Genomic DNA, 72,089 nt, shown 5'->3' on the forward strand with positions numbered 1-72,089 from the left:
TCTCTGGGTCTAGCAGGGCTGAGGATTTTTTTTTTGTATTTGTATAACACAGTGTCTGGCCTTCCCCCTGACCTGCTGGTGTATTTTTGGTCTCATTAGTAGTCAGGCAGAAGCCTTAGTGCATCCGGTGCTGGGAGTCAGGGATGAGACACACGACAGCAGAGAGAAGGAGCGGGCGAGAGGATATTAGAAGAGAGGCTTGCCTCCAAGATATGGAAGGAAGTGAGAAATGACAGGACGACGGCAAGCTTTGTATGGAGGAGCCTGGCAGGGCGGGGGGAGCCGTGAGGAGCGCGAAGTGGGTTCTCAGAAGCCCTAGAAGAGCTAAAGGTGATTAGAGGGGGATATTGATTCCTTACTCTGCCAGAGATTTAAGCAGGCATGCGAGGAATCTGCACCATGGTTGGCAAAAGGAGACCCATTGCCTCCTGTAACCAGACACTCGGGCTTTCCAGGAGCCCAGGGAGAGAACCGAGAAGAAAGGGGGCAGTGTGGTCTAGGAAAATTCAACTTGTCGCTGATTTGTGCCTGATGCTTGCTGTCCGTCAGCAGCCTCCCTTACAATCTTTTTTTCCTCTCTCTCCCTTTTTTTCTTGCCTTCTCCTTCTTCACTGAAGCCTAGGGGAGCCAGTAAAGATTAAATGTGCTTTCTCAAAGGCAGCCACTTCATGCTGCTATGTCGAAAGGGCCATTATTATTATGTTTTTAACAGTAAAAGAAAAAGGGAGAGAGGTTGAGAGAGAGAGAGAGAGAGAGAGAGAGAGAGAGAGAGAAGCTAGGTAGGAGGATGACGGACTAGCTTTTCTGAGAGGAAAAGGAAAAGGGAAGGGAGAGAAAAAGGAGAGACCCTGAACTGAACAGAGGATTGTGCCCGCGAAGAACCTACAGAGGTGAGAAAAAAAAGTTGTCTTGAAGATGGGGTGGAGGGGGGGGTGGGATGTTGAATAACCCTGTACAGAGGGAAAAGAGACATAATATAGCTGTCTTGCTCCTATGATTCTATTTTGCAAGGTGGGGGGAGGGGGCAGAGGGGCGTAGATCCTGGAACTTTAATGGTTTTTAGTTGCATATGGAAATATATACAAAATATTTAGCATTTTTCCTAAGTGCCCGAGGCCCCCTCCAGTGCCTTCCTTTGCAGGGGCTGCTTTGTCATTCTCTTTGACTAGCCATCCATCCACCTTGCTCAGGCTGGAATAAAAGAAGAAAAAGAAGGAGGAAAGGAAAGGAAACAGAAGGAAAGAAAAAAAGGGGAAGAAAAAATTTTTAAAGAGTCATCTTCCCACCCACTTCCCCTCCCTTTCGTTTCATTTTTGGAGGCGGCACTAGGAGCCATCTCCGCAGAGGAAAGCCCAGCTTCCAGGCAGACGCGGGGAAGCGACGATCTATCAGGTACAGAGCCCGTAGCTGTCTGCGAAGATGGAGGGGAATTGTGCTTCGGATTCCTCCGAAATATTGGCAAACGGCTTCAAAGGATCCGCGGCGGGAGTGGGGCGGGGGAGATGCGCCTCCCCGGCTCGCGCCCACCCCTTCCCACTCGCCTCGACCAAGTGACAGCCTGGTGCTGGCTCGGGGTGCTTTGGCCTTGGCTTCAGCCAGGCAGTTGATGCACAGGAGGCCCTTCGCAGGACTGGCAAGGTGCACGCTAAAGACAGAAGGAGGAAATTTTGAAAAGCAGCCCTGGGGAGGGTTCTCATTCTTCGAAAAACATTTTTTTTTTGAATTTTTAACCGAATATTCTCAAAATTTGATCAGCCCCATTCCCTCCCTCCACTCCCACCGAATCGCCCTTTTTGCCCCCCCTCTCTCGTCAAAGCATAAACTACAGAGTTACAGTCTCTAGATTTGGTGTATCGCTTCCTGCCCCCGCCTCCCCCTCCCTGCCCAGCTCTCAGTCCTCTATTGAAACACCTCGCCCAGGCAAGCGCCCTGCAGCTCACATTTCCCCCCCTGGCCCGGACGGTGCTACTGGAGGCTACAGCCCGACTCCGCTTCCAATGGGTGAGTTTCAAACGCTCTTCGTATGTATACTTTCCAAGCCTCCAAATCCTACTGCTTGGTCTTCTCCTTCTCGAAACCTGATTTGGATGGTTTTGCATGCGGCATGCTCGCCCAGGGGGGAAGAGATGCCTCGGATTTTCTGTACCGTCATTGGTGCTAGTTGTAAATTAAAGCTTTGACGTTTAATCTTGATTGTAGACCGTGGCTTGAAAAACGTGGGCATTTCTGAGTCTATTCATATTGTTTTCCATTTTAGTAAACTCTTTTGCCCAAAGCTTCAAAGAGTTTTCTCTGATAGACTGGCGATTGTATGTTCAGGTATGTATATGCGCCCACAGACGCTGCGTACGTTTGTATGTATCTACTATACTTACGTGGAATCCAAATTTTGTGAAGGAAGGCAGCTTAGAGAGCGAGGGAATATCCTGCCACCTGTTTGTTGTCTTTTAGTCGTGAACCTCGAACAGAAATCGCTTGTCATTCCTGTTTTGCTTTGTTTTGTCTCAAGAAAGAACAATTTAGCGCGCTCCTCTCAATCCCTGAGACCCTAACTTGTGATGTTTACCGTTTCAATCCACGGGTTAGGCTCTTGGGAGCTGCGAGCCGTGCCTTTGCATCCTGGAAATTTGGTGGAACTTTTTTTTCTCTGAAGCAAAAACAAAAGAAAAGAAAGTTTGTCTGAAGTGCTTGAGTGCACCTCTGAGGTTTTCATTGTTAGGTGGGATCAGGTGACCAGAAAAGTGGCAGCTCCTGGATTTCTGTTAAAGTAGGTATATATTGTGTGATAATAGCGTGTTGGCTGCGATGTGTACGCATGTTTATTATTGATGCCTGAGGCTTGTGGAACTCACCTACCCTGGTCTATTCCTTGAGAGCAACACGCAGTACTATCCGAGCGTAACAAGAACAGCTCAGTACCTGGTGGTTGACCTCAGAACATATCAGCTGAAGTCCCAGCATGCCCCATGCCTCCAACTTTTCAACTCAACAGTTAATCTTAAAATTGTGCCCAATTAAAATGGGCATGTGGGTAGAGTATATATTCAATGCCCACATATGTGTATCATATATGGCTGGACAGTGAACACACAGACACAAATAGGGACGAGCCAGTAGTGTGAGCTAAAATATCAGTAGGCTAAAAATTCCACTCTTGCTAGACTTACAAGAAGGATGGAATTTATGGTGTTAACAAAGATTAAATTTGTATTACTTGGCAAGACTTTAAAAAATAAAATAAAAGGAGAGGTTATAGCTTCCTTGCCTGACATCTATTTTAAAATGTTATACACAATGAGTTTAAAAGTAATAAGGATTGGAAATGTATTTTCTAAACATGTAAAAGGAAATATATATATATTTAAACATATAAAAGGAAACAGCGCACGCACACAATTATTGTATCACTTAGAAGTTATCAATACCTATTTTTTATTTAAAAATTGGAAAAGATTGATCAGGATTTATATAATCCAACGAAGTTATTTATAACACCAAACTGTACAGTTAAAATAATCTTCTCTTAAGGTAATTGTTAGTATTACCTAGTTTGCAGTTTTCTAAAAATGTAACTTTTGATACCACAAGAATCTCGGTGATTTAGATCTATCTCATAGTTAGAGAAGAGAAACAGTAACTTACCTTTTCTTTGTTGTGAAAAATTCCAGTATACAATTTCATCTAAACCATTTTAGTATTCTTGAGCCAACATTTATCTTCTATTTTTGGAAAACACCTAAGTCAACCCCGACTTCAAATGCTTTCTTCTTTTAAAGACTTTATGTCGGTTATAACCTTGTTTTATACGTTGCCGAAGGTTAAGGAAACTGTTCTTTTCCTGCTTTTCTTTTTTTAAGTGTTTATTGCCATTTTAGTCATTGACTCCAAATCGTAGTCAAGAAACCATTTTGTATCAGAAAACTGAATTGAGAAGATGAATTGTGCAACAATTGCATTGTGCTTTTTGTCGAAACGTCCTAGTAGTTGTAATGTTTAAATATTACTTTCAAGCCTTTGATAGCCTGAATATGCGTCAGAGAAAAGAGCTATTTGATTTTCAAGTTATCTTTTGGTTTCTATACAATGGATTAATGATTTTCCCCCATCTTAGCTGATGTGCATGCATAGGCATTTGGAAATTATGGAAAGGCATATATTTAACTTATGGATATATAATTACCACTTGATTCATATCAAGTATTTGCCAAACATTTGGTGCTTTTTGAGGTCAAAATATAGCTGCATCTTATTCTATGAAACTGTATGCAGGGATCAATAAAAGCATGCTGGATGTAATTCTTCTGTGATTTTTAAATGATAACAGCACAGTAATTTAATACAAGTGATACAGTTTATATTGCAAGGCACTCTTTCGGTTTTTTTTACATGTTTTCACCTGGATTGCTCATGTCCTAAGCTTGCTATCATAGGATTGATCATACAGGCATTTAGGAGTGCGTAACGACACACGAGATTTTATATTTCAGCAGGGAAGTGCTTCAGTATAAGGGCAGATTTCTCAACACCCCTTCTTCCTCACCAAGCCCATCAGTGAAGTTCAGTGAAATGAATAACATAATTGGTGGTTGGTTCAATCACTACCAGTCTAGACTAGCCCAGACGCATCAATTAGAGGGGGCTGTCTTTTAAAGGGAGAGTGCCACCGAAACAAGCAGGGCATTATTGATACTGATCTTTAAAAGTGCAAATCCAGCTTGGCAGATAAAAAAAAAAAAAATAAGGCAGGGAAATTGGGGGGGTGCATTGCGGGAAGAAAAGAGAAAGAAGTGAACTGGAGCTTTCGGACACAGAAGGACAGGAAGCTTGAGAGAAAAGAAGAGGGGTCAGGAGTGAAATGCAATGCAGCACTTCCTTGCAGCACACAGTCACAATTCAGTTCACAGGGCACACTGGTTCACGGTAGTTTTAACTAGATTCCCCCCCGCCCCACCTTTTTTTTCATTCCTTTTTTGCCTCTGTTTCCAAAGGAGTGCCAGCTTAAAACCCATGCAGTTGGAAATTTAACAGCTCTAGGAAGCTCTAGAGAGAATGAAGCCGAGAGTAAGATGAACCAGCCAAAACTCCTTTTGCAACATTTTTCCCCAAAAGAAAAACACAGAAGATGTTTATTTTTCAAGTCTCTAATTCAACCTTAAAAAAAAAAAAATCAACTGTACAAGTGAACAGGACTCATTTTAAACCCAGCACCTGGGAACTAATTTTATGGGCAAGACACCTTTAGGTAAACAGCTTATAGTCTTCTGTTGAATACAGTAAAATTATGAAGAATGTAACAAAAGGCTTTAGTAATTTGGTGGTTGGTTTTCCCTTTTTTCTTTTTCTTTTCTTTTTTTTTTTTTTTTTTTGGATGTATAAGGCACAGATGATTTAGAAAGCGTTAGGAGCACATCAAGCCCCAGGGAAAGAAAATGTTTGATTGGTATTAATTAAAACACTGCTAATATATTCTAATAAAATCAAATTTAACATTCTAAACTAATCCGCTTGGTATGTCAAAGGAAAAGAAAAGTATTATCTTATTGGCATCTCTGCAATCCAAATGCATTTGCTCATTCAGCAGAATTAATTTTTATCACCAGTCTGTTTAATCTCCTCACAGATTTAGCCAAACTTATTCTTTCAAACTAAAAAGGATCAGGGTAGGGGATCCATAAAGGCATTCGGAAGACTAGCGACTGTATTTAGTACCGGCTTTATTTTATGATTTTCTCTCTTCATTCGCTGTAGTGGGGGGTGTGGAGGAGAATGGTGAGTCTGCAGCGAGAGTGATGAATGGTTAATTCTCCCTCTTTCTCTCCTGCCTACCGAGTTATTTAGGAATTCCAGTTGCCAAATTATGTGAGTGGCGTTTATTTACAGGAGTGATGTTGGTCTGTTGATTAATACCTCACTTATTTCTAATTTCAGAATCCTATTGTTTACAAATTCCTAATGAAAAAAAGGATCTTAAACCAGAGACCAATTTGCCTTTTCTCAATTATTTTCAACTGTAGGCCTCCTAAGAGAAAGTGGGAGGTGAATGTAAAATTTTTGTCACTAAGAACTGAGTTCTTTGTTTCCTTTTTAAGTCAAAATTTCTACAGAAAAATTCATACTTTTATGAAACGGCGAGTTTTACGCTCTTTACTGTTAAACTCTCACAATGGATAAAATTGTCCCAAAATGACATCATAGCCAAAATGTTTCTCCTCTCATTAGTCTCCCATGACTATGATATCATATGTAAATATGTTCCTCACACACAAAATGAATGGGCCATGAATATCAAGGACCACATTTGTATATTTCAAAAAAAAAACAAAAAACAAAAAAGAGGAATTCTGCACACTCTCAAGGAGATGTAAAACCACTGACTCAACCACTGATGATACTGCCTCTTGCTCCACTGCCTTTTCCAGTTCTTGGATGTAAAAGAGCAATCGCAGTTCGGTTTCACATGTATTGTTCTATAATCCAGGCAATAAATGCTAATTAGTAATGCTCAAGGATCCGACCATTCAGAGTAATTATCATAATTTACTTCTTCCTTGTTAAAGACATTCCTTGCTGATTAAAAAAAAAAAAATTAAGTCGTTGTTTTACCACTGCACTGCAGTGGAAATACACTGGAGAGGTGTTCAAGGTATAGGAATATCGCTCTGACTGCATTTGAAGTCACCGACATGTGCCTCTTAGCTTATTCCAAATGGAATTGCAACTTGATTTTGAAAAAGAAATTCATGTAAATGCACAAAGTTTTGCATGTGCACCAGGAATGTATGATTGTATTTTACAAACCCCAAGGCTCCTCCTTCCCCGCCCACCCCCTTTTCTAAAACCACTTACTGAGCAGAACAAAGGAAACTGCTAACTATAGAGGCATCATTAAATATGAACAGCAACAGCGTGATAAAGTATGTGATATGACAACATATTTCATTGCACAAAAGTGCAGATAATTAAATAATTCAATAGTAACCCTGGTTAATTAGCAGAAAGTTCTTTAAGGAGGAATCAAGAAAATGGATCCAATCAACTTGAATAATATGCTCCATTCTCCAAGATCACAAATATGTATTTGGTTATTTGATGATTGATTGATTGATACAGAAAGATGAGGACAAAAGCCTATTCTTCAAAACGGAGCTTTGACCTGGTGTCGTCTTTAGGACAAATTAGTCATATGTTTTAACAGAGCAGAATTGAATGTAGGGCAGTCTCTGTTTTCAGTCCAAGGTATAATCTGCCATTCTCTTGCACACTTCTCTTTTAGCAGTTGATCTAAAAAATCATCAGTCCCTTAGCTTTTCATGTCATTGCCTCAGAATATGTATGGAGCCTTCCCCACATTTTCTAATGAGGCTCTTGTTTAAGTATTTTTCTTATTGCTTGAAGCAAATAAGGATCCTCTGCACAGAAGGAACAGAATAAATAACCATATGCTGAACATTATCTTTGGTGGACCCCTCCCCTCTTGCTTTATCCATCAAGGTAATATTCCCAATGTTCATTGTTCATTGGTCCTTTAAGGAAGAGCTTCAGCTTTTACATGAGGGCTGTAAGCACATTAGAGGAATAATTCCCTTTGGATACTCTACAGAAGGAGCCACCTGCAAAATGTTGATGCTGTTATTGAAATCTCAAGTGGAATCAGCTTTCAAAAAATTAGATATTAGATACATCCGATATAATTTGCAATGTGTAATTATACTAATGTGCATATAGTTGTGTGTTGCTTTACACGTTGCCTACTTGAGATTTTTTTTCCCCCCCTTGGGCATTTCTCCTCATTTGAAATGGCTCCTGAGTAGAATGTTTTTAAAGTCAGCTTTTATTTTTTTTAACTCCTTGTTAATTAATATAAGAAGCAAAGAACTCTGTGTTCTCATGCAAGCATGCATGTGTCTGACCTAGATGTTGGAAACTAAGGATTACTAAAAGGGTCATCATTGTGGAGACTTGCATTATGCGTAAAATATTTGCTGCCCTTTACTGATTTAGTCTTCATCTCGACTTTGGCAACTTGAAGTAATGGAGAATGTTAGAACAGTAAATCGAATTCGTAAGATATCTATTTCCTTTATTAGAATAGTGAGATAAAATGCCAGGGAAATGGCCTTAGGCAGAGATAACAATCTTAATTTAATCAAAGTAATCAAAATCGTAACAATAACAAACAACTTGTTTTCTGTTTTTCCTCCACTTTTCGTGGCACATGATGAATAAGTGAAACTCTGCCTCAGGTCATTTATGCACTCATATCACTTTCCCTTTTGGTGTCTCAATATGGTGTCTCCTGGACTGGAGACTCCACCACACCAAGGAGCTGACCCTGAAGATCTAGCCATTAAGGCACGATCCAGGCAGAGCAACAGTGAGGGGATTGGTCAGCCTGGCACTTGGCACTTGCTGTGTGCTCAGTGGGTGGAGATGCTTCTGATATTAATTTGGAGAATCATCCCCATCAGATCACAGAGGGACCTCAAGCAAGGCAATGCCAGGGTCCCAATTTATGCTTATACGTTCAGGAGACAAAGAGGATTCCAAGGGAGGCTCATGTTAAGATGATACAAGATATAACTCATTCCAATTAAGTAGTCACAGGCCCCAAAGAAAGCTGATTTGTTAAACTTTTGACTCATAATAGACACCTGGAGTATGGTGCTTTGCATGTTTATACTATTTATTCCTCAAAATTCATTTTGCTGACGGGGTCCAGAGACATTATGCATGGGCTATATCTCTGCAACACCAAAACAATACGTTGATTTACTTTTCATCTGCTGATGTATGCAAGAGCTTTGCATTATTAGCTACCCAAAGGAGTCACACAAGAATTTTGTGACACGTCCTTCCTTGTTGCAATGGCATTTTAGTTGATGCACAAATGAGTCTCTTACACATGTATCAAAAGCTTAGCACCCCACCCTCCCATTCTATGTTCACAAAATAATAAATTCTAAAATCTGTAAGATGTATATTTAGGTACTCATCCAGGATCAGTTTTGCATGCTTGATCAGAACAGAAAAATATCTATTAACAATATTTAACAGTAGGGTATTTTACCGGTTTTCGGAAACATATATATATATTATACCTGCCATCTAGAAAGAGAACCAACATTTTCAATGTGTCCAAAGCGTTTAGTGCAGAAAGAGGGGTGTGTGGTAGTAAATCCCTTTTGATGTACCTAACTCATTATGCGTCTTCATTGTGCTAGCATAATGAAGAAGCTGACAGTAAAGGCTTTAGTTAATTTCAGGTCCACCTGCAAAGTATACTGCATTCATAACAACTTTTGTAGAATGAAAGAAACATTAATACAGCTCTTCCCAAATATTGTTGTCTGTAAAATAAGTGGGTTGGATTAGTTGGTCTCTAAACTCTTCTCCGGCAGGGAATTTTTGAAGCGATTCTTACAGAGGTATAAGAACAATTTCAGGACCCTTGAATCCGCAGTCTATTTGCACCAACAGCTGCCCTTTAAAGTTATATTTGATCCCACCTCCAGGCGCTGTACTTACTAACGTATTTTGCCTTGATGCTAAAACAGTGAAGACTGAAGTTTCAGGAAGGGCAGGGACAGAAAAGAGGAACAGGCGAAGAATGAGAAAAGCTACACAGTGGGAGAAGGAATTTCTTGATCTGAGATCTAAGCCCATTTCCTTCAACATTAACATAGAAGAAACCCAGAGGAGCACCTGCCTTTCTATTTTAAGACCATATTCTTTAGTCCTTCTGCCTTCATTAATTGCCTGCAGTATCCTCTGGTTTTTTTCCATTGGGTTGACATCTTTGAGTTTCAGTTTCCCCTTTCTACTTGATGCATTTATATCATGTTAATATCCCCTTCAAAAGCCTACAGTTGTTACACCCTTCCCAAATTAAACCTTAACGTGTTCAAAACCTCCTGAAAATTGCCCCGCCCATTTTCTCAAACCATGCATAACCTCTTCTTGGATAAAGGGAGCCCGCTCTTCCAGGCTTCCAGGTCTTTGAATACGCTCTCACCCAAGCTTTTCCTCTCTGCATGCTCTGCCTCTCCACCTCTTCTACATTTCAGAAACCTTTCTTTTCTTTCTCGCTTTCTCTTCCTCCCTCCTCCTTCATCCTTTCTCTGTCTCTCCCCTCCCCTTCTCCCTTCCTTCCTTCTCTCCCTCTTTCTTTTTCTCCTTTCCTTCCTCCCTCTCTCCCTTGTTCCCTCCCCTTCCTTCCTCCCTTTCTCCCTCCCTCCTTCCTTCCTCCCTCTCTCCCTCCCTCTCTTCCTCTTTCCCTCCCTCCCTTTTGTGGTTCCTTTCATTCTTTTTTTCAGGGGTCACCATGTGTCATCCTCTGAGCCAGGCACTAGAAATACAAAGACACATACAAGGAATTGACATCGACTCCTAACCATTCTAGTGACTCCTTTCACTCCTACATTGCTGAGCACTGATGTGCCCTTACTTATTTTATTTTGCATGTAGTCTTTAGATTTAGTTGAATGTGTCCTTAATGTCCTGTGTTCTTTTGTTGTTTTCCTCCGTGTCCTATTTCAGTAAGTTGCCTGTTGGATAAACCTGAAGTTATTCTTACGGAGCGCACTCTCCCAGAGCGAGGATCGTGGTGCTCTCACACACTCTCAAGCAATCCTGTTGCTTGACTGATTCCTGAACAAGACGAACAATGAGCAAGCTCCGTTTTTCTGGTGATGCAGCATTTCACTCATAGTTAGAAATAGCATGGCTCTCAAAGTATCATAACATTCCTCTATTTGTATTAAAGAGTCAATGTGATAACCTTCTGTGATGTGTTCTGTTATTTTTTTAGTCGTGTTGATGTCCTTTCAGCTGGTCCTATAGTCCCCCCTCCTCAGGAATGTCTCCCCAGTGAAAGGACACAGCCCACAGAGACTGCTGTCCTGATGGACGCTCAAGCCGACTGTGAAGTTGAAACAAAGAAAGCGATCACCTGAAGACACCTCTCCTGCCAAGTGACACACCCACATGCTGCAGCTTCAGCCAATAGAATCTCAGAACAAGAAGAAGGCAAGCTTTTCAAGAAACAGAAACACTTAAGAATGACGTCTAGATTTCGAAGGAGCCAAGGACTTTTCCCTTCATCATGTGTATTCCTGTTTGTATGTAAATTCTGTGTGACATTCATTTTTTAAAAACTTTTTTTCTAGTATGAATGAATATGCTTATTAATGCACCAATTTTTAAAATAGAAAGTTGTTCATGCCAGAAGTAAATTGAATGTTAGCCACACACCGAGTTTGACCTTCAGAGTGACTTAAGGAATATAAAGTTCTTTTGAAATAACGAAATAGTGGGAGGCAATCCAAAGGATAAAATAATGGTGAGAACTCAGACTGTGGCATAGAAATACAAGATCCCGCTGACGCCAACCAACCAACCAACCATTCTTTTTATCAGGCAAGCTAGGTTCTGTGAGATGTGGTCAGTGCCTCTAAAGAGTTTAAATCTAGTGAGGCAGGGGCACATAAACTTTTGAAAAGATAAGTGACAAATCAGGTCAACTGATAAGAGCAAAACCAAAACAAAGCCAAAGATGTAAACAAGGAGCTCAGGGGTCACCTTAAGCTGGGCAAACTGGTCTGTTTAGGGAAGAAAGTTCCCAAAGGAGGAAAATACAAGATGAATCTTAAAGGCTGTTAAAGATTTCGATAAGTGGAAAGGAGGGAGAAAATAGAGGGCTTTAGGTGGATGCAATATTGTGAGAGAAGTGAGAGAGGAAAGCATCTACGTGGTGGTTTTAGGGAATTACAAATATACATGTCTTCTGCACTGCATCCCAGACTTTCAGTGCCAATGTATAGATATATATACGGTGAAGACTTTGCACACACACACTTCCCCCCTTCCTCCCTAGGGGTAGCCTAGAATTATAATCATATTTCTTCCATTAAAGCAACGGATAGGAAGATTTGTGATTTTTCTCTTAGCCTAGTAACAATGGATATTGATCGAGTTCTCACTACATGTTAAGCATTTTCTATGTTAACTCTCTTAAGCCTCACGACAACCTTGCCAAATAGATGTTGGTTTTTATTCCCATTTTACACAAAGAAAACTGACTTTTAATGAGGTTAAGTAACTTGCCCAACTGCCGCATACAGAGTTCACAATCAGAATTGCGATTGCAGAGCTCATGATCTAACGCGCTAAGTCACAATGTTGCTACCAACGTTGTAATATTACCGCTTGTATATTCCTCGATATTTTTCTGTGGTAAATAAATAGCTATTTCCTTTGATTAGCTTCTCAAATTTTTCAGTTTTCTGGTTAGACTCGCATGATGGAAGGTATTTTCATGAAAGAAATAGAAAAAAATTGGGGCAATAGAGTCTATCAGCATTTTAGACCTTTTTTTGGGAGGGGGCCAGACTCTGACGAAACTGTTCACTTCGGTCAGCATGAAATCTCAACTACTTGAGAATAAAAATAGGAGGTGGGCAGAGCTTAAAGGTCCTTTTCTACAGATGTGATAAATCCATAAAGTTAGAGTGACTTACGGAAGATCACACGTTGAAGTGTAGCAGACCTCGGTCCGGAAACCATGCCGCCCTCAGAGGCTCTTGAACTTCTCCACCCTGTCTAAATGAAGTGTGAGCTTAAATTTGATCAGTGAAAACATTCTATCTGGGTGATCAGGGAGCATTGTACCTAGTAGATTGCTTCAATTTTGCACCTCTTTGGCTTCTCACCTCAATGTGAAAATTAGCTAGCTACAAACTGACATCTTTAGTTCCAGAAACTGTCAATGGTCCATCCACAAAGAACACACAATGGCCCAAGTTACGTGTGCAACGGCTTCAATGATATTCTTAAGTTATTTGGCATTCTTAGTTCACCTAAACAAACCAGATCTTCTAGTGAGCATTTTCTTAACCAGTTTTATGGACAGTATATATTTGTAAGAGCTTCTGCATGAATATTTAAACACGACTGTTTCAATAGTCCTTATGTTTTTTGAAAATATCAATGGTTATTTGCGATTTTAATTGTTACTAGCTCAAGAATACTTCAGCCATAAAAAACTAGAACTGAGGAAACCTCACTCTTCTTTACCAGCCCCTTTGCCTTCAGTTGGCATTTAGTAATGATTAATAAAGTGTTCAGGGGCTTCCCTGGTGGCGCAGTGGTTGACAGTCTGCCTGCCGATGCAGGGGACACGGGTTCGTGCCCCGGTCCGGGAAGATCCCACATGCCGCGGAGCGGCTGGGCCCGTGAGCCATGGCCGCTGAGCCTGCGCGTCCGGAGCCTCTGCTCCTCAACGGGAGAGGCCACAAAAGTGAGAGGCCCGCGTACTGCAAAAAAAAAGTGATCAGCTGGAGAACACAGAAGTTCAAAACGTAATTTTGTCTTGAAGGCGTCAGTTAATCTGTGTCTACTTAAGGGCGAGCATCTAGGTGTCTGGAAGGACCTGAATATTTGACTGCTGTAAACTTGCGCTTAGATATCTGGCATTGTCACACTTAGACCTCCTGGTGGCTCAGGTCGTCCTGTTTTCAAAATGATGGTCATTGGCCATATCTCACACAGTTCTCATTAAGTGAACTCATAAATAAACAGGTTTTTTTTTTAAAGTGTAGCCAAGCACAAAATGTGACTTTGTTGACATTTTATGAGACTTTGTCATATGTCCCCTGAACCCCCAATAAAAGCAGTGATGCATCAACTGTGAACTCGTGTTGATTTCTTGGAAGAGTATGCTCTCATAATTTGGGTGTTTTCACTAGTGTGTATCAAAGCTAGTTTCAGGATCTGTGAGGAGCAAATGATCTGATATGGTGGGAAAATTTCAATTTAGAGGCAATTTCTAAATGATCCCATGTTGCCTTTAATAAACAGCACTATCATTTACTCAAGTCGGAAACCAAGGTGTGATCCTTGTCTTTCCTCTTTCCACCTGTCATGGCCAATCAGGTAAATCTTTTTGGTTTTTCCTTCTTTCTGTCTTTAAATGTGTCTACTTCTCCCCATCCTCCAACTATTTAAGACAACGCTCATATCACCTGGACTCCTGCCTCGTGCCTCCAGTTTCTCCCTTCCACACTGCTAAGTGGCACCCAGGGAAATCTGTCTAAAGCACAAATACGATCATATCATTCCACAGTTTCAAACTTTCCACTGGCTTCCCATTGCCCTTTAAATAGCATTACATCTAAAACCCTTCCTATCCTGTTTCCTGGCCCCGACATTCCTCTCCGGACTCATCAAGTATCCCTGCTTTTGCAGGTTCTCACCGTACATCTTTGCCATTTCTTATCTTCTGAGTTTTCTCACACACCTACTCCTGCTTGGTACTCTACCACCCCTTCCAGACTCCATCTGTTGTCCTTCATGTCTCGTCCTAGAGGGCATTTCCTCTTGGAAGTCTTCACCCCAACCACCCACTACCCCTAAGACTAGCTCCTTCACCTGGGTGCTTTCATAGCACTCTGTGCTTACTTCATATTAGTGCTTATCACCCAGATGATGAGAATTTATGTGACAGTCTCCTCCATTTGAATATGAGATTCTACAGCTGCGTTGTACTGTAGCGTAACCACTCACCATATATGACTACTACAATTTAAATTAATATTGAGTAAAATTTTAAATTCAGTTTCTCAGGTGCACTGGCTACATCTCAAGTGCTCAGTAGCTACCTGTGTCTAGTGGCACAGATATGGAACAATTCCATCCTTGAGAAAGTTCTGTTAGATAGTACTGTTCTAAAAGACAAGTACTGTGTTTTGTTTGTCATTTTATCCCCTAAAATTGCAGCCTTTCTTATCTCGAGTTTGTCATCTGAACCACAGAGCAAAACAATTATTTCAGTGACTGTTTTTTCAATTTTCCCAACGATGATATATAACTAAAATTGTATGCATAGGAAGGAAATTACTTAATTACATGTAAAGATACCCAGGTTTAATTAAGAATTAAGGTTTAATTCTAGCATAAAGTCCTCATTGAGAAGGTCTACGATAGCTTACCGCAGTGTTTGGCACAATGTGAGTACTTCCTAAACATCAGCTGAATGAATGAATGACATCTGGATACTCAGATATCTTGTTTTATTTATTCTCACCTAGATGTGTGGAGTCATGTAGGAGATATGTCTTTAGATCCCCAGGAGCCTCTTCTCTAGAGGATATGGAGATAGATGATTTCCTTACATCCATCCCAAGGATAATTGAATTGTCACTGCAACTGGGTTGCCCATTATTTTACTTGCCTTCCTTGTTTTCATTGGCAACCAAAAGTAGAGAATTGAGATCTTATTCAGTAAATAAGAGCAAAGTGAAAATGATCAAAGTAGATACCAGATTTGATAAACCCTATTTTTTTAGGGGTTGGCCAAAGTTCACTGAAAATGTTAATGATTTCCTGAGCACCTACTATATTTTTGGTAGACACTTCGTTAGGTCCTGAAGATACAGGAGGGAATCAAGACGCACACAGTTCTTGAGTTCGTAGTGAGACAACGTTAATGTCATTATTTCAGGTCCTCTCCCTGCATTGTGGCCAAAGCAGGAGTTCTCAACCTTGACAGCACATTGCTACCACCACGTGGGCTTAAAAACATAGTGATAACCTGGGTCTTTCCTCAAAAGACTTCGATTTAATTGGTGGGGGGTGTAGCCTGGGAATTGGGATTTTTTATAAAGCTCCCTGGGTGGTTGGAAGATGCAACCTAAGTTGGACACGTAACCTATGGACACATAATCTTCGAGTGAGTGCAAAACTCATGAGCTTTTGGTATCGATGATGGATCGCATATTGGGGACAAAAAGAGAACCTTTAAATCATCTGTCTCACATCCTCATTTTACTCTTTATTCCTCAGAATATAAACTCCTACTGAAGAGTCAATGAGCTGTCCGGGTCAAAGGGCCAGTTCATGACTCAGATAAGACTTGACCCCAGCTTTCTGACTCTAACATGACCTTTTTGCTACTCTAAGCTGCCTCCAGGAAATGGAAGATACAATTATCTCCAAGAGGCAACCAGCATCCACCACAGCAATAATATTTTAAAGCAATAATTGAATTTGGACCAATTTTAATCCCATGTACTCAAAATTTTCTGCTAATCAAATGTGAGCACTATAGATTCATTTTGTTCGAGTGCAACTTCTTTTTTGAAAAATATACATTATATACATATATATGTGAATACTTATATATGTAATGTGTGTGTGTGGTGTGTGTGTGTATAATGAGGTAGAGTTCAGTTTCCCAGGAGCCCTCACCACATTCTTACAAATTCAAAAATCAATATACGTATGTTAAACTCCACACATAACTAGGAAGGACATTTTGCTTTTAAACTTGAACTACTCAAGAGCAGAAATGGTAGTGGGAGGAGAAATAAGAGTGCATTGTGCTCCCACATTCTCTGTCCCCACCCACCCTATTACGTGACATTCCATTCACTTTAACATTTTACATACAGGTAAAAGTTGCCAGTCTGTCCCCATGAAAAAAGTTGACTTTGAAAAATAACTACTATTAAAGAAAAAGTTACTTCTTTTAGCTACCCCCCACCCCCATTTTTAGATTCTTCTCATAGATCAAGAGAATTCAGGAGCCGTACATTATCTAGTCCATTCTTCTTTGTCCATATAAGATCATGTAGTGAAAATGTGCCTTTCCATTTTTGAAGGCATCAAAATAAAACTAATGTCCATATACTTCCTTCGAGACATGTTTCAGTGTTTGAGAGCCTACACAGTTGGGAAATTCTGTTTTATTTTGATCCCAAATCCCTCACGCTGTAGTTTAATCCCATTTTCTCTTGTTCCCTGTGGAGAGAAAGAACAGCTGGTCTCCATTCTCTCTAAACCCAATCCCTTCAAGTCCTTAAAGACACCTACCTCCCAGCCTTCTCTTTTCTAGAATAAATAATAACAGTCCCCATCAGGAAAATATCTCTCTTGGATCGTGCATATTCACTTCCAGCCGTATCACATATCACGTATCACGTATTCATGTTCATCGCATAATGTTCATAAGTAAAACAGGCCAAGGCCAAGAGCAAAAACAAGCAAATGCATCATTGTTTTCATGAATGAAGTTTCAGATCCAATAATAGATGCTGAATACATAGTTGTGAATGGTAACCTTCCAATAATTATGTGCCAAAATTATCATAATTTCTTTTAGAAAGTATTGGCAATCTGTTGCTTTTGGAGAGGGGAATTAAAAATTCAGTGATTAGGTTTCAATTTCCTTTATGCAAGTTCTCCCCATGCCCTGCAATGGAATATTCCATTCAGCATTCCACAGCAGGAGCCACCATTGCTTTGACAAAAATAGATACAGTATTGGAACATTCAGTCAATGGAGTAAAATCCAATTGTCTGAACATTCTTTTCTGCTTTATCATTTACATTTTAATAAATCCCAGAATATGTCAAGCTGTATCGAGTTGTACCAAGTGTAGCTAATAGCATGCAGTTACCAGATGCAGAGGAAATCATTCAGGCAAATCCTGCAATGCATCACATTTGGTTTGTATATATTTTTAGGTTTCTACATTTTAAACAGGGGTACTCTTAAAAAATAGCTATTTAGCAAAATCTTTGCTATTATCAACATTCTGTTAGTATATTCAGTTTTCATAAAGGAAGCAGTGGGGAGGGGGTGCTGTATTTAATTGATCTAGGAATGCTGACATCTGCTAACCCCAAGGATGACACTATATAGCTAGTAAAATGTGGAATGTTAAATTGTCCTCTTATGCCTATTTCTTTGCCAGTTTATTGTCTCTCCATTCAGGAGGCTTAGATGGTCACATTTTAAAGTCATTTGACATTCCATGATGCCAAGATTCCAGGCAAATCAGTCCTGAAAAAGACTGTGTGTGTGTGTGTGTGTGTGTGTGTGTGTGTGTGTGTGTGTGTGTGTGTGATTATTATTAACCTATTTGCATAACTTACCTCCTGCATAGATTGACCACCTACTGTTGTAACATTTGAGAGATTTGTTGTCCTGGTTTGACAGAGCCCACTGAATTTTCACAGTGTGACAGAGATGTAATGATGGAGTGAGTCTCAGCATGTTGGGGGTCCCTAAGTGGTAGGTATGTGCCTGGAGAGGAAGATTTTTCAAGGACAAGACTATTCAGATTAGTCTCTACTAGTAAAAATCAAACAGAACATGAGGCTTAAACTTAGCTCTGCTTATATCCTTTATACCTAATTACCAAATTATTTGTTAGCCCATAAGAAAATTCTCACTTTAGACTTCTCCCCAAAGACCAGGGTTATTTCTTGACATCAGGTATGTCTGATTAGTGTTAAACTTGTAAATAGACTGAAGGACTAAAAAGAATCATTTGGTTTTTGCTCTTGCTTAGAGCAGTGTAAATGTTTACCATGGAGTTTGTGGGTAGCATACCACTATCACTACGTAGGGTCAAGTACTGTGCTAAGGAAAGTGATGTCATAGCTTATAGTAGTGGGATGGAGAAAACCAAAATGCACTGGCATTGTAGTGCACAAGTGAGGTCATCAGCATTTCTTGATTCCTAGAGTTTTCTCTTACTCTGCCCATAGTATGATAACTGGTAGATTTAATGGAAAAGTATGACCTAGCCCATGGTAGAATGATCACAATATCCTGAAGACCTCTAGAGAAGGACCCTTTACAACTTCCCCATTCACTTAGAATATGATCAAACACTTGCTCTTATAAAGTCCTGCCATGATTACAGAATAATTCTTTATAGTTTTGATGGCACTCAATGAACTTGAATTAATCAACTAATAATCTCAATCAACATCAGGGAGAATTTTAGGAGGAATATCAGATGGTGAAGGTCCAAAGACATGGTTGAAAGTTTAATTTTTGTGAATCAAACGTTCTGTGTTCTAGATCTAACACTACTGATAATTATTTCCTTTAAAATTTCTGGAGTTGAGTTAGTTCTTCTGTAAAATGAGGAACGTGGTAGTCAATGTGTTGTTACTTCACAAAGATATGGAAATAACGATAAAATGTTTCAGGAAGCCTCTTACTGCTTTTAATATTTTCTCCTTTTCTTTAACTTTGGACATTTCAATTGTAATGTGTCTTGGTGTGATTATCTTTAGGTTCATCTTATTTGGAACTCTCTGTGCTTCCTGAATCTGGATGTCTGTTTACTTCTCCAGTTTAGGGAACTTTTCAGCCATTATTTCTTCAACAAGATTTCTCTCCCTTTCTCTCTCTCTTCTCCTTCTGGGATTCCAGTAATGCAAATATTACTTCATTTTATGTTGTCCCATAAACCCCTTAAGCTATCTTCACTTTTTAACTTTTTGTTTTCTTTTTGCTGTTATGATTGGGTGAGTTCTGCTGCCTTGTCTTCTAGTTGATTGATCCTTTATTGTGATATGTCTAGTCTGGTTTTGCACTCCTCTAGTATATTTTTCAGTTTAGTTATTGCCTCTTTCAGCTCTGTGACCTCTGTTTGGTACTCTTTTCTATTTTCCATGTCTCTCTGGAAGTTCTCACTGTGTTCATCCACTTTTCTCCCCAGTTTGATAAGCATTTTTATGACCATTACTTATAATTCTTTATCAGGTAAATTACTTATCTCCATTTTATTAATTTTTCCTGAGGTTTTATCTTGTTCTTTCATTTGGAACATATTCCTCTGTTTCTTCGTTTTTCTTGGCATTCTGTGTTCATTTCTATACAGATGAAACAACCACCTCTCCCAGTCTTGGAGGAGTGGCCTTGTGTAGGAGATGAACCTTGTTGTTCAACCCTGCCCCAGTTCTATCGTCTCTCAAATCCTTGTGCTTGTCCAAGCAGCCTATTATACTTTTAATAGTTCGCAGTAGTTGAAGATGTGCCAAGACCTGTCAGTGTCCCTAAGGGGAGGATCTCGGCGCCCAGATCTGGCTGGAAGCCAAACCCTCATACATCAGCTTTTAAAAGTATGCAAATATATACAGTCCTGTCAGACCACAGGTGTAATTCCTACGGACCAGTGCTTTGGTGGTGTCTCCTGGGTGACAGTCACAAAAATTGGGGCTACAGACAAGTTTACAGGTGTATCTTGGTGATATTATGGGTTTGGTTCCAGACCACTCACAATAAAGGGGGTCACGTGATTTTTTTGTTTTTTGGTTTCTCAGAGCATATAAAAGTTGTGTTTGCACTATGCTGTAGTCTATTAAGTGTTCCATAGCATTATGTCTAAAAAAAAATACATATATATATATATACATACCTTAATTAAAAGATGATGCTGTTGGGAAAATGGCACTGATAAACTTGCTCAGCTCAGCGTTGCCACAAACCTTCACTTTGTAAAAAAACATAGTATCTATGAAGTGCAATAAAGCAAAGTGCAATAAAACAAGGTATGCCTGTGTAAGCTCTTTTCTGGGAGACACAAGTGAGCTAGACCAAGGCAGAGAGGGAGAGCACCAAGATGATGTCCTCAGCCTGTGTTCCTTGAGATCCTTGAGAACAGCTTTGTGTCCATCAGAAATGTGCCAAACATGAAGTCTGCCCCTCAGGCAAAAGCTCAAGGACAAGCAAAGAGGCCTCCTTCACAGAAAGACTTGGGGGTGCACCTCAGTCTGCTGTCTTCACAGTGCCCTGGGCATGGCAGCCTGCCAAGAACCATCTCTCCAATTGCCACAGTCCTGTGAGACCCAGGAACGCAAGTCCCACTGGCCACCAGAGCCTGGTGATCAAGATTACATATCATTGCCTTAACTACCCAAGTAAATAAGAGCAGGGGAGCAGATGTTATAAAAAATTAATATAGTTTTACAGAATGCACTTTCATTATTTTTTTATTTTTCCCCAAAATCTATTTTATTGAAGCATAGTTGATTTACAGTGTTGTGTTAATTTCTACTATATAGCAAAGTGATTCAGTTATATATGTATATCCATTCTTTCTCATATTCTTTTCTATTATGGTTTATCACAGGATATTGAATATAGTTCTCTGTGCTATACAGTAGGACCTTGTTGTTTATCCACCCTATATATAATAGTTTGCATCTGCTAACCCCAAACTCCCAATCCATCCCCACTACCCCCTTGGCAACCACAAGTCTCTTCTCTATGTCTGTGAGTCTGTTTCTGTTTCATAGAAACAGAGCCACATATAAGTGACATCATGTGGTATTTGTCTTTCTCTTTCTGACTTACTTCACTTAATATGATAATCTCTAGGTCAACCCATGTTGCTGCAAATGGCATTATTTCAACAGAATGCACTTTTGATGTTTGCTTCAGCCAGATTTCCTTTTGGAGTCTAAATCCATAGACTTTCAATGGCAAAGAAGCCATAAAGGCCATCTAGTTTATCTTTTGTCTGAATTTTCCCTGCTAGCCTATAATGGACCACTTCACTAATCATCAAGTCCATCTTTGGACAACTCAGATAGTTTAAAAACTTTTCTCTCATATCCAATCATAAGAGGCACTTCCGTCGTTCCTGCTTTTACCCTTGGATCATACAGTGTCTCATCTCTTCTACTTATCAGTCCTACAGGTATTTAAAAGAAGAAACCATGTTCCTTTCAGAGTCTGCTTTTCCCTAGGCTACACACACCTAGCACCTCCAAGCACTCCTCCTACGGCATTATTTCAAATACCTTGATTATTCTTGTTAGTCTCCACACTTCAATTTGTCTATCTGCCTTTTTTAATGTGCTACTCAGAATTGAATGCAATTTTCTAGATGTGGACTGACAAATGGAGAGCAGAAGGTGATGATCACTTTAAAAAATGCTTCCTAAGTACTGGATTTCTATGTATAAAACCTCATATTAATCTTCTTGGCAACCAATTAGCAGTGTTGACCCATATCGTCTTGCTATCTATTAAAATACTTAAGTCTATTTTGTACGTGCTACTGTCAAACACCATTTCCTTCATCTTTAGATTCAGCCCATTATCCTGTCTCCCAATATCTTTTTTGATCCTAATTAAGATATCTGATATATTAAATATTTCAGAATCATCTTATTCACATATTTGACTCAAACTTTCCCAAAAGAGATCATAAAGCCTTGTCAAGTGACTTGTTGAAGTTAGAATCCCGAATGTCATTCACTGAAACTATCCATCTAATAACTGTCAAAGAAAGAGGTGAAGTTAATCTGGAATTTTTGTTGTTGTCATTTGGTTCAGTTTAGTCTCATACTTATATTAGTTTTTTTCTTATTAATGACTCATGCTGGGGACCAGCCATCTAGATGAATGATAGATGGGAAGGGAAAGTTCATTTGGGATCAATAGTTTGCTTTAGGTAATCAAAAGAAGGAACATTTCATTTGTGAAGAATTGAGATCACTACTGCATATGTTGATGTTTTAAATAACTGGATTTTCCTCTTTCCTGTTCTCTTTGGGTTGGTAAACAACGCTCCTTGAAAGAGGAGATCTAGGGTAAAGGGAGTTGGAAAACTTTTGCCCACAGTATAGGAGAATATGAATATGTCCATACATCTTTGCACTTATCTATGCTACATAATAAAGTAAAAGTAAATATGATTAAAGAAAACAAACAAAACCTTTGGTTCTTCACTGTAGTAATAATTCTTTGTAGAGGAGAGGGAGTTATATAAGGTGAGTATGGTCTGGCATCTATTCAAGGGGTTTAGTTACCAACGTGCCAGAAGATACTCATAATAAGGTATTTCAACTCAATTCAAATTGTTAAAATGAATTGAAATTCATGATAAAACAGCTTCACAATCTGGCCCCAGAGGACAGAATTTATAGCAAGGCTCCAGTGTACTGTACTATCTGATGGTAATGTTATCCAGAAGCGTTGAAAGTCCTCTTTTTATTCTTTCTCTTTTTCCTCCTGTGCTGAGACTTGGCAATTATTTCTCTGTACCTCATTTTCTCTTGCTCTTTCCTTTCTTTCCTTCCTTCCTTCCTTCTTACTCCTTTCTGTATTTCCTCCCTCCCTTCCTCCCTCCCTTTCTCCTCTCCGTCTTTCTTTCCTTGCTTTTTTGTTGGTATTCCTTCTCTCTGTCTCTCTCTCCTTTTATTTTACTGATTTTCTTTGCACTAAATATGAACTACTTAAGAGCCATTGCTTGAGTTTGGTGTCCGCACATGGCTTTCTCATGCTGCTACTGTCCTCTCAAGACTTCATCTTTGAATAAACCAATGTTAAAATTTTATCTGAGGATAAAACCACATGTAGTTATCAGGGTTCTGAACTCTCCTTGAAAGGAAGAGAAAAGAAAAGAAAAAAAAGAGAAAAAAGAAAAGAAAGGTGCCCTCTCTGGATCGTTTCTGTGCTTTTTCCCCAAGTTACTTCCTCACTTTCTTCTATAGCTCTCTGATTTCTTGGACAGGGGTTAAGACTCAACATTTAAGGACACACTCATCCTTTTTTTTTTTCTAACACTACCCATTTTCATTATTCTCCTTGTGACCACCACACCTATTCTCTGAATGGTTCTTAAACTGCAACATGCAACAGAATCGTCTTGGAGAACTGTTAAACCATAGACTGCTGTGTCCCATCCCCAGAGTTTCTGATTCAACAGGTCTGGGGGTAGAGACCTAGGATTTGCACTTCTATCAAGTTCCCAGGTGATACTGCTACTATTGGTCCTGGGACCACACTTTGAGAACGACCACTCTAATTCCAAACCTGTTTCATTCTCCTTCAATCATTTCTTCAATGGAATAAATATACTACTTCCTTTCATCTTCCTTAGTAACATGCAATCCCAGAACTTTTAATCGTCAGGATGGCTCTTCTTTAAACTATTTCCAAATCCATATTTTGCTGGAGGGCTAGAACTGAATACAAGACTGTAGCTAATTTTGACATAATAAAAATAACAACCCCTTATATTTCTATGATGCATATCTCCCAAAGGGTTAGAGCAGTACTTTCTTATCTATTATCTTGTTTGTCTGCCTAATATCCATGTTATAATATCTCATTTTGGTAAGAGAGATTGTTGTAGGAAGAGATACTGGGCAATTACCACAAAGATATGCAGGAAAAGACTTGAACTCAGCATTCCAGACTCCTAGTTCGTAGCTCTGTTTGAATTCTTGAAGGATTTATTTAATTTCTAAAACCCAGAGTCCAGTTCATCTCATTGATATAAGGTGAACTGCTCTGATCTATTAATGTACTGTCAAAAAAATTAGAAAGTTACTTAATTTTGAGTAGAAGCTGTCATTGGCTGTTCAGATTCAAAATAATAAGCCTAATTTAAAGAATTCCACTCCAAAAATGTGAAAATTTAAAACTCTTTTACTTGGAACTTTATTTCTATGATCACAAATAATGGCTTTTACCTGTGATCCCGCCTTTGGTTTTCAGTTCACTAAATATATTAATTTTGGTGCAGTTTGTTCCCCAGTTTGTCCTACCATAGAAAACTAGCCTTCTACCTGGTTCTACAAATTGGTTTCGACATTGTTTGATTTTTTACAATCTTACTGTTTTACATGATAATTAGAAATTTCTACATTTGTCATTTACCTGGCTTTATGTTTCCAAAAACCCAAGGGAGAAAGAGACATTAGAGGGAAAGCAGTTTCTCAACATATCAATGTTATTATTTATATATATTATCTCAAAGTTTTTTTTTTAGCTCCTATGTCCCATGATCCTCTCTCTGCTTTTCTTATATCCTGTTCTGTCCTCTCCTTATGACAAAGAAAATGAAGTCTGACAGCTTATGAAACAATAAAGCTGGATTAGATGGGTTTTTAAGGGTCCTATTGTTTGTCCCTAAACCATTGTTGCAAAAGCAAAAGACTCCAACTGTTCAACCGACATACAAATTGCCATCAGCCAGGTATTAGAAGGAATCTCATTTACTACCACCAAGGAAATAAATAACACCAATGGACTGAGTGTCTTTCATCCAAATTAGACTAACCAAATCAATTCAGATCATTAGAATACATTATATCCAATTATATATAAATCTGCCTTGTAAATAGCCACTTACCTGCTTGCCCAGAGCAATGTAATGTCTATGCTAAACCAACAGTTAAAAAAATTATAGAATCGACTGGCAAAATATTTTAATGGGTTGTTACATACTTTGTACTTAATTCATTCAATAAACATTAATTGAGGACCTACTACATCCTGGGAATACAATGATGAATAATACATGATCTTCGTCCTCAAAGTGCTCACCTCATAAGGGGAAAAAGACATGTGAGGAAATGATTGCCCTTCTCTGGCTCTAAACTGCATTCAATCCCAGGAAAATTAATGGTGTGAGTTTCTGCCTGATTTATGCATGGGGAAAAAAAGATGAAGAGACTGGTGAAAATACCTAGAGAAAACTCAGTGATGAGAATTTGCATAAAGGTTCAGGTTCAATGCCTTCCAATGACCTTCTCTAAGTAAATGCAGGTTTTAGGTTAAGCGAAACATAAAGAGGAAGGTGGGCGTGTGCAGGAGTGGTGAACGCTGTGTGCTAAAGTCAAGTAGAAATGACTTGGATTATCTAGAATGCTGTGATTCCATTCCGCCTGCTCCTGTGGATAATTAAGTACATTAAAAACATTTTCAGGGGAATCACTAGCAATTGGTAAACATGTTCATTCTTCAAATTATGTCTCTATCCCTAAGATAGTCCATTTACTTAGGTAATAATATGTTCTTTCCTTTATATATCAAGAGGGTTTGACTGACCCAACTTTAGCTGAAAGATGCACAAAGATGCACATGGATCCACCTACACTTTCTTTAAACAATGGTCTCATCACCTTTAAACAATGACCTTTGCTAGCTGGACCTAGGCTGGACTGAAATCACAGCACTAGTGAAGATGGACAAGTGTTTGTGGAGTGGAAACTAAAACTGGTTTATTTAGGGATTGAACTTGTAACCTCATGAGTATGAAGTCCAAACCAGCTGATTGTAGAGCGCTGTATGGAGCGAGATTATCTTCTTGGTTTTAATTTTTTAGTATCTTTTAAAAGGCACAACCCCAGCACAACACATTGAGATGAAATGCTGATTTGGAGACCCTCAAGGTGGGTAACCGAGGCCTTCCTCAGACCTTTAAGAGGAAGGAGGTTCTGCAGTCTGTAGGTGTCAAGAGCGTTACATGCTCAACCAAGGGACCCTGGAAAGGAAATGATAACCCTCTTAGAAGTAGTGCTGAGAAAAATTTTAGAAGTGGCTTTTGAACCCTAAAAGAGAGTTATACCAAAAAAAAAATCACTTTTTTCCAAAGTCACTCATTTGTGCCTTTTTAAGCATAGCATGTTTCCATTCTCAGCGTACTCGTCATCTTGCATTCTCCAAGATTTTCTGCAATGATTATAGTCCCTTATTAGCCAATAACCATGAGTAATTCACCTTATGAACTGATCTTTTGTTGTTGTTTATAAAGTTCTGTTATCAAGAACTTTAAAAGTTTTGTTATCGGGCTCTGAAAACTGGCATTTCTTGTGTCGGTGACCAGTTTGGGATCCAGGCATTGCTGAGCTTTGATTGGCCAATTTGCTTATGGTCTGACTGCCCGTCAGTAATGCCCATTCACAAAAGCTTGGGGTGATGTCATCATGCTTGCGGAGAGAAAGTTTTGCATGCTTTTTATTTTGTATGTAGCTTATAATCACTTTTTTCTTGCATCTGGCAAAATATGTGCCTGTGTGAATTCCATGAACACTGAAGAGCAAACACACTAAGTATGTTCACGTTTTTATTTTGACTGTGTGACTACTGCAGGTGTCCTCTCTATGAAAACAGTGACTTTGTGTTAGGCCAGGCGTTGTGTTTTGGGAGCCAGTAGAGGCACTTGTACAATCAAGACCCTGGCTGAACGCGTCGTGAAGCTGGATGGAACTTTCTCCAGTGCCTGTGCCCAGTTCCTGCCTCTGTCACCTGTCTCCTCCCTTTATGGTCCCAGGCTCAGCTTTCTGTGCCTAATAGAAAATAACTGATAGATTAATGCTTCTTTAAGGTATTATTTAATAAGGTGGGTTCCTCCCATGGGTATTAGTAAAGGAGCCTTGAACACTGAAAGAACTTAACATCTCAGAGAAGAATTCTCCCATTACAGCCTTTTCTGACGCCATGGCAGACTTGCAGGGTGAAGAGGGGAACCCAGGATAAATCATGTTTCTCAATACCACTTGCCTGGGCAAAACCGTGAAACAGGCAAAGCTTATCTTTTGTACCCACAGCTTCTCTTTTCCACACTCTTTGCTTGCAGGACTCTGAACAGTCAATTTTTTCCACCTGCCTTCAGATCCAAAGCCACTGAAGTTTAAATGGTGATGCCCCAGGAACAGGGTGTCTCTCTCCCATTAAGCGTCTCCATCATTGTTGTGTCAGCAGAACTAGAAAAGCTCATTTGGTCCACACGGGGCGGGGCGGGGTATGGAAAATATGCTACCTTTTTGGCACATCCGTGACGTCTCCATTCTGTATCCTAAAAAGTTCACTGTGGATATTGAATAGTGAATGCAGTGTCTCAGAGTGCTTGATGTATCTTCTCCCTCTGCTCTTTCAGTTCTTGAGAATTTTGACCACTGGCATGGACCTTAGAAGTCATCTATCTGCCTTCTCCCACTTTTCCAAATGTAACCTTTAGCCATCCCATTTCTTTTCGTAAGTTCAACTGGGAGCATGTTGACAAATAGATAACCAGCCAGAGGCACAGAGAGACGGACTCCAACCTCTCACATTTAAACCCATGTAACCCCTACTCTTCTTTGCTTTGTGTGCATCCAAAAGGGTGATAACATTACATCGGTCCAGGACCCAGGCCGAAGCATGCATGTTCTCATAAAGGGCCAAGCATGCATGTTCTCATAAAGGGCCGAGTTACATCGGTCCAGGACCCAGGCAGAAGCATGCAAGCTCTCATAAAGGGCCAAGTTAGGATTGCCCTTAGTCAAAATTCTTTCCTTATATTTTAAATGGAAAAAGTTTAACTGCACACGAGATGTTTTTAGGTTAAATGTTTATAGGATTTATTTGAGACATCCAGGACGGAGAGTGATGGTATACTCATCATTTCCTGCTTTTTGCCTTGTGTTTATTTCTCTGTTTATTCAGGTTTATTATTTATTCATTGAGCTATGTTTCCCCCTCTCAGCCTTATCTCTCTCCTCCTTTATCATGTTCTCTGGACCATTCTTCTTACTGTCTGCCTACTTTGTTTTCAACACACACTCAAAATTATTAGCACAGATGCTGGACCACTTGTCATCCTCATACAGTCCTAGAAACATCTGATTGCAGAGTAGAAATGCCTTAAATGGCCATTCTATTCAATCCGCTGCTGTCAAGTCAGTACTCCGCCCATGACCAAGTGCTATCATCATTCAAATCTGAATAGAAACATCGATTCCTCAAGGAAGCCTCCCCTGACCTCCCCGCAATTAGATCCTGTTCCTTTGTTTGTGTTCTCATAACTTGCTGTAATGTTTTTCTTTACATCATTCATGGTTTATAATTATGTATTTAGGCAATGATTTGATAAATGTATGACCCTTCCTTAGGACTGTGTGCTCCAGAGGGGAGAGATGTGTATGTTTCACTCACCACTGCATCCCTCCCTCTTTGTTCAATGCCTAGCTCATAGGAATTGATACATGTTAATTCATAGTTATTATTATTATTACAAATATCAAGGTCTATGATCAGCCTTGTTTTTATTATAAAACAAAACCTGGCTAGAGGTAAGGGATTTCTAGATTTACCTACATTTTCCTTCACTCATTCATTCAGGTATCCATTCATTTAATACAGCTGTCAAACAAACAATGACAAATATATATTGCTTAACTATCAATACTATGTTTAAGCCCCTTTTCAAGCAAAGGGGAGAAAAGGCAGATACAAAATGACTCAATACAAAGCAGAGACTGCTAGGTGCGCAAGCGAGCTAGAGAACACGTACGGCTTGGAGCACTGAGGGAGGCTTCACGGAGCAAGTTGCCTTTGCAGAGGCTGGAAGGTTCTCAATAACTTGGACAAGTAGAGATGGAAGGGACTGTGTTCTAGATGGAGAGAAGGGTGAGACCAAAAGTTTGTGTCTCTATCCTTTGAATGCCCTGTGCAGGGAGAGGAAACAGCCAATGTGTCAGTGACCTTGACAGTGGAGACTGAAGGAAGGTCCTGGAAGAACTTGGATGTTCATCATAGGAGTTGAGATTTTTTATTCTTAGGCCAGTGCTGAGTGATTGGAGGCCAGTGAGCATGATGATCTCATGCAAATGGTGTGTTTGGAAGATTAATTTGGCATCACTGTGTCTCGGGGTTAAGTTGGCTGTCGTGCTGATCCTGGCAACTCTCATCCCTGATGCTCGTGTTCCTGTCCCTGTGTCTTAGTCCCCGAGGGCCTGGACTCTCACCACTGCCGCCCTGGCCTGAATACTCCTGATATCGGTTGCCTACAGTCTGAAACTCTGCCTATCACTTGTGTGGCCTCTGTGGACACACTTCATCTTGGTCTCTTAATAAATGTGTCTCACGACACATCTTTTGAGTGAGATCTCAAGTAATCTTCTTACTTTCATTTTTGGATGATGGTACGGAGACTTGTAAGTGGCAGAACTGACTTCTAACTCTAGGATTTCTGATCCCAGGTCTAGACCTCTTTTCTGTCGTAAGTTCACAGTCTCTCTTAACTAATAAAAAGAATGAGTGAGTACAAATCAAAGCACAATGGTTAAAATGTATTAAGTAGTTTCTATGCGCAGGCTTGCTGCTAAGCACTTTTGTATGTATTGAATCATTGAATGACCACAAAAAATTTTGTGAAGTAGGTGCTATTGTTCCTTTTACAGGTGAGAAAACCATGGTAAGAACATTTAAGTAACCATGATAAGAAAATTATCATTATCAAACTTAAGTAACGTGCCTGGTCCTGAGGCTACTAAGGAGAATAGTCTGGACGGAAACCTGGACAGTCTGACTTCCGAGCCCATATTTCACTGCTATGCTGCTGTCTCCTAAGTTAAGCGACGTATATACATGAAAGCACCTACTCATTGTCCCATAGACAGTAGGTGCTCAGCGAATATTGCCTGAATGTCAGTTCACTCTTTGATCTCAGCTAATGCTGTGTGCATCTCACTTGTCCTGTGCCACAGACCAGTTCTGTGGTCTGGGAGTTGGTCTCCAGATGCTCATACACAGGTGGTCCTCCTGAGATGAATTGTTCTACTGCTGTGTGTTTATGTTTGGTCCCTCATCTGCTGCCAACCCCAGGAGTCTGTCTTCACTTCCCAACCTGGTCTTTCCAACCAAATGCAACCCTCCCTCTTCTAGTGAATTCTAGATGGCATTCGTTCTTCTGTACTTGCAATAGACATGGTCTGTGGAATAGGTCCACACAACTTCTTTCTGGGGAATAATCCTTTTAGGAACCTACGGTTTCCTCTGCAAGCATTGATGACCTTCCAAAGATTATCAGGAAAGACCTTTTGGAATGGCAAGCGGTTCACTTAAAAATGCAACAAAAGGTATTGAATTAAAAAGGTATATCGCATGCTACTCTGTAATGCCAGAAACTGTGCCTTTTCACACACGTCTTATTTATTAGTCTCAACAACTACTTGAAGAATTGTCATCTCATCTTACAGATAAGAAATCAGGTTTAGACATGTAAAGATGCCGTGGCCAGATGAGTGGTAGATCTCCAGTATAAACATAGGTGTGTAAGAGCTCACAATCCAGCAAGGAAAACAGATGACTGTATAAATAACAACAGCAAGCATGATAAATGCTGTGATGGAGAAAATGTAACCAATATGTCCTTTCTTTGTATTCCGTAATGGTACAATGTGCAAGCCTTAAATTAAAATATATGTGTACACACACACACACACATATCCCATTTAGTAAAACAATTTTTCCCTTCCCTCAAATCTTTATTCCTCATCTTTTAAAATTACTAAGGAGTTTATTTGAACAACTGAGGGTCCGAATGGTATGTAAAGCACTATGATGTTGACTGTTAGAAAATTTTAAAACATGAACAAGTATGGTCTCAGGACAGTAGAAGCTTAGACAGAGCTGGCCATAGCAGTGGGCAGTGTAAATGCTAGAAAATTCTAGGCAAAGCTCATAAAGAGGGTCAGTTTCAAAACACTAAGTTCCGTTTGCATGAGTGGTCAGGGAAAGCCGGCCAGCTCCAGCCAGTGCTTTGGCGATGGCAGAGCCGCAGTCTGCACGCCGTGAGAGAACTTTGTGCCCTGGTCTTGTTTACAATTTGTCTGAGGCTTCTTGAGATCAGCCTAGCCAGATGGACTCTTCCTCTCAAATATCAGACCTGATCTTTTTAAATAAAACAGTACAAAGCACATTAAAAGCTTTGATCCAACTGTTTACTTTGCATTTGTGTGTGTTGGGGGAAATGGGGACAAAGGAAGGATTTATTAGGCCTTACTGTGGGTGGCCGGTGAAACCACCGGGCATGTTCGAGAAGGATCAGGAGGGCTCCGAGCTGGCATATTGGATCCGTGTCAGCACCTGGACACCCTGATGTTCCTGCTGAATTCTGTGGCCTCGCCCTGTGAGCCTCCTACATTTCAATCTTCTCATCCACAGTAGGGGCCGGGTTCCTGAGATAGGAGCCCTTGCAGTTTAGCTGGTCAGTCCATCCATCCCTCATCTGCTTCAGGGCGGGTCAGAGTCAGACACCTTCTTTAGGATTCTCCTGGAAAAGAAGTTTCTCAACATCCCTGGGTGACCCCACCTTCCTTTTCCGTAAATGTGTCATACTTTCAAAGCATCTCACGTAAATTAACTTATTTGGTCTACATCCTCCTGAAACAGGTGGTTATGTATTCTCTGTCTCTCTCTCTCTAACACACACACACACACACACACACAATACACAGACTAGAAAACTGTGTTGATTACAGGAAGGAGGAAGCTTTTACTCCGTTATATACCAGAAACTCTCAACAGATGATGTCATTAATCTTCTCGAACGTCCCACGAAGTAGGTACATTTGCCCATTTTAGAGATGAAAAATCCTGAAGCTCAGAGAAGTTAAAAACTTTCTGGCTCATTCGTTATAGATATTGGTACTTATTTTCATATCACCAAAGGGTGGAGCTAAGATTCAAACTTGAGTCCGTGGAGTCCAAGGCCCGTTTGTCTGTTCTCATCCTGTGGGCTGGTCTCTCATTGCTCAGTGTTCTTTGGCTCCACAAATACCCAATGAAGAGGGGCGATTGCTCTCAGAAAGTTCTCCCTTATGTCTGTTTTCTTTTATATGTGCATTCGTAGGGACAGAGAACAACTAAAAAAAAAAAGCTGCCCCAAAGGATTTTTGAGATCAGTAAATGAAAGGAAATTACATGGGCAAAATAAGACAGTGTTCCGAATAGGGATTCAGGAACCTTCTGCTGTTTAGGAATGAGAAGATTGCAAAAGAACTGCAGCTTTCTTTTAGCTCAACAGAAGAGCAACTGTGATTACTTAGTAAATACGGTGGATGAAGTATATGGAATCCCCAAGTGTGAAGACAGAATTGTCCCCTTATTTCTCAGCTCTGGTCACCTTTCTGCCCTTACTCCCCCCACCAATTCAGTCCCCAGTTAAAACTGTTGCGCATAAGCTCTGGGTCTCTGGATAGTTCAGGGATGGGCACTAGAGAGGAAAGGAATTTAGAAATTCCAGTACAAACACAGCACAGAAAGCTTCATCAGTTGCCGTGTCTAGTGAAATTAAAGCCGCTTTGTAAAAACGCAGTTATTCCAAGGTTTCAAAAACAAGTGAGGCATTTGGAAAAATAAAGATAAAGCTTGATGGTTACATGTTTATCAAATAGAATTTTAAAATATCTCGTCGGTGTGTGTGTGTCTGTGTGTGTGTGAGTGTGTGTATAAAAGAGACAGAGAGACTAGTACTGTAATTTTAATTGCTTGTAATCTAACTTGCCTTTTTGTTCCTTTTTTCTTTCTTTCTTTCTTTTCTTTTTTTTTTTTGTATCAGTTAATCTGTTGGTTACATTTTCAGCTTTTCTTTGCTTCTGGTTTCATTTTCAGATGAAAAAAATGCTAGGCACACAGTGCTGCTGTCTGGTTGCCATGGCGACCACAGCCTATTATCCTGCCTTGTCATTCATCACGAAAGAATTGCACTTGACAGAGGGAGAGGAAAATGCCTGCAGTCTGCAGCATAGGAGGAAAAAAAGGTTTTCTTTTCTTCTATGTCTGTAAAAGGTCTTTAATGCCCATTTAGTTACGTGTTTTATTTAGCATTATTTATGACTTGTAAAGACAATCACTGATACCTGTAAAAATACATCCCCTCCCCCCAAAGTATGTAACTTGCAATTTGTTCATTTGCCTTGCTTCCCCATTTCAAACCTACACCTAGCGTTGCACCTCCATGCCCCACCACCACAAACACTGCTTCCACTACAGTAACAGAAACAGCCCAAAGATTATATTTTCCACAGAGGATGATCATTGCAAAAGTAGCTAAACGAACCACTTCTTCTTCCTGAAATTGTTTTATAATCAACAGTTCTCTTGTCCTGCTATTCCTAAAACTAATTAGTGGGATACATAATCGATCAATAATTGAATATAACTTTTGATTAAATGACTTCTCCAAGTTGCAATGCCTATGAAATACAGTGTTAGCAAAATAACGCAAAAGTACGACGATCTTTCCATTAGATAATCGAATATAAGGTCATGATTGCTCTTTACAAATTTGGACCCATCCCCAATCCATTGTTCTTCAAAGGCAGGAAGATGTAATTACTTGTTATTTAACTATTCTGCATCATGGCCATTGGAATTGCCTAAATTATTTCCAAAAATAAATGGCTAATAAATTTCGTATATGTAAATACTTAGCCTTATTTATTATTTTTTTAAGTCTGATATTTTCCACCTCATTATTTAACTCTTAAAATATCTGTAGCCGGTGGGCCATTTTCAACAACTTTGCTAATTTCTTTGCTCTTCTTGAATTGTTTGACTTTCTTGTTAAGGTGGAGAAACAGGCAGTATTTTAAGTTGAGATCTAGTGAGCTTGGTTTCTGAATATTTTCTTGCTCTTTTGTCTCAGTGATGAGAGAGAAACTGGACAATAATGACACTTCATCTCAAGTTGGTAAAATACCAGGATTTGGCATAACTGATGTTTGTTTCAAATAAGCCATCCCACCTTGAGAATAAATGGGCAACTAGGGTGAGGAATAATGAACTTCTGAAGTTCAAGTTCTAGTCTGTCTGAAGACAACATCCCTACTATAGGTCAAACTTCACCAGCACCCATGGAGACACTGAAATCACACTTCTACCTGTAAGCGAAACAGGGAGTTGGTTAATTATCTGGTCAGTTTTGGTTTTTGTGATGGTTCAGATTCTAACCTTCCCACCACTTCATTATCTGGATAATTTTGGCAAGAGGAGGTTTGGGGGCGGAGAGGGATAATTCTAAAAGAATGAAATAATTACAGCTGTCAGGAAATCTGTCCTGGATTTTAAATATTGCTCCATAATAATTCAAATCTCTTGATTCTCATCACATTGCAGATAAATTCCATTAATGCATACTTGCCGGGATCCTTTATATATCCTGGCTGTGTAAAAATGTAGAAACCATGGAATGTTTTTCTTTAATCTTGACATTTGGGAGAGCAAAAGGAAACAGCAGAAAGGAGAAAAGACATATTGAGTTTAGAACTGTGACTTTTTCCTGTTGGTTCTAACTTTTACTTTAATATTGCAGTAACACCACTCTTCATTTCCTGTTAAACTTCAAGCCTACCTTTTGATTTTCAAATGTCCCCTAGGCTAATGTTTTCACTGAAGAATGAAATGAACAGGCAGAAACAATTAAGCGAGCAGATACAGTGAAAAGGAGCGCCACACTGCACTTTCACAGAAATGGACGTGTATGAAGGAATTCTGCTTGGAATTTGATCCTATAGCAGCAGAGCTTTTGCTTCTTGTCATTTTTCTTTTGCCCACCCCCAATGCACACCACTTCCCCTTTATGGGGGAAAAAAAAAAAGATCTAGGCACACAAAGGAACTCCTAAATACTCACAGGCATGGGAAATATTTTCTCTGCCTGTTACTAGTACAGGATAATCTCCAAGAAAAAAAAAAATTCATCCAGATATTCTAAACTGCAAATGTCTTCCAAAGCCTGTTAAATGTTTACATATGTCTTTATGAAATTTGTAATATGGATTGTTTATACACTCTTGATTAAGGGCATGGACATCATTAAAAAGGATCGAGTCAGTTTAAAGATGGAAAATTATAAAATCAGATAAAATTGTAACCTACAAGAAAAAGTGTGTACTTTTTAAAAAAAACTTAATAATCTACAACTCTGCATACAAAAGAGATAAATCAAGAGCCAAAAGTGAGCTGTTAAAGGGCCTTCTAAGTTCTATCAGGAATTAACAAGGAAGTAATTAACTCTCCCCCAAACAAATCTGCCATCACATGTTTATAGCATTTTTACCACTCTCTGAAAGTTATATCTTCTTTTTTAGCACCAAACTGAGAGATTTTACATGGCAGGAGCTTGGCATGCCTGTTTCTGGATTTACTTCGTTAAAACAGCACTAAGTCATAGGCTGTAACACATAAGACACTGGGTACGATATAGCAAGGTAAGGGGGCTGACAGCGAGGTATCATTGTATATATTTTAGAAGATTCCATGTTATTATCTGACATAAAGACCTGCACGACAGGTTCAAGGTTGGTTCCCACTGAAATCCAAACTTTATTTCTAAGGGGGTATGCCATGGGAAACTGCCTTGTGAAGGGATCAGAACGCCCCAAACAGGCACAGCTTAAACCTTGTGACTCTCCTTTGTAAGGCAGAACAATACCTCAGTCATGGATCTGGAAGATGGAGGGTACCCATAAGATTATACTGAGCGGAAGGCCTGGTTTTGTTTTTTATTGAATCCATCCCTTAGTATTTTCCCAATAAAACACTTCTCATAAACCACGGACTTTGTATTTTTGTTGTTGTTATGGGGATTTAAAAAAAAATACCAGTATAATAGTTTTACTCTGCAGTAGTGAAGATTTAAAGACAGCTGCTAGTAAACATAAAACCGGCTATATAATGGCATTACAATGGATTTTTTATTTGAGATTCCAGGATGGGGTAAATTTGTTACCCTAACAAATGGCTGGTTACGTGGAAATTGACTTCACATAATAGGGAACATTTCCCTGGAAAAGAAGGCAATTTATATTGGTTAAACCACCAAGCAACGACACACTTCCTCTTCTTTGTTACTTATAAAAAAAAAAAAAAAAAAGACAACGACAACAACAAAAACAAAAAACTCCACCTATGTAGTGTCTAGACAAGAGAACGCTCCAGTAAACCATTCTTCTTGTAGGTGCCATGGTACTAGTCCTGGAGCAATTACAAAAGCACAGATGAATTTTCAGGTATCTGTGGAAGTCCTAAGTGGAATAGGACATTTTTTTTTTTAATCTTATCTACAGTGATCTGTCACCAGCGTCATTTGAACTAAGCAAACTGAGATCACCTGATCTTCTTCCTTGTCTTTGTAACACAAGGAAAGGTAAATCTAAAATATTCATGGGTGTATTTACAAGTTTTGCAATACCATATTATTTTTCGGATTACAGTGTTATATTTGTTAAATGTCAAAATGACCTTACAAAAAAAATATGGGCAGTGGTGGCTGTCGAGAAAGTGTAATTAGAGATATAAAAGAATTTATTGAGATGGATATCACTAAATCTTGAAACTAGTCACCACTACAATTCGGGATTCTCTTTTTCTGGAGTGTCATAGCAGCCTCTGCCAAAGATATGTCCACCTGTGAATTTGCGTAAAACGTTTTGCAGAAATAACTAAGCTAAGGGTCTCAACAGGAGATCATCCTGGATACATGTGGGCTGTAAGCCTGATGACGGGCTTCCTTGTAAGAGAAAAGAAGGAGAGATAACACAAAGAGACACCCAGAGGGAAAGGTCGTGAGTAGACAGAGGCAGAGGTTAAAATGATGAGTCTACAAGGTAAGGAATGCCCAGGATTGCCAGCAGCCAGTAGAAGCTAGGAGACAGACAAGAAATGAATTCTCTGTCAGAGCCTCCAGAAGGAGCCAGCCCACGTTCTGGACTTCCAGCTTCCACAACCATGAGAGAATACGTTTCTGTTGTTCTAAGTCATTCAGCTTGTGCTGATTTGTTACAGTAGCTCTAGGAAACTGATACAAGTTAATGCAAAACAAAACAAAACAGACTCAACAATTAAGGCAGTAAGGGGACATATGTTAGCACACAGGATACAAGGGAGAATAGAACCACCAAGCTGGCAGGAGGTCGAGTGTGCAACTGAACCCTGGTTGTTTTGGAACAACCAAAACTCAGGGTCCAAATTTTGCCAGAATTCTCCGTCCTCCTCCTCTGCATCATTGTCTCGCATTGACACCTGGCTTTCTTCACTTGGCCAGAAACATTGCCGCTAACATCTCCTGAATTTTCCATTTTATGGTTTCAGTCACCTCAGACAGACTGATTCCCTTTCATATTTCCAAATCCTCTGGAAGGATTCCACTTTCTTAATTTGGGTCATGCCTACCCCTGAACTAATCAACCAAGGCTACGCTTAGGCTAAGCGTGTCAAATATGGCACTTTCTGAGGAGACCATGGGAACAGGTGGAGGTGCTGGCACCCAAGTGTCCATCACATGGGATCTTTTCTTGTCTATCTGTGATGCCATAGCCATTTTCCTTAAGGACCATGGTGTGGTATTGGCAAAGACATTCGTTCTGTGGGTGAGATCTGGAGGTGAATCCAGGCTAGAGCGTGGTGTTAGCAATTCACCGGACCTTTCTGAGCCTCTTAATCTGCTTTTGAAAAATGAGGATAGATTCACTGTACCTATAGAAGGATCTCAATCGTGTGTGTTAATGATGATAGCAGGAGTAGAGAAATTGCATTGTCCTGAAAGACAGACAAAGTCAATCACTTCATTTCTGTAGCTGAGATTTCAGAAGTTAAGTTGGTAAGAAAACCAGGGCGAGAATTTAGGTTACTTAACTACCAGATGAGTGCTCCTTTGTTATTTTATAGGATCTGTCCCCATCCCTGTGGATATAAAATAAGGTCTCATCTGAAAGGTGTCATTCAACTAAGTCAAAAGCATCTCTCTTAGAACAGACACTGATATTAGGCTTTAGATTAGATAATAACACTGAGGTAAGGAGGTCAAAAAGGAAGGTGCAAAGAAGTGGGTTGGGAGCTAAGATGTGAGGGACCCAGCCTTGGTGCTTGCAAAATTGTGCCTGCCCTGGAGCCTATAGAATGTAATTATTTTGAGACAGCTTTCAGAAAAGAGAGAAATAAGCCCTGGTAGGATCAGAACCCTCTAATTTTAAAGCCATATTGTTTATATCCCTCTATCCTGTGTTTATTTTCCTTTTGCCATCCCTTATCATATAATGAAAACATTTTGAAAGGGCCTACTTGCCTCAGTTTTGCAATGAGGAAATCAAGAGAAAGGTTCTGCCTTCTTTGGGCCAAGGCTGGACCAGAATAAGGACGGCTATCAATATATCTAGTGACTGTAGGTCAGCTCGTTTTTTAAGCTTATAACAACTTAATGCTCATGTCTATGTTTTAAAGTTTTTATAATATCAACTACATTTTCAGGTTGCTCTGGACCAGAGAGCTCTACTCCATTTTCTTCAGGATACTATAGTCATAACCAATGAGACCTATACACGCTGCTCCATATGTGGGTACCAGTCTACATTCACACACACACACACACATACACACACACACACACACACTTGTAATATGCAGCATTCACAGAAAAGAGTATGCTTTTTCAAGGCCCTATTCTGTAAGAAATACTGCTTAAAATAACTACTCTGAGCATGAGTATTACCTGCCTTTGTTAGTAAATAGTAAAACGTTTTACGTAGCTATTGTAGGAATATTTCAAAGTTTTCTTGGTAGGTTCCAGTTTTTTTTTTATCAGTGATTGTTCAGCAGTTAGTTGTAATTTTGTGTGTGTGTGCTCATGAAAGGAGGTGAACTCAAGGTCCTTCTACTCCACCATCTTGTCCTGGATTTCTCAAAATTTTCTTTAACCTAAAACTTTATGAATACAGTGAAAGGATTACTTGAAAATGGTAGAACATACACCTTGGTATGAAAACCATATGTAGTTAATACACAGTTAGTTTAGGTATTATTGTATATCCAATAAGTTATGGATAATTCAATCTGTGAATATGATCATTAAATTCCACCGCCCTCTCACTAAGTATTGATGAAACAAACAAACCAAGAAGTTCCATCACGCCTGATCCAGTGTGGAACCTAGTCCATTGTTGCCAGTCATCCTCTTCCCCACTGTCCCTTGCTGTCCTTGCCCCCTGACAGTCTGTGCTGAAATGGCTCCCTTGTCAGAACATTTCAGGTAAGTTTCAGTCCCTGGGTCTGCAATTTCTCCATGCTCAGATTTTGTAGCTATAAGGTCACAATTATTTTATTTCTAATAATATACTTCCTTCTAATGGCCTTTGTGAAATGTTTGCCATTTTATTTTTGCTTCTCTGTGTGTAGCTTCTCTGTGAATAGCTTCTCTATGTATGTGTGCAGCTCTGATGCTTGTCTCTGCGTGTTTCTGCAGTGCTCTGCAGCAGAAGGAGGGGGTCTTACATATTCAGTCAGTCATCCATCCAATCAGCTCATTTGGTGAGTATTTATTGAGTCCCTACTCTGTTCCAGCTGATGCTCTAGGTGCTTGGGATATATGAGCACACAAAACAGACAAAACTAATTGGCCTTCATTGTGCTTATATTTTATTGGGTAAAATAACCCAAACCCCTCCCCCCAATAAGCATAATAAATAAGCTATAGGGAAAGAATAGAATAAGCGTAATCAGAAATGACAACAGAAACAGAGGCACAGGCTGCAATTTTAACTAGGATGCAAAAAGGGGGTCTCATTGACACAACTTTTGAGCAAAGACAATAGGTACAAGAAGGAGTTAAATATGTGAATACATGGAATAAGAGTATTCCAGGTGGATGGAACAGCCATTGCAAAGGCACAAAGGAGAGTAAGTACTTTGCTGGTGGTGGTAAGCATAGCAATGCCCCCAGAGGTACTAAGAGGTCCATATCCTAATACATGGAACCAATGAATATGTCACCTAACATGGCAAAAGGGACTTTGCAGATATGACTAAATTAAGGATCTTGAGATGGGGAGATTATCCAAGTGGATCCAGTATAATCACAAGTGTCCTTATACGTGAAAGGGGGAGGTAGGACAATCAGTCAGAGAAGGAAATGATAGAAAGCAGAGGCTGAAGTGATGTGATTGCTGGTTTTGAAGATGGAAAGATGTCATGAGCCAAGAAACACAGGAAGCATATATAAGGTAGAAAAGGTTAGGAAATGGATTGTCCACTAGAGTTTCTAGAAGGAGCGCAGCCATGCCAACACCTTGATTTTAGCGCCTTGAGACCCATTTTAGACTTCTGACCTTTAGAAATGTAAGATAATAAAGGTGTGTTATTTTAAGCCACTAATCTTGTGTTAGTTTGTTCATTAGGAATAAGAGACTAATAAACTAGTTCAAGAAATGGTACATTCATTCATTTATTCAGATGATTTTCAGATAATAGTATTTTGTGCGTCTAATACATGCCAAGCACTGCATGAGGAATGGAGATTCAGGGTTAAAACACACAGCTCTTACCCCGAAAACTATGATCTCGAAGCAAGGATAGATAATTCCTACAAAATGTGGCAAAAACTATGATAAAGGTAGGCACACAAGGCTTTGAGAACACACATGAGAGACATTTAATCAGACCGAGGAGGGAATAGTAGCCAGGAAGACTTCCTGCAGGAAGTGGTATTTTAACTAAAGTTTAAACAATTAGTAGAATTTAACCTGGCAAAGATGGGGGAAGGGAACATTACAGATGTAAGTAATTTTGAGTTCAGAAAGCCACAAGAGTACATGTCACATTCAGGGAACTGTGGGTAGTTTGCTATTTACCGAGAGGTAAAATGGAATGCACAAGAAGCCTAAGACAAACATGCTCCTAATATGTAGACTTTAAACAAACATAAGTGTGTTAATTCTAATTTAATGTTATTATTCTTTTACTGAAGTATCATTTACCTAACAGGAAATGAACAGATTTTAGATGTACAGTTTGATAAGATTTGACCATTGAATTCACTTGTATGAGCCATACCCCAACAAGATACAGTCAGTTCTGCTACAATGCTAAATTATGCATTCCTAAAAATCATTGCCATGCAAAATCATGCAAGAAACATCACATCATAAGTCTTACACAAAAAATGGGACTAGGGTAAAACATTCAAACACTTTGTCAGTGACATGTAAAAATAAATAGAAAAATAAATACCGTATGCTAACACATGTATATGGAATCTAAAAAAAAAAAGGTTCTGAAGAACCTAGGGACAGGACAGGAATAAAGAAGCAGATATAGAGAATGGACTTGAGGACATGGGGAGAGGGAAGGGTAAGCTGGGATGAAGTGAGAGAGTGGCATGGACTTATATATACTACCAAATGTAAAATAGATAGCTAGTGGGAAGCAGCCGCATAGCACAGGGAGATCAGCACCTGGAGGGGTGGGATAGGGAGGGTGGGAGGGAGACACAAGAGGGAGGAGATATGGGGATGTATGTATATGTATAGCTGATTCACTTTGTTGTACAGCAGAAACTAACACACCATTGTAAAGCAGTTATACTCCAATAAAGATGTTAAAAATAAAATAAATGAGAGCCTAATAAAAATATTAGTGCAGTTTTACATATGTTTGGTGATTAAGGAGTTCATAAAGAAGTTATTATAAGAAGGTCATATAATAAATATGGCACTTTACTTTGAAAAAGACCTAAAATCTGCTTATGGAAGTGGACATCAGAAGGGTTGCAATTTGTGAGTTATTATGAAGTGAAGGAAAGAGGGCTACCTGAAATGAGACAGAAATATGTAACACCAGACGTGGATGGTTGTGACTCAGAATACACGAGATAAACTGAGGCAGCTCGTAGATGTTTGAGGTGTGTTCCTTTGTGTGAGATTTGTTTTCCTAAGCAGCTCAGGTTAGCTGGGTGCAGTTTTTTGCATTCACCTAGTGTTTCTCGCAGACAGCATCACACATAAGCAAATGAAAAGTCCACGTCACACTCAAATTTTCCCCTAATGTATCAATTGCACGGGAACAAATTCACATTTCGAAACAAGTGTTATAGTAGAACTAACTGTGTAGAACATATCCATCACTGCCAAAAGATCCCTCGTACTTCTGCCCAATCAAATGCCAACTCCCACTCCCAGAGACAATCAGTGTTCTCATTTCTATCACCATAGATTAGTTTTGCCCCTTCTAGGACTTGGTATAGGTGGAATCATGCAATCTGTACTATTTGGGGCCTGGCTTCTTTCACTCAAATGTCTCTGAGGTGCATTAATGTTGTTGCATTCATCAGTAGTTCATTTCTTTTATGGCTGAGTAGACACACCTTAGATGGAGACACAATAATTTGTTTATCCATTTTCCAGTGGCACTCATTATGGTTGTTACCAGCTTTGGGCTATCAGGTATAAAGCTGCTATGAACATTTTGTACATATCTGTTTGTGTACATATGTTTTCCTTTCTCTTGGGTGAATATCCAGAAGTGAAATTGCTGGGTCCTAGGGTACGTCTATGTTTAATTTTGTGGAAAGTGTTCAAACTAATTTCAAAAGTAGCCGTACCATTTTACACTTCTATCAACAATGTATAAAAGTTTTAGTTGCTCCACATCCTCACATTTGATATGGTTGGTCTTTTAATCATTCTACCAGGTGCATAGTGGTTCTCACTGTGACAAATCTGCATTTCCCTGATGCAAATTTCCCTAATGATATGGAGCACTTTTTCAAGTGCTAACTGACCAGTCATATAGTCTTCTTTGTGTAATGCCTTACACTCAATTTATTGGTTGTATTATTGTTATTGAGTTGAAGTTATTTATATATTCTGGAAACAAGTCTTTTGTCATATATATGACATATATATGGTATGTATGACAAATAGGTAGATAGATAGAAAGGTAGATACAGATAGATATTTTAATTGATGATCAACTTAACAATTTTCTTTTTTATATTTAGTACTTTCTGGTTTGTATCTAAGAAGTATTTATCCCCAAATCATTAATGGATTCATTCTTCAATGTTTTCTTCTAGAATATTAGAGTTGTAGAGTTGTAAAAAACCTAGGCTTTTAGGTTTAGGTCTATAATCAATCTCAAATTAATTTTTTTGTATGGTATGAAGTAGAGGTTTCTTTCCCCATATAGATAGCCAGCATTCTAGAACTATTTGTTAAAAATAATTTTCTTTCTCACTAAATTACTTTAGCACACTTGTTCAAATATTAATAGATCATATAAGTTTGAGTCTATTTTCTAAAATTAGTTCTGTTCCATTAATCTATTTGTTAATATTTATACCAATATCACACTGTCTTAATTTCTATAGCTTCATAATAGGTATTAAAATCAAGTACTATGAGTCCTACAGCTGTGTTATACTCTTCAAAATTATTATGGCTATTCTAAGTCCTTGCATTTCCAAATACATTTTAGAATCAACATATCAATTTCTATTTTTTAAAAGGCTGCTGGATTCTAAAAATTGAGATTGTGTGATCTATAGGTCAACTTAAGAACAGACACCTTAGCAACATTGAGCCTTTTAATCCATGAACATGGTATATCTCTTCATTTACCTAGTCTTCTTTTTTTTTTTTTTTGCGGTACGCGGGCCTCTCACTGCTGTGGCCTCTCCCATCGCGGAGCACAGGCTCTGGACACGCAGGCTCAGCAGCCGTGGCTCACGGGCCCAGCCACTCTGCGGCATGTGGGATCTTCCCAGACTGGGGCACGAACCCGTGTCCCCTGCGTTGGCAGGCGGACTCTCAACCACTGCGCCACCAGGGAAGCCCTACCTAGTCTTCTTTAATCTATCTCAACAATATTTTGAAATTTCTAATGCATAACTCTTGAAATGTTTGTTATATTATTCCCAAACATTTCATGTTTTTGATGATACTGTAAGTGGTATGTTTATAGTTCACTTTTTTTTGCAAATGTGTAGAAATACAATTGATATTTGTGTATAGAAATTAAATTTAACGATAATACTAAATTCATTTATTAGCTCTAGTAGGTTTTTTTGTTGTTTTGGGTTTTTTTTTGGGGGGGTAGATTCCTTAGGATTTTTCTACATATATCATCTCATCTACAATTCAAGATAGGTTTGCTTTTTCTTTTCAGTCTAAATGCCTTTTATTTCTTTATACTGTATTATTGCACTGCCTAGAACATCTAGTACAATAATGAACAAGAGTGAGGAGGATAGACATCCTTGTTTGTTTCCTATCTAAGGGGAAAGCATTCAGTATTTTACAGTTAAGTAAATATGATGCTTCCTGTATTTTTAAAGTAAATGACCTTTATGAGGTTGAAGAAATTTCTTTCCATTTCTAATTTTCTGGTAGTTACTCCTCCTCCTCCTATTATTATTATCATTACCATTACATTATTAGGCATTGAATTTAATTAAATGCTTTTTCTTCAACTAATAAGATAAATAACTTTTATTTATCCCATCAATATGTTGAATTACATCAATTTTATTTTGAAAGATAAAGCACCTTTGCATTTCTGGGATAACCCCGTTAGTTCATGATGTATTTGCCTTTTTATGTATTGCTGGATGGGGGTTGTTAGCATTTTCTTAAGGAATTTTGTATCTATGCTAATGAGAGGTATTGATCTGTAATTTTCTTTTCTTGTAATGTATTAAGTGGTTTTGGTTTCAGGGTAATACTGGTCTTATAAAAGGAATTGAGAACTGTTCCCTCCTTGTACATTCTTGTAAGAGTTTGTGTACAATTTGTATTATTTCTTTCTTAATTGTTTAATAGAATTCACCAGTGACGTCATCCAAGTCTGGAGTTTTCTTTGTGGAAGATATTTATATTATGAATCAATTTCTTAATGGATATTGAGCTAGTCTGATTTTTTTATTTCTTCTTATGTTAGCTTTAGTAATTTGTATTTTCAAGGGATTTGTCCTTTTAATGTAAATTTTCAAATTTATTCTCATAAAGTTGTTCATAATATTCACTTATCAAGTTTTTAAGTTTGAATGATCTGTATTAATATCTCTTCCTTTGTTTGTAAAATTGATAATTTGTATTTTCTCTTTCTTCTTGATTAGTATAGGTAGGAGCTTATCAATTTTATTAATCTTTTTAAAAATCCAATTTGTGATTTTATTATTTTTTTCTTCATTATTTACCAGTTTTCTAGTTAATTGACTTCTGCTCTTATCCTTATTATTTCCTAGTGTATTCTTGCTTTGGGCTTATTGTTTTGGATTTTTCTAACTTCTTTAGGTGGAATCTTAGGTTACAACTTTTAAACCATTTTTATCATCTAACATAAGCATTTAAAACTGGAATTTTCTTTCTAAGCAGTGCTTTGGCTTCATCCTACAAATTTGACGTGTTGTGTTTTTACTTTCATTTAGTTAAAAATGTTTTCAAATTTTCTCTTAATTTTGTCTTAGACCTGTGGTTTAATAAGTATTTTGATTGACTTCTAAATACTGGAGGATTTTCCAAATGCCTTTTTGTTACTGATTTCTAATTTAATCCTAAGAACCTACTCTAAATGATTTATATTATTTTAAATTTGTTTAGACTTGTCTTATGGCTCAGCAAAGGGTTTATCTTGGCAATGTTTTGTGATCACTTGAAAAGAATGTGAAGTTTCCAACTGTTGGGAGGAGCGTTTTATACATATAAATCAGGTTGTGTTGGTCATTAGAACGGTTCAAATCTTCTGTATGCTTATTGATTTTTTGTCTAGTTTTTCTATCAATTGTTGAGATAAGAATGTTGAAATCTCCAGCTATAATTGTCAATTTGTCTGTTGCTTCCTCCTTTTCCATCCTGTTTTTCCTCATGAATTCTGATATTGTTATTAGATGCATACCCTTTTATGATTACTGTGTTTTCTTTATAATTTGACACTTACATCATCATTGTCTTTATTTCTGGTAAAACTACTTTTCCTGAAGTCAGCTTTGTCTAGTATTAATATACGCAGTTCATCATTCTTATGATTAGTGTTTTCATGGTTTGTATTTTTTCCACATTTTTACTTTTAAGCTATCTGTGTCTTTATATTATATGTGAGTTTGTTGTAAATAACACATATTGAGTCATGCTTTTTAACACAGTATGACAGTTTCACCTTTTAAATGAAATATTTAGTCCATTTATATTTAATGTATTTATTTAAATGGTTCGAGTTAAGATTGGTATCTTGCTATTTGTTTTCTATTTGTCCCATCTATAGTTTGTTCCTTTTTTCCTCTTTTCAAACTAATTTTGGATTGAGTGATTATTATTCCATTTTATATCTTCTGTTGGCTTATTATTTGTACCTCATTTTATTTATTTTTTAATGATTGTTCTGGGACTTATCATATGAATCCTTAACTTATAGTCTGCCTTGAATTAATATCAGCCCACCTCGTGTAAAACATAGGGACTTAAATTTTCCCCACTGTTGCTTTTTTTCTATTGCTGTCATGCATTTGACTTCTACACTGAGACTCTATCAATTTTTTCAACCTCTTCCTGTCTGTGTTTCAGCTTAGCTAATTTCTATTTTCCTGCATTCAAATTCACTGATATTTCCCTTTGCTGAATTAAGATCATCCAGTGAAATTTTTACTTCAGATTTTACTTTTTTTTAATTCTAGGTTTCCTCTTTGGTCTTTTTATGTTCTTTCATAAAATTTCCATTCTTTATTGTGTTTCTTTACTTGTTACCCCACTTTATCCATATTTTCATTTAAATCTTTGAACATATTTATAATACTTGTTTTAAAGTTCACGTCTGTTAATTCCATTATCTCTGTCATTTCTGTGTCTGTTTTTATTGGCTTATTCTTCTCCTGGTTATGGGTCACACTTTCCAGCTTCTCTATATGTAGGCATTTCTGAGTTGATGCTAAACATTATAGATTGTATATTGTTGATTGTTTGGTTTTTATTGTCTTTCCTGAGTATTGAATTTTGCTCTGGACGGAAATTAAATCAAGGCAGCTTGATTCTTTTGGGTCTTGTTTTTAAACTTTGTTAGGGCAGGTCTAGGGTAACCTTTACTCTAGAGATAAATTTGCCCTTCTCCTAAGGCCTGGCCTTTCTGGGCTCTCTTCTAAGCATTGTGACTTCTCTGGGAGATCTCTACACTCTGGGGCTAGAACTTGAATGTCCCCCAACATTGTGCAAGTTCTAGTAATTGTTCTACTCACAGTTCCTCAGTAGTTTTTCTTTCCCTAGTTGTTGTCTTTGTTCAGTAGTTGTTCTGCACCTGACCTCATGGTTTCTTATTTTGCACATGGGAAGCTTCGTGTTCAAACACTCAAGGGCTTCCAATATAGATTTCTGAAGCTCCTTCTCTGTGCAGTTCCCTTTTAGCTGGTATCCTGACCCACAATTTCCAACACAGGAACTCTAAACTCTGTTCCCTTTCTCTTTAGCCAAGCAAGACCATTGTTTTCTGACTTCCCTTTCCCTGCACTACAGTTCAGAAAATGCCTGTAAGCAGAAAGCCAGGGAAGTCATGGAGCTCACCTAATTTAGCTTTTTCCACACAGTAATCATGGTTCTGTGTTGCCTGTTGTTCAGCAATTGAAAATGGTTATTTCATATATTTTCTCTAGTGTTATAATTCTATACCAATTACTCAGTTTTCACTAGTAAGCAAGTATTTTAATGCTAAATCATTTTGGTAGTCAAGTTCTTTGAGGAAAAAAAATGAAAGTTTTTCTTCATAACAAGAAATACTACTTTAGTAATTACACTTTAGTAAATTTGTTTTATGTGTGTGTGTCTGTGTAAGTATAAGTGTGTGTCTTTATGTGTGTATGTGTATAATGGGATTTCAGCAATCATGAGGGGCAACAATCCTTTGGCTTTATGCATACAATCTTATCAATTTTCTTTTTCATATAAATTTTGGTTAGCTTGGAACTTATTGAGGCCTATGGGAATTATACCTTTGAGAACCAGAATGGAAGCATGTTTTTCTATTTTCTTTAATACTAAACTATATCTCTTTTTGGAATGTTATTCATCTAAGGTAGAGAATAATTCTACTGGTGGGAGAATTAGTTAGAGTCATTTATACCCTAATAGACCTAACAGTCTTTACACGAACTGAAATGTAAAGTGGATTTGTTCTTTGCATTCATATGGTTGATTCAGAGAGAACATCATTCACAGTATCTGTGAGACACCAGGTGGGGTGCCCAGGTCAATGGAACAAAAATGGATTTATTTGATTCACATGGATTCCTATTGTTCAGATAATAAAAATCCATATTCATTAACTTGTAAGCAACTGGAACCAGAAATATATCCATTATATTGAACCATACATTATCTGGTACTTTTTAAACCTGATTTCTATAATGCAGACATATTTGGCAATTTGTCTGGAGGGTTCTCCTAGTGTGAATAGTTCTTAGGCCTTGTAAATATTTAGCACCTAGTAATACCCTAGTAACCATGATCAAAACTGAAGTTGCAAATACATAGACTTCCTTGATAATGTAAATATGAATATTAATTGGGTGTCATTAATCTAGTTAGTCATTTAACAAACACATTTTGGATACCAAATACTATGTTAGGTGCTAGAAAAACCATGATGAACTCTTCTAGGCACATGACAGAATATCTTTTAGAGAAAACCTATGTCTGTGTCGAGGTGTAAATATAAATGACCATTTTCATTATCTACATATTGGACAAATGAAGAATTTGAGAACCCATCTTCCCAATCTCCCATTCCAGAAACATGAAAGCTGTCACTTATCTCAAGGAAAAAAATCACCTGGCCAAAGAGAACTTTCTCTTTTCTTAAAGCAGAGTTGCACTGGTAGTCGTCACTGCATTTTATATCTGCTAACCTTTAAAAGCAGTCTCAGCTATGAGGAAACACTATGGTTCGGTTATTTTTTGAAGCCATAATGTCTTTGGCCTAAGTAATGGATGAAGGAGTTTGCTACCAGGAATCTTTTTTCTTAATGCTGCATGGACTCCATCTCAGTTTCTACATAGCTTCCAGAATTATTGTTAAGAGCTAAGTTAATTTTCCATTGTATAGCGATGTATCACATCACATACAATTGAAGATCCCTCTGGGTGATAGACTACAGGATGGTGTATATTTCTCATCAGATGAATCTGTTAATTAGTTAATGTTGGTAAGGCATTTTCAAAATTAAAGAAAGAAGTTAATTCACTTTTATCAGCTTTGGAGTCTCTTCATGGAGACTGAAAGTATAATACCTTGAATCATAGTCCTAGAGCTCATTGCAACTGGCACTTGAAGCTTGTATGAGAAGGGAATGCCAATCAATTTCTGTGATTCTCATCTAAAAATACATAAAGCCCAAGTTGTACTCTGGAGATTAACTCGCTTTATCAATAGCAAATGTCCTTCTTCACCTGAGATTAGCAAGAATTCAGACCTGGTTAGGCTGCTTTCGTATGTGCCCTGGATGACACTTTAACAGATGCCATATTACAGAAAAAAAATACAGATGTATATTTGGTTTTTAATACTTTATGGGAAATTGCATCTAGGTATTTCAAATATTACAGCTCTAGGTCCATTAAATATAACAACTATGGATGTAATATATACTATATTTTTTCTGCAGTAATTCATTGATATCTGGGGATGTGTATATATCATTAATAATGGGTACATATATACACACAAATGTAAATGTATGCATTTAAAAATTCTGTTAAGTATTAGTTTGCCCTTGAAGCCCAAATATCCAGGCTATGTCATATCAACATGAAGAAAATACAATTAATTGGAAAGTAAAAATTTTTCGTAGTCAGTTCCATTTAGGCAATCTCGTTCAGCTGATTTTTTTTCATGAAACTGACCAATTGTTTTGATATCATAACATTTTGAAGAAATATGTTTGCTTGGAATTATTAAATAATTAACTTTCTATGTAACACATGCTAATTTCATATTTTTTTAAAGCTTTGATGCTTAAAAGACAACTTGTTAAGTTATTCATCCAACTCCAGCATAAGACTGTATTTAAAATTGATGAAGGCAGAATGATACCACCGCACATCTTTAGTCTTAAAAGGATAGATAAGAGTGGAATTATTTCAGTTTAGTGTAAGGAAGAAAGTTTCTCAGGGACCCAGAGGGCTCCACAGAGACTCTCTCTGTAGGTAAAGTCTACCTAGAAATTTAAAAATAAAAATAATTGAAGGGATACTTTCTTTAGAGGATACTTTCTTAAGAATGATGGAGAATCTGTAAAAGAATACATATGTATAACTGAATCACTTTGCTGTACACCTGAAACTAACACAACATTGTAAATTAACTATACTTCAATTTAAAAATGGTTAGAGACTCCCCTTGTCGCTCAGTGGTTAAGAATCCACCTGCCAGTGCAGGGGACATGGGTTCGATCCCTGGTCCAGGAAGATCCCACATGCCACAGAGCAACTAAGCCCCTGTGTCACAACTACTGAGCCTGCGCTCTAGAGCCCGTGAGTCACAACTACCTAGCTCTCATGCCACAACTACTGAAGCCCGCATGCCTAGAGCCCGTGCTCTGCAATAAGAGAAGCCAACTCAATGAGAACTGCAGTGAAGAATAGCCCCTGCTTGCTGCAACTAGAGAAAGCCCGTGTGCAGCAACGAAGACCCAACACAACCAAAAAAGAAAAAAGAAAAAAGCTTAAAAAATGAAGAATAATGGAGAAAAATAAAGTTGACTCCTATAAAATCAAAGGAAGAAGCAGGCCAACAAGTATATTAACAGAAAATTATTAATCAGATGTTGTTTAAAAACCACCTGAGTATAAGCATTGTGAACAAGAGATTCACACCAAAGTTATCCAAAAACATAAAAAGAGATACACTTCATGTGCTTAATTCGTATTTCCTTTTCTTTGTCCTATATTTTAGCATTTAAAAAAATCAATGTATTTTGATTAATATACTCTAATTTTAAAGTATTAATATATTTTAAAATAAATATTACATACTATAAATGATATATTAATTATGGAGCATCTTCCATTCCCTTGGAAGCTATGAACAAGGCAAAGTGGTTGTTTTAGGGTTCTTTCACTTTAATCCTCAACCTGTGATGAATATGATCTAGGCATACTCATAATTTTTAATCAACAACAGGACCAAAAAGCTGCCCATAGACTTAGCCATTTAGTGAAGGCAGCAAAGCAGAGTAGTAAAGAGCTCTGCACCCAGGAAGACTTATTATGTGTTTTTGGGGTATTTTTTTGGGGGGTGGTTTCAGAGGGAAATAGTTCTTTAACTCATTCATTATTTTGTTAAGTAACAATAGTAGTCCAGTATGATTTTTTTCTTCTGATTTTATTAATTTATTTTTATTAAATGAAAGATTCTTTTTTTATAAATTTATATTTATTTATTTACTTATTTATGGCTGCATTGGGTCTTTGTTGCTGCGTGTGGGCTTTCTCTAGTTGCGCTGAGTGGAGGGCTACTCTTCGTTGCGGTGCGTGGGCTTCTCATTGCGGTGGCTTCTCTTGTTGCAGAGCACGGGCTCTAGGTGTGCGGGCTCAGTAGTTGTGGCTCATGGGCTCTAGAGCACAGGCTCAGTAGTTGTGGCACAGGGGCTTAGTTGTTCCGTGACATGTGGGATCTTCCCAGACCAGGGATCAAACCTGTGTCCCCTGCATTGGCAGGCAGATTCTTAACCACTGTGCCACCAGGGAAGAACCTGAACAAAAGATTCTTTAAATTCTATAGTACTTGAAAATTTTCAAAAATTTCACAAACATGATTTCATATAATCCCATAATAACCCTTTTTTCCCCACCCTTATCTTGCCCTTCCACCCTTCCCTCTCCCCACTGTTAACTGCTAGTTTGTTCTCTATGCCTGTGTGTCTGCTTCTTTTTTGTTTCATTCGCTAGTTTGTTGTATATTTTTAGATTCCACATATAAGTGATGTCATACAGTATTTGTCTTTCTCTGTCTGACTTATGTCACTAAGCATAATGCCTGCCAAGTCCACCTGTGTTGCTGCAAATGGCAACATTTCATTCTTTTTTATGGCTGAGTAATATTCTATTGTGTATATATACCACATCTTCTTTATCCATTCATCTGTTGATGGACACTTGGGTTGCTTTGCGTACCTTGGCAATTGTAAATAATGCTGCTGTGAACATTGGGGATGCATATATATACTTTTTCAAATCAGTGTTTTTGTTTTGTTCAGATATATACCTAGGAGTGGAATCGCTGGGTCATATAACAGTTCTGTTTTTAGTTTTTTGAGGAACCTCCCTACTGTTTTCCACAGTGGCTGCACCAATTTACATTCCCACCAACAGTACACAAGAGGAAGACCTTATTTTGAATTCTAGCTGCCACTCACTAACTGTGAGTCCTTGGCAACATTGCCAAACCTCTCAAACCTTAAAATTATCTCTGTAAAATGGAGACAATAAGAACCTACCTTTTGGGAGGTTGCAAGGATGGTGTCACAAATGCCTAGTGCACTTAGTTTATAGAAAGTATTCAATACACATGACCATTATTAAGATTGCCTCCAGAATAGGAAAAGGTGAGCAGAGATTTTGAACCATGGCATCAGAACCCCCCACCAAGATATCTTCCTCTGTATCTGCAATCAAACATTTTTATTGATGCTCCTTATACACATATACAATCACCCACTGTGTTTTTTGTCGATATCCATAGCTTTCTAATACTCTTTTATTCCTTCATTCTTTCTTCATCTCTAAAAGAACTCCTTGTGTTTCCTTTTCTTTACCTCTTAAACATGTCATCAAAAGTTGTGATGAATCACAGCAGTCTGGCTTGAGAATTGGTCCACATAAAAATTCCAAATATAATCCAGCCCCGGATGATGTTGGTCGTGAATTATTCATACGGTCTAATGAGGAACATGAGAGGATTTGTAGTCAAATAACAACTTTTCTCCAAATGACATAAAGCACATCTGAAACAGATCACAATGATCTCACTTTGCCAGATGGGAAACCAATGCCCGGGAATGGGAAAGGACTGGGCCAAGTTGAACAAGCAACAGAGATTCCAACAGGACAATGCTTCTGTCGGGGCTCAGTACTAAGTAGGAAATCCCCACTCACTCCCTCTCCTACCCCTATTTGCTATAGGATAAATTGCATGATTTTTAAAGGAAACACATAGGTGAAAGAAAAACGCAACCGTATGAGAACACCTGGTTAACCTAGATGGTAACAATATACAAGCTCAACTAGAGTGATAACAGTAGAAGACAAATGTGTGCTAAAGCCAGTACCTGATCTGTGCTTCCTAACCTGGCAGACAAGGCCCTTTGTGATCTGGCCCCAGTCTACTTTGCCAGCTTGGCTTTCCCCACTCCCCAACTGGAAACTGAAACCCTACATAACATCCATACTGAACTCTCTCCAAACACCCAGTATCTCATAGCTGTCTGACTTTGCACATCCTTACCCTCCACTCCTCTTTACTTCCTGACCTAAATTCTTCTTATGCTTGAGTCTTTGGCCTGAGCCTCAATGCCTCTGGGAAGACTTGCCAGTCCTCCTCCACCCCTCTTGGGGGTTAGATTCCCCTCCTCTGTGTTCTCAGGGTACCCTGCACATATTCCTGTCATGGTATCTCATACTGTATTAATATGACCTGCTTCCTGGTCTGTCTTCCTCACCAGACAGAGGACTCCTTTAGAGCAGGGACTGTCGCTTTGTATCTTAAGTGCCTGGCACCTACTAGGCTTTCAGTAAAAGCTTCTTAAGGGAATTAGTACTGTTTCTAACTCTGTAAAATTCAAGAACTTCTAACTCGGTTTCTTTTTCTATCAGTAATAGATAACAATCTCCCCTCCACCCCCGTCCACAATATACTAAGGATATGGCCTAGCAGACTTGTATGGAATCACTATGACCTACTTAAATTAAAAAAGGATGAACCTGTGAAAGGATGTTCAGAGGTCATTTGATCCACTGCATCAGCACCAAAGTGAATTTTCTGGAAATTTGAAAATATTCCAGTAATGAAAAGCCACAAAAGGTAATAATCAGCATTAGAAATAAGGGAATGTTAACCTTCAAGTGGGCTCAAATGACACGTTCGGATAAGTTTGGTTTTCGAGAATCAAGAACAAAGCTTTCAACTTGTTACCCCTTCATGTTGAAACATGTAAGTGCGTAGAAAGTAATGTAATTCATATGCTTGTGATTCATTTACCATTCGTTCATCAAAATGCTGAGGTGCAAGAGTGTGCTTGATGCCTGTTCAAGCTTCCTTTTCTTGACAAGGATGTTTGTTTTTTGCGAGGTAACTCACGTCCTAAAATTTGGGTACTTACAGGGAAATTCCAAGCCTGTCAAGTCAAAAGGGCTTGTAAATTGGTCCCACAGCTTTCTCCCAGTAAAAGTTAATAATCCTGTGGGTGGGGGGGCAGGGAGGGTTGGTGGTTGGTATTAGGAGAGTTATTGTGCTGTAGATGGAATAGGTCACTGACTAATTGACTAAATTTCCCAAGAGATTAGTGATCAAAATCAGAACTTCTAAGCTTTTCCCAATTTGCTGTACACCCTTAATTGGCTTCAGGTTTATGGCATGAGGCTAAAATGTTGTAAAACTGGACAAAGGCCTTTGAAAAGAAAAACACTCAACTAAAATGGTGATCGTTTTGAAAAGTGGTAAGAACGCATCAATTCAAATCATGAATTGCATTATTACCTATGTAAAAACCCCATACTCAACTTTCAGTGCCTTAAAATGCCTCTATACAAGGAAGGGCTGGCTGAGGTCCTTCTTTTTGTTTCTCCGTGTGATAGAGTGCAAGATCAAAAATGCTACAATCAAATCGTCAAATGAGAGCATCATTCAGAAGTTGGTGTCAGATTACTAGCTATGCCTGAAACAAATCAAAGCAAAACAAGCAAACAAAAAATCCAGATATCAGGATCTAGGATAAGGCTGATGCCTCCGAATAAATGTGATATCCAGAACTGAGGTCCGTCTCATAGGGCTGACCAAGCCAGGAGAAGCAGAGGTCAGACTCATAATGAGGAGAGGAGGCCCTGCCGTTCAGAATCTTGGGCTGAGCCAAGGGAAAATCAGTAGATTCAGGTCAATTAGAATTGCTGGGTGGGACTCTAGAAACCTAAGGGCCCATCTAATTCTGGAATCATCCCATTCATGCCTCATGGTGCTCCAACCTGTGTTTGAATGCTTCTGGACTTACAAAACCCTTTTCCTCAACTGGCCCATTGTACAGATGACTCTTCATTTTAGATGATTGCTCCTTATATTTAATCAATATTTATCTGTGTTACTTCTACCTAGGGTTCCCTTTCGAGGTATACACAATACATTGAATCCTTTTATCCAACATTGTTCTGGGAGTTTTAGGACCTGGTTCTTGAGATCTCCTGGATGCTTTTCTCTAGATGAAAGCTTCTCAGATCCTTTTACTGTTCCTCATATCCCTTTACTTTCTTGGTTGTTTTCTTCCTCTAAAAATCTTTCTGTCTCTCTATTCCTTAAGTGTGTTAATTAGAATGAGTGGATGGAACTCTTCATGGTCAGACCTTGAAAAATCCATGATAGAGTCATATTACCTTTAAAGTGAACAGTAGATACATTTCCTTCCATGAGCTGTCTCTCTCCCTCCCTCCATGGTCAACACGTGATTTTTCTTTGCTTATCACATCCAAGTGGCATGTTTGTAGGTATTTGTTTACTGGAAAATTCCATTTTCATTATATTCAACTTCTTACAGACTGTTGAGTGAAAGATCCTGCCTCAGACCACATTTAAATCTTACCTCAAGGGCAGGCCATACAATTCATGAACACATAAACCCCAAATGAAAATAAGGAAGAAAGGGACTCTCTGTACATCATTCAAAAGCAAAATGAAACATCAATTTTTTTATGTGAGTATAAGTGGAAGATGACAGGAAATCCAGGGCAGGATTAGCGAAGGGACAAAAAGCCTTACTGGTTTATTTTTCCACAAAGAAAGGCAGATTGGGTAGCAAAAGGTTATGTCTGGACCTTGGGTATATACCCACCCAAAATTAATCAAAAAGAGAATGTACGACTGAATCAATATGTTGTTATTTTTATGGTTGTTTATTGAGCTTTATTTGTCTATGCAACAGAGGACAGTGCCTAGGTTCCATGGAAAATGTTTGCATGACATAAACTGTGGCAGAAGACAGATGGTCATCTGATCTTAATAACTGTGTTTAAACAGAGTTGAACTGCTATGAGTGATACCCTCCACAAAGATTTATTTGAGAAGCACGGTACAGGGACTTTCACCATCATGGAATATTTTTTCTTTCAGTGTTTGTGATTGTCTACACAACACTGAAAACGTCTGAATTTGAACTAAACCTTTCGGTCCCTCATCTGCATGGCTGGCACGTGCAAGGCCAGACAACTGAAAGCAAGGAAAGAAAAATGCAACTGACTGAATGCAGCTTATTTAGAGATACATAGATTGCCAGATCTGAGTAATTATCCAGAGGTTGGTTCATATGGACATCTCACTGGGGCAAAATATAAATCTAATTCAGATCACTCGGTCTGTTAAGACCCTACTGGTTCCTCACTGCTTTCAAGAGCACAATCTAAGGGCCCTGATAGGGCAGCCAGGTCACTCTGTTATTTGGTCCCACCCTATCATCCCGGCCTCATCTGTTGCTTCTTTTCACTAAGTGGATTCTATAATCCAACTACACAAATGATGCACCATTAAAAGTGCTTATGCTTTTTCAGGATTTCAGCATGTCTTTGTCCATAGGCCTTGCCCCCGACATGTTTTTCTTCTAATTTCTCTGACTGATAAACTTTCTATTCTCCCATCCGTCTTTTAAGACCATGCTCAAGTATTAACTCCTTTAGGGATGCCTTTGCTGACTTCCCTATACTAAATAGTTGTGTTCTTCACTATGCTTCTATAGGGCACTTCAAGAGAATTGCTATTACACTTTGCATTGTCATTACTTGTCCACACATCTCTCTTTCTTATTGGACTACCAGCAGAGTAGGAGGCATGTCTCTTTAATCATTGACTTTCTTGTGCCTAGAATAATGGCAGACTCATAACTGGCACTCCACAGATGCTATTTGAATGAATGAATTCTGATTTAAACTCCTTTTCTTCAATAAGAGAATTTTTATCTGAATAGTATGGGATCCTTGTTCAACAATTCACTCCAGCTATATAGATGATAGCTAAAGGAATATATCTCAATCCAATATTGATTTGATTACATAAATTTAAATAATAATGTATTCAATCAACTTTAATTCATTGACTGCATATTTTGCATTTCATGTTTTTATGCAACGGCATAGAAGACACATTTTTTATAGTACTTAAATTCTTATTCACAAAATACATTTCAGGATATGTGTAGCTGTGATACATTCCTTATGAGGATGCCGGAACTCTCTTTAGGAATTTTCCAATCTCTCTAGAATGCACGATATGAAGAAAAAAAGAATACAGTGAATGTTAAATACCTAGTAACCTTCGCAGAAGCTATGTTAACAGCACAAAAAGCTATAAAAGGATTATAGAATGTCCTATTCACCTATTCAATTCTGGGAATTAAAGAATTTTAATCATGTCTTTTTTGCTTTATATTTCATTATTTGGTAAGAAAACAAGTTCCCATGTTATTTTGTGTGTGTGTGTGTGTGTGTGTGTGTGTGTGTGTGTAATAACATATATTTGTGTGTATATTTTACCACATATACATTTATATACATGTATATACATATACATTTGTATTCCGTTAAACAGGAACACACAAAACCACAAGAGAAAATTACTTATCCCCCCAGCTTCACCCCCAGCCCCTTGAAACGTGCCAATATTTTTCATTTCTCTCCCAAAATTGTCAGTATAGAATTAGACGCTGTAGCATGAAGGGTAATACAGGAATACTTTCACCAGGCTTAAGGATATGAGATAATGAAACTTGCTCCCGGGATAAGCATATTTATTGGGTTTGTTATGTATCAAATGTAACAAAAGTAGAGGATCTGAAGAACACCCTGTGTGGTTCTTTTCACACCCTTTGATCACACAATTCCTCTTTAATTCAGATGCAGTAGAGCTTAAGTGGCTTCATTGATGTGTTAAGTGTGGAATGATTTTTGTATAAAATAAAAAAGGCTCCATTATGTGTCCAGAGAAGCCTGTGTGCGCTCATTTATTGAGACAGGAAGTCGGTTTCCCACACAGAGCAACAATTCTATGATGCTGTAGCATTGTGTCTGAAAGAAGAGTAAAGGAAACTTCATTTTCTACCTGGCAGAAATCGGCTTCAGGAGGAAGGGGCAGACAATGCGATTGGGCTTCCACTGAATGAGAGGACTTGATTGATTTTCAGAAAATGCACCGTGCCATGTGCAGGGAGGCTGCCTGGAATACTTTTGTTAGGAAAACGTACATTTTGTAACGGGCGCCAGTTTTCTGAATCTTCCTTGAAGTGATGCATTTCAGTGAGCACTTGTCACCCCCCTCTTGAAGTCAGGCGGGGAAAGAGAAATGTTCTTTTGGATATTTTCCCTCCTAGATTTGTGTCTGGGTTGATTTTGGTTTGTTTGTTTTTCTTTAAGTTGGTTGCCATTCGCTTTTTTAAAGTTTTTGTTCGTTCGTTTGTTTCGTTTTGTTGTCTTCTTAATAAGCGTGGAGAATACTTCTGAGACTTTCCAAGGCGAAGTTAAAAACCTACCCATAATTTAAATATTTAGGCATGGATATAGGTCCTGTCTGCTAGGAGTGGACCTCAGTCTTGTCGTAAACCCATGGAATAAACCCTACACTGTGGTCACAGGATGAAGAGGAGCAAGGTTAGAATTCAACTCGGCTCTTATCCAAAGCTCAGGCTTTTTTATGTTTTTTTGCGGTACGCAGGCCTCTCACTGCTGTGGCCTCTCCCGTTGCGGCTCACGGGCCCAGCCGCTCCGCGGCATGTGGGATCTTCCCGGACCGGGGCACAAACCCGTGTGCCCTGCATCGGCAGGTGGACTCTCAACCACTGCGGCACCAGGGAAGCCCCAAAGCTCAGGCTTTTATCTCTGCACCATGCTGCCTTATAGTCTGTGAGGCAGCTAGAAGCTAGCCATCCTCCCCATGGCTCACGTGATCCCAGCGTCTACCCTCGTGGTGATTGTCTTAGTCACTTTCCGCTTCAGCCTAATTATGAACCAGTCTAAAGGCTTAGGTATCTTTGCTGGGAGTTGTTCTAAAAGAATATATTACATAGTTGTTCCACTCGACGGTTTTATAATCTAAAACAGACAACAGCTACATGGATCTAATGAGAAGAATGTATAGAGAATAGAGCAAGCTTAGGGAATTTTTCCATTGGTCATGTTTACCTTATTAATATTCTTAAGGAAATTTTCAGGGTGAAAAGTTCAGTAAAGGATAGTTATATCAGTTTCATGTCCAAGAAGACAATCATTAGGCTATGTAAACTGTGGTGGGAGATAGGATTAGAAGAGCTATTTGATTGAGGTTGGTGAGGGAAGTCAAAAGGGTAGATACTCCAGGCACAATCAAGTTCTCTCCATGACTATTTCATTCTTCCTTGTATAGTTACGTTCGTTTCTGCCCATTCTTCTTAACGTTTCCCAAACCTACTGCCAGTACAACATCTACTTTTTCCTTCCCATCATGCATGGGTGATTTTTGTTGTTGTTGTTAAATTTGATATCACAATATTCTTTTGATCATTATAGATGTGTTTATAAAAGAATTTCAGAGTCTAGTAGCTCTGGGGGTTAAGTATTGGGACAGGACAAAGAATATTCTTCCAGAAGGTCCTAGACTAATAGCAACAACCATTAGCTTTCTTCCTCTTGGCATTCAGAGCGAATTCTTCCTCCCTGACTCCTTTATCAGCCTTTTCTATTTCATTCCAACTCACAGTAGCACTGCCATTGCTGTTACCCTAGATATTTAATGCTTCATCCTCATGCACTTCTCACATTCTTCTCATGCATTTCTCAGAGATCCCAATCTCTCACCCCCTCCACCTATTTGTGTAATGCTTGGTATGTGACTGTCCCCGTGAACAACAATAGGCCCTGCCCAAGTCATGTGACTTTAATTTATCATGTTTTTTTTTTCTGCAGAGAATTAGTGGCTGCCCTAAAGCTAATTTTCTTACCCGATATGATATGGTTTCTGATCTCTCTTCACCCCGTGCTTAGATTCAAATAAAGGCTACTGTACCTTTATCCCCCAAATCAATAACCCAGTGAAAAGACGGTACAGTCAGGAATCCAAGAGCGGCATTCTGCTCCTGGTACTGTAACTGGCTTCTTACAACTCAAGACCAGCTGGCTTAATCTCTCTGACCTATCATTTCTCCATCAGAAAAGTGTCTTTTTCCTCCCTCCCTTCTTCCTTTTCCTTTCTTTCCTTTAACTCGTAAGTGCTGCACATCTCTGTTCCCTAGGAGAGAACAGAAAAACCAAACAAAGCATTAAAATAACAACACAAGACCATTGTAATTAGATGACCAGATAACAAGGAATAAACTCCATATGCATTTGTAAAGCACTGTGGAAAACTATGATATTGTTATGGGAGAATGACACTCTTGGAAAGACTGGATAACATAGAGGTTAAGAACTTGGGCTTCTGCATTAAAAAACATGAGTTTCAATCCTACTAGCTGGGTGACCCTGGGCACATTAAAGTTTCCAAGTTGCAGCTTCCTCATCTATAAAATACGACATGTTAATAAAATTACATAATTCAGAGAGCTGTTGTGAAGATTCACTGGGTGAGATTATATACGTAAAATGTGAAGCACAAATGCCTAGCATATCATAAATGCTGAAGAGGTTTAGCTGTTATTATTATTGTTAAGGAGGGCAGAGTAACTTGCACTATTATCATGTCATTTTTGTTGTTTAAAATAACAGTAATAACTGCAAAGGAAACAAAGGTCAGTGGGGGCTGGAGGAGTCAAGACTTCTCCTGAGGGGTGTCAATTTCCTCTGAAGAAAGGAATTCATGAAAGGTGAGGCATGGCTGTGCTTGGGCTAGAGGTACAGTAATGTTAATTGTTAAGGTTTACACTCTTGAACACCCTTTTCTGACTGTGGGCTGTGTGAAGGCAGGAATTACATTGCATTCATCTTTGTATCCCATGTCTTAATTCCTTGTGCTTAGCACAGCAGAGAACTAGACAAATGAAATGAATTTGTTTCTATTGCCTTGAATTCAGTCTTTCAAAGGAAAAAGCAATGAGTCTGCTTTCCTGAGAGTTTTTAAGGTCTTGCTGGAGCTGACTTGGGTGCATACAACCAAGGAAAGGGCCCAAGGGCTCGGAATTCCAGCTCACATCCCCATGTCCACCACAAGCTGCCTCTGGATCTCAGAGCTCTCCATTACTGACTAGGTGGCCTTAGGTCCCTTGAAGCTGGAATTAAAGATAACCCATGTGCAATATTTGGATAAGTGCCTTAATAACATGGACTCTAAAGATCATGAGGCAACAAGAATGTTCCATTTAGCTTATTTTTGCTGTGTGCTTCTCAGAGCTTGGAGCACACATCCAGGACGTTCAGATGGCTGGAGTTAAAATGATTAAAGGGTATGGAGCCTACATTTGGCTTAATGCTGCTAAGAAATTCCTTGGCTAAAAAAATAATAATCTTTCATTTTTTCTTTCTTTCTTTTTATACATTTGTATAAGTTGATCGAAAAAAAATCTGTGCAGTTCAACATGGAGTTTCTTTTTCCTTTTCTCTCTGTCTCGGGGGCCTTATCTGATTTTAATCAGCACTGGCCTAATATGATTTGAAACAGCTGAGGCTGAAATGCCCTTAAAAAAAGATCTCTGAAGTTGGAACTATTGGAAATACCTACCTATGCTACTCCCCTTGTCCAAGGCAGTATGTGCTATTAACTGTAAACATTGGGGATTATGAATTTACCCTTAAAACTTTTCAATGCCCTGCAGAGTTTTCTCAGCAATTTGAAAGTCCTGTTAACCATAATACAGCCAGTTCTTGATTATCCACAAAAAAAGGAAATGAATAGTGGCACAGATAATCCGAAACAGAAAAACAATCAAAATGTTTCTTATATTTTACTTTGGAATGCTTTGTATGGCTTTTGGGGATTCAGATTTTCCTTCCCAGGGATGTTGTGCTCAGGAAAAAGTTAAAATGAGTTTGCATTCCCTAAGCCCACACTAAATAGCTGAAGGGGGATGTGGCCCAGCCACATGCTGGGTGGCAGAGAGAAGGAGCCTGAAATCGAGGGGAAAGAATTCCACTGATAACCTAGAAGTGGAAAATGCCCATATGAATAATTAAGTGCTGAGTGGAATATAATTTGGTCTTGTAAATTAGTGTGGACAATTTTCCAGCCCACATTTTTGAAAAACCAGGTTATCCTTCTCAGAGAAGTTAAACTGGTAGTTAGAACAAATGACCTCGGGCTTCCCTGGTGGCGCGGTGGTTGAGGGTCCGCCTGCCGATGCAGAGGACGCGGGTTCGTGCCCCGGTACGTGGAGGATCCCGCGTGGCGCGGGGCGGCTGGGCCCGTGAGCCATGGCTGCTGAGCCTGCGCGTCCGGAGCCTGTGCTCCGCGACGGGAGAGGCCGCAACAGTGAGAGGCCCACGTACCGCAGAAAAACAAAACAAAACAAAACAAAAAAATGCAGGACCCATAGAGTGGTTTACCTCTAGGTACCATTACCATCTTCTGGGTCTCTGCCTCTTTAGCCTTTGGGGTCTTACATGTCTATGGGCCCCATTCCTTGGCCTAGGAACAATTTTTCATCACTGTGGACATGACCTCAATGAAATTGGCCCCAGAACTCTGGGTCCTCAACGTATAGTTCTACCTTTCCTCCCGTAGTGGATGCTGTGGGTGCCTTTTAGGACCCACCAAGGTGCTCCAGCTGCCAAGAGTGTTGCCTGCTAACTTCCCACAGCTGAGCCTTCCCTGGAAATTGCTCTCTGTCAAAGGAAGCTTCCTTGCCCAAGGTCATGTCCCCTTCCCAAATGTGGCTCATATCTAATGATTGCCAAGAACCATCGCCACAATTCCACACAACTGTTCAGAGCCATCTGTGCTCCAGAATTCCCTGTGGGATCAGTTAGGCCCACTCTTATGAATGTAGCACTTTCAGCTTCCCCCTTTGCCTGGGCTCGCTTCCCCTACTCTCTCAAGGGCACCGTTCCTGAGAGCACTCCTAAAGAACTCCTCACGTGCACATCTCCACTCTGGAGTCAGTTTTCCAAAGAACTGATGTATGACATTCCCATTGCCCTATATTTATTGTGACTTCTTTGTTGTTGCTGTAGTCACCTGCCCAATAATGAAAGAAAAACTCACAAACTTTGAAGGGGTCAGAGAGCAAGCTTTTGGTGGATTATATACCATAGAATCCATCAAGTCAGGTGTTTAGCTCAGTTCCACCATTTTCTTCTTGGCCTGGAGTAAGAAATTTAGCATTCCTATGTACTCGCTTCTTCTGGTTCAAAATGGGTAATAACCTATAGGATGGGGGTGATGGGGAAGAAAAATGAACAGATGGCTAAGCAAGTCCTAGAAGACCATTAAGTGCTATGGGAACACTTAAACTCTGTGGTGAAAGCTCTACAATCTAGGGCCCCGTAAGACTGAGATTCTGCAGCCCACTTCCTTGGAGGTAGTTTTGAAAACACCCTTTGCTTCATTTCCTGTGGATTATGCAACCACAGAATCCCTCTGGGGACTCAGCCACACCCCAAATCTTAGCCTAAATCACTGAGTTTGACACAGATTCACAGGAATTTGGCAAGGAGCTCACCCAATTTTTCGATCTCAAATTGGATCCAAATGTTGCCCAGTTTGGCTGAGAGCTCAGTCAGAAAAGAAGGAGGCCCAGGCCCATAACTGCTAAATGGTGATATTTGAAACTCAAATGAGTTTGGCTTGCCTTTAAGAGTGGGAGGAAGTTCTGAGCCATAGTATATGATATAAGCCCTGGTCCAACTCAAAACAGTTTCCACTTTTTTTTTTTGGTTATTGCTTCAGATCTGGATCTGCTGCTAACATTCACAGGTCACTATGCTTATTCCAAATGCCAAGGCCAGTTGCAGGAAACTTCGGGGTCCTGTGGGGTCAAGGTATAGTGAAGAAGTAATGTTCCTTGAATTCCCTCTGGAACAGAGCAAGCCTTGACAGAGGATGGAGAAGGGGGATGTTGGAGAAGGGCTAAGGGAAATCCTTGGTTCAGCTCCTGTGAAGAGTCCAGCATGGAGTTGGCTGCTCTGATTGAATTCTCCCTCTTTTCTCTGGGTATTCAGAAAGTGCTGGCCTCCTGCTTCCTGGAGTAGTGGCAATGGCTAATACTTGTAGCAGTGATTTGGATAAAATTGTGAATTAGAGAAAGTTAGATTTTGCTGCTCATATCAAATTTTCTATCACAACTTCTTAAAAACTTTTTCTTATTCTATTTTTTTTTTTCACCCGAAGAGCCTCCATCACAATCTCCACTGTTTTCAGGCATCATCTACATCTCCTCCAGAATCCCCCACTACCCCAGCACCCAACCACTGGGCTGGCCTTTCCCAAGCAATGTCACATTCTCTGGGCCTTTCTCCCTACACCCACCCCACATGCTTGTCTTCACCTGATCCCTCTCCCCCTCCCACCACCATTAAGATTCAGCTTTCATAGATCCTGTCTCCTACCTGCTTCAACAAACCACTATGTTATAAAATATATATTTATGGGAAAACCCACTAAAACTGTTGTCAAAATATGTGTGAGCCTTCACGTTGTCACTCACACAGCAAGTAACATCAGGTAAACCATTTTGATTCTTTTAGCCTCAGTTACTTCACCTCTAAAACAGAGATGAAAAAAAACTTAACTCATAGGGCCTCAGATTAAAATTAACTCCCATCAAAAAACACCTCTTGGGCTTCCCTGGTGATGCAGTGGTTGAGAGTTCGCCTGCCGATGCAGGGGACGCGGGTTCGTGCCCCCGTCCGGGAACATCCCACATGCCGCGGAGCGGCTGGGCCCGTGAGCCATGGCCGCTGAGCCTGCGCGTCCGGAGCCTGTGCTCCGCAACGGGAGAGGCCACAACAGTGAGAGGCCCGCATACCAAAAATAAAAAACCCCCCAAAACACAAGAACACCTCTTGATCTTCTGAAATAAGATGAAGTGTCCCTTCCCTATGCTGCTATGTCACCCAGTAATTCACTATCTTGAAGCATGTAACTTTGCATCTAAATTGCCTGTTCCCTTTCTGACCCTCACTAGCCTGAGGCTCCTGACGGCAAGGACTACAGTTGATCACGCTTGAAGGCCAGCGCCTCACATAATGTCAGGCATGCAGCTGGTACTCAAAATGTGTGTGTTCAGTGCACGGCCCACTCTGAGAGCATTTATAAATAGTCGAGATTGTTCCTCTCAGAAAGCATATTTATACTGGAACAGGGTCCTTTTTGGACCACGTCTTTCCTGGAGGAAAGACCATAATGGTGCAGGATATTTGGAAACAGGTGGAGTTCATGTTGTCCCTCAAATAACTCCATGTAGGTGGCCTCTTGCTCTTTGCAGACATCCAGCTGGCCCTGGGCCCTTGCACCTGAGGGGGGATATCTGAGACTCTTGAAACTTCCTGTTCCATTTCAGTGACACCAGTTTGGCTCAGTTTTCGCCTCCAAGCTGGGATCAAATGTTGCCCAAGTATGGGGAGAAGAGGAGAGATATCTCGTTCTCTCCCTTGACTTTCCTCACTTCAACTCCTCTCTTCTCACGTTCTTCATGGAAGCTTAAACTAGATTCCCAGGGAAGAGTCCTGTCCTGGTCACCAGCAGCCTACACAGCAGTAGGCTCTGCCACTGCTCTGAGCAGCTCACGATGGGCACCGAAAGCTCCGGGGCGGGGGCGGGGGCGGGGCGTGCTCCACATGATGGGGAGAAGTGAAGACCAGTGGGATGCAGGGGATATGTGATGTGGGAGATGCCTGTGTTCACAGAGCAAAGTGATGTTGTACAGAAAGCCTGCCTCTGCTAATGAGCCTGGGAAAAGGACAGGAAGGAAATGGATTATTTCTGTTATGCCTTTTGGGAGACGGTTTTCCATGTGTCTGTCTCACATTTTTTACGTCTGGCAAGCAGGAGCAGTGACTGCTTTCCTTCCATCTTTTCAAGGCTGTTTCTACAGCAAATAGCATCGAAAGAAAGAGCTAGCCTGGAGCACAGGACAGGTATGCTGACTACCCATTATACAAAATTGGGGTTCTCTAAGCTCAGGCTCCTCTCTCTACTGCACCCCACAGTGTGATCAGCCATCACCTGGCTCTCTTCCCATTGCCCTGTGCAATTTGGGTCCAGTGAAACAATGCAAATATGTTGATACTCATGTTGCTTGCTGTGCTATGAGGGATCAAGTCCTTCATCTCTGATCTAGGAATCTCACGGACTCGTTCAGCATCCGTGAAACCGTGTCAGGTTAACTTATAAGCTTAATAGGAGCATAGCATTTCAGACCCTTCACAGTTCTTGACAATGCTGTCTCCTTTCTACCTAAAGGCAGCGATACAAGAATTTGTCCCTTTATGCCCTATCTCCCTGGGAAAAGAGGGCTGAGAGAAAAAGAGGATCTATTGATTGAATGTCCTCTGTTTGCCAAGCTGGACTGTGCTGAGGTGAGCCTTTCATCTATTAATTCATTTAATCTTCACGATAATCCTGGGAATAGGCATTATCCTACCCATTTTACAGATGAGGAATCCTAGGCTCAGTGAGGTGACGTGCCTCTCCAAGGTCACACGCAGGTACAGTGTAGGGGCAGGATTTAAACCTAGACCTGTGTCTGCTAAGAGAGCCCCTGATTCCTCTATTACACCATTCTGGAAAGTCAGTCAGTTCTTCGTGTTGACTAGGTGCCCAGCCCAAGATAGCTTGGGAGATGCCAGCAAGCCTAAAATCATTTCTCTCCCCCGTCTGTTATCTGCCCTGTGATTTTGCCTAGTTCTACCCCTGGGTACACTCCTTTACTCCTAGTTTAACAGAGAACTTTTTACTTTTTTCATTTCATCTAGACTTCTACCTTCTCTTTTCTGGGACCCCTGCCTCCCACCGATATCATGCTGATTTCTTAGCCTTCATCTTCTTGATCCTGCCTATTGCCTTGTTTTCTTTTATTCTATTTTTCCTACTCAGAAGGAAGGATGTGAAGCAATTTCTCTGATATCACAGAATCCATAACACTCTCCAGACTTCACAGTTCTAAAAAATCTTGTTTGGTTTTCAGATGTGACTGGAGTGATTTGCACCCGATGCTTAGACTGGCCATCTGCTCAAAGGCTGCTCAGAAAGACATGCCCATGTGTTCTCCTGCCACAGACCAGTCTGCTCTGCCTGCAGCTGTGGGTTTCCAGGACCTTGTACCTATGTCACATTGTTTGAAGCTGAGCTTCAAGGAATCATAGGAGTGTTTGCCTGGACCTATTACATAACCTAAATACAGCATGAACTGACCTTGTCTTACAGGAAGTGGGTCAAGGAATGAGCCTCTCTTTTGTGCAGAGCTTGTTTACTTTCCAGTTAAGAGGGGAAAGCACCAGGCTGATGGAGTATACATGTGAGTACAAGGGAGACAGAAAAATGAGCAGCCCTTTCCATTGAGAAGGTTTGCTGAGGTCTCAGGCTTTAGAAAGTCACTGTTAATTCCTCTCTCTGAGGCTCGATATCACTAGATAACCAAGTTCTTGTGGGAGCTTTCATGAGGGTTATAGTTCACTAATAAAAATAAATGTTGTAAAATAATCTAAATGTTTGACTGAGAATATACATGCTCCTTTAAGGAGTAGACTTAGTTTGGCAATAAACTTATATAGCTGACCTAACTCTAATTCTCTGGGGAAGAAAATTGCCACCTACCCCAGAACGCCATCCAAATACTCACAAGAATGGGCCAATTAGCGATTCATATTTTTAAACACTTATTAGCACTGCCCATACTCAGGCTAAGCAAATTTTGAAATAAAAAGAAAAGGATGAAGGGACATCGACCATGCTTTATGGAGCTCATAACCAAATTGAAGAGAAAGACAGTAATACTTGAAAAAGAAATAACCTACACCAGACTGTAGGTGAAAAGACACATATGAGCAGCAGAGATGAAAACTATAGGTGCTGCAGAAATTGTGAAAAAGTCTCATTAGTCTCCTCGTTACCAAGACTCTAAATTGGGGTGACATCTTGAAAGCCCACACCTACTTCACTCCCACCCAGACGCCTCCAAAATCCCTCTCACAGCCTCCTCTTTCTCCTTTCCATACCTAATGTCAGCACCTTACTTCAAGACTTCATCAATTTATATTTAAAATTTTAAAACTCGCATGTCTCCTTGCTGGCCTCTTCCCACTTTAATTCACACGGAGTACAAATTAAGCTCTGATCCTTTTCCTTCCCTATTTCCAAGTTGAAATAAAGTCAAAATTTGAGGATCGGCATGAAAGAAGAATCCAGGTTTGAGATGATCTGGGCTTAGTTCTGGGAATGGTAACAGTGGAAGAGGGAAAGAAAGAAAGGAAAAGAGAAGCAAGATTTGATGTTTGGAATGTAGGGGATGACAGCAAGTAGCATTACTAAGAACTATGGGCTTAAATCTAGAAGACCAGAAGGTGGGCAAAGGTCAAATATAGAGAAGAGCACGTTTCCAAGGAGAGATGCTGAAGTGAGGAGATTTGGGGCTTTAGTAATATCATCCACCGCTTGGAATGCACTTAGTAGGACATAGGAGGTGTTCAATAGATGTTTGTTGAATGAATGAATAAAAGAATGAATGAATAGCCCTCAATTTCATCATACCCATCGTATTTTACCTTTACAACAACTCTGTTTGGTGGTTCTTTTTATTATCTCCGTTTTTCTGATGTCTGAACCAAGGCTCAGAGAGGTGGTATGATTCCCCCAGGATCCCACAGTGATGAGTGGCAGTGCTTTAAGGTGAAGCCAGATCAGCACAAGTTTGCAATCCATCGGTCATGTTGCCCTCTGGAAATATCTGAGTCCAGCACACATAGAATTGGGGCTGGGAAGATAGGTCATGATTAGCTGTGGGACTCGTTTACAAAAGGTGATTGTTCATAACTGAAGCCACGACCATGAATGAGACGCTACAGGAATGTTGTGAATGTCTTTGACCTGAACAATGGGTAAGGCCAACATTTCAGAGCTAAGGAGAGGAAGAGGAACCGTTGAGAACAGCAGAGAAAGTCAGAGGAGAACTAACGGAAGAAGAATCATGGAACCAAGAGAGAAAGGAGATTTGTCACAAATATAGGGTCCACAGTATCAAAAACTGCAGAAGTATCTTTGAAGGGAGCACGGTTTGAGGGAAAGGGAAGAACCTGGACCATAGCAGATCACCTGGGTTAAAACCATCCTTTTGCTTTAACCTCGAGCAAGTTGCCTTAACTATATGGAATTTGTTGGTTTATCAAATGGTCATCATATACGTTTGTCAGGATTAAATGAGCTCATGAAATAAAGGACCTAATACCAGGCTTGGCATCGCAGAGCAGACAACAGCTGGTATTTATAAGGCACCAGGTACTGATCCAAGTGTTCAACATGTATCCATTCATTTAAGCCACATAACAACCTTGCTAGCTGGGTTCTGTTTTCATCAGCTTCAATTTGCAGGTGAGGAGACACAGGCTTAGATAGTTTAAATAAATCCCTCAAGGTCACACAGCTTGTGAGTGGCAGAAGCTTGGATTTAAACCCAAGCGTTCTGTTCTCAGAGCCTATGCTTTTAACCACCATGTTTGCTGAACTTTGTTGAGTAAATTACCCATAACTATTAGTTCCCTTCCCTTCAAGAACAAGTGAGCTACATTAACTTTTTCAAGTAGGAATATGAAAAGTATTTAAACTAGGGGTGAGCAGACAACATACCGTAGGGCAAATATAGCTCATTGCCTCTTTGCGAGGCCCACAAGCTAAGAATGGTTTTTATGTTTTCAAATGGTTGAAAAAAGTTTTTTAAATAATATTTTGAGACACGTGAAAATTATACAAAATTCAAATTTTAATTTCTACCAATAAAGTTTTATCGGAACACAAATATGTCCATTTACGTATCATCTCTGCCACTTTTGTACTGTAAGGGCAAAACTGAATAGTTGCGAGAGAGACCCTACAGCCCCCTAACCCTAAAATATTTACTCTCTGATCCTTTACAGGAAAAGATTGCTGACCCCCTAATATAACCAAAAACCCTGTGGCGAATAAAGACAAGTGGATTTAAGGGCTTGAATTTCTCAGGAATGTTGTTGCCCTTCACCCCCCTTCTCAGACCCTCGATGGACTACTCCCGCACCTGCACTTCATTAGGAGATGGGGGTGGGGAGAAAAGAAATCTCCAACCCGGTAGTTTGTTGAATTTCTTGGGTGGAGGAGGAAGGTGGAAGGACGCTCGCTGCTGAGGGTGAAGGTGAGGCTTTCTTTTCAGTTCTGAATTACAACCAGATGAGTTAATCCATTTTTGGCTGTGGAATGATAACTTTTGGGGTTTTTTTTTTTTGTTTTTGCGGTACGCGGGCCTCTCACTGCTGCGGCCTCTCCCGTTGCGGAGCACAGGCTCCGGACGCGCAGGCTCAGCGGCCATGGCTCACGGGCCCAGCCGCTTCGCGGCATGTGGGATCCTCCCGGACCGGGGCACTAACCCGTGTCCCCTGCATCGGCAGGCGGATTCTCAACCACTGCGCCACCAGGGAAGCCCTGGAATGATAACTTTTAATGCGCTTAGTAAGCGCAGGTGCTCAGCAGTCAGGGGAGGAGAGGCCGTAGCCAAGTCACATCACAGGTGTCTTCTCCCAAGGGCCAGGCCGTGAGCGTAAAAGCCGCCTGCTTAGACGCGTTCCAAGTGTCTACCTGCTCTTCACTGGGGAATGATCGTGCCTCTTGGGCTTTTGCACAGGGCTGGGAGCCAGTTCACCTGGGTTCCACGTTGAGATTTCTCAGCAGATCTCCAGCGTGGTAGCACCAAGTGGATTCCTTTCTTTCTGCCTTGCTTAACATAATTAAACTGAAGTCAGATGTTTATCAGATTCTCCAGTGCGTTCATGCATCCAGCCTATAAGATAACCAGTAAACAAGAGGGTGATAACGGCAGGGATGCCTGCTTGTTTTCTTTTTTTTTTTAATTTTCTAAAATTGTAAAATATATATAACATAACATTTACCATTTTAAACATGTGTAAGGAAACAGTTCTGTGACACTAAGTATATTCACATTGTTGTGCTGCCATCACCACCATGCATCTCCAGAACTCTTTCGTCTTCCCCAGCTGAAACTCTGCTGCCACTGAACAGTAACTCCCCATTTTCCCTCCCTCCAAAGACCAACAACTACCTCTATGAATCAGACTTCTCCAGGTATCTCAGGTAAGTGGAACCATACAGTACTTTTCCTTTTGCGTCTGGCTTATTTCACTTAGAATGATGGCTTTAACGTTCATCCATGTTGTAGCCTATGTCAGAATTTCCTTCCTTTTTAAGGCTGAATAATATTTGATTTATGTAATTTTGTTTATCCATTCCCCTGTTGATGGGCACTAGTTTTTTTTCTACCTTGTGGCTGTTGTGAATAATGCTGCTATGAACATGGGTATACAAATATCTGTTCAAGTCTCTGATTTCACTTCTTTTGGATATATATCGCAAAGTGGAATTGTTGGGTCACATGATAACTGTTTTTAATTTTTGGAGGAACAACCATACTGTGTTTCATAGTGCCTGGACCATTTTGCGTTCCCACCAGCTGTGCATAATGGTTCCAATTTCCCCACATCCTTGCCAATACTTGCTATTTTCTCTTGTGTTTTTTGTGTTTGTTTGTTTAGTAGTAACCATTCTGATGGATGTGAAGTGGTATCTCGTGGTTTTGATTT

The 72,089-nt window shown here is 39.5% G+C and overlaps 1 long non-coding RNA gene across 1 annotated transcript; it reads left to right on the plus strand.

Annotated features, from left to right (window-relative positions):
- Positions 1 to 1,644: 1,644 nt before the first annotated feature.
- On the plus strand, positions 1,645 to 13,681 carry LOC114887457. The gene is made up of 3 exons (XR_003791551.1): positions 1,645 to 2,001; positions 10,537 to 10,685; positions 10,808 to 13,681. It is a non-coding gene; the product is annotated as an uncharacterized LOC114887457 (long non-coding RNA).
- The last annotated feature ends 58,408 nt before the right edge of the window (positions 13,682 to 72,089 follow it).

The sequence above is a fragment of the Monodon monoceros genome, unplaced genomic scaffold (assembly GCF_005190385.1).
Source record: "Monodon monoceros isolate NGI ecotype Baffin Bay Population unplaced genomic scaffold, NGI_Narwhal_1 Super_Scaffold_7, whole genome shotgun sequence".
NCBI classification, from domain to species: domain Eukaryota; kingdom Metazoa; phylum Chordata; class Mammalia; order Artiodactyla; family Monodontidae; genus Monodon; species Monodon monoceros.